General features: G+C 54.6%; 2 protein-coding genes across 5 annotated transcripts in view; one reads left to right on the top strand and one right to left on the bottom strand.

Annotated features, from left to right (window-relative positions):
- Nucleotides 1-15,868, top strand: part of BTBD2 (BTB domain containing 2) — an 18,691-nt gene extending 2,823 nt beyond the window's left edge. The window contains exons 2-9 of the mRNA XM_037137961.2: nucleotides 6,818-6,937; nucleotides 8,818-8,974; nucleotides 9,971-10,076; nucleotides 10,370-10,567; nucleotides 12,792-12,984; nucleotides 13,208-13,295; nucleotides 13,668-13,814; nucleotides 14,794-15,868. Of these exons, the coding sequence (XP_036993856.2) occupies nucleotides 6,818-6,937; nucleotides 8,818-8,974; nucleotides 9,971-10,076; nucleotides 10,370-10,567; nucleotides 12,792-12,984; nucleotides 13,208-13,295; nucleotides 13,668-13,814; nucleotides 14,794-14,955 (1,171 nt within the window). The 3' untranslated portion in view covers nucleotides 14,956-15,868. The remainder of the gene's footprint in view (nucleotides 1-6,817; nucleotides 6,938-8,817; nucleotides 8,975-9,970; nucleotides 10,077-10,369; nucleotides 10,568-12,791; nucleotides 12,985-13,207; nucleotides 13,296-13,667; nucleotides 13,815-14,793) is intronic.
- Nucleotides 15,869-22,567: 6,699 nt separating this feature from the next.
- Nucleotides 22,568-46,779, bottom strand: CSNK1G2 (casein kinase 1 gamma 2). 4 transcript variants are annotated; one of them, XM_053658412.1, is made up of 12 exons: nucleotides 46,507-46,779; nucleotides 46,036-46,106; nucleotides 32,272-32,706; nucleotides 25,624-25,664; nucleotides 25,165-25,491; nucleotides 24,808-25,042; nucleotides 24,657-24,742; nucleotides 24,497-24,581; nucleotides 24,229-24,377; nucleotides 23,745-23,828; nucleotides 23,557-23,663; nucleotides 22,568-23,441 (listed from the first exon to the last, which is right to left on the bottom strand). In XM_053658412.1, the coding sequence occupies exons 3-12, from the start codon at nucleotides 32,453-32,455 to the stop codon at nucleotides 23,387-23,389; spliced, it is 1,353 nt and encodes a 450-aa protein (XP_053514387.1). In that variant the 5' UTR covers nucleotides 32,456-32,706; nucleotides 46,036-46,106; nucleotides 46,507-46,779; the 3' UTR covers nucleotides 22,568-23,386. The 4 variants fall into 4 exon arrangements, with proteins under 4 accessions (XP_053514387.1, XP_036993873.1, XP_036993881.1 ...); XM_037137978.2 differs by lacking the exon at nucleotides 46,036-46,106 and having other exon boundaries at nucleotides 25,165-25,313; nucleotides 25,422-25,491; nucleotides 46,507-46,777; XM_037137986.2 differs by lacking the exon at nucleotides 46,036-46,106 and having other exon boundaries at nucleotides 25,165-25,313; nucleotides 25,422-25,491; nucleotides 32,469-32,706; nucleotides 46,507-46,774.
- Between the last annotated feature and the right edge of the window lie 3,870 nt (nucleotides 46,780-50,649).

Here is a 50,649-nt window from a genome sequence, read left to right as displayed (position 1 = left end):
TCACTGCGGGCTCTCTGCCCGGCTTCCCTGGAACACAGCACAGGTGCACATCGCCGCTTCTGCAGCTGTGGGTTGCCCCCCTGGGTCCTGAGAGCTCCCAGGCCCTGGGTACTTGATGTCTGGACGGTGTCAGGGCCAGGCCAGTGGCACTTTTCTTGTCCCATTGCCTTGACATTGATGCCCCATTCTATGGATCCCCTCCACCCTGTCGAAGGTTCTAGTTGTTTTTCTTTTTTGGTTTTGGGTGATTATTTTATTCAAATTTGTAAAAACTTTACCTGTGGTAGTCAAGTGGGTGACTGCCCAGTGAGTGACCCTGGGTTCCTTGCCCCTCGGTTTCCCCACCTGTGACCTGGAACTGCCACTCAGGTGCCTCTGTCCTGGGGCCATCGGGAGGAGTGACTCCATGACCCAACCATGTGCTTATCACAGCGGCCCAGGGCTCCACTAAAGGACTGGGGAGTTTAGATGGAGGCGGGGACATGGCCCAGTGTGGAGTTAATGTCCCGGCGGCCAGGCTGGTGGAGAGCCGGCCGTGAGTGAGTGGGGCAGAGGAGTGGCCTGGGGCGTCCTGGTCGTGTGGACACTGCCCAGCTGACTTCGTTGCCACTCCTCCTGAGGGGGCTGGATTTGGGAACGATGTGAAGAGTTGAGTGGAAAGCAGAGCCCTTCTCAGCCAGGTGGTCAAGGGTCACCCTTGGGGTGATGCCTGCCTGCTGGACACCCCTGGAGCACTTGACGAGAAGGGTGCCTCACCTGGATGTACCTTTGCCCCCAAACTGTAACCCTGGCGTAGTGGGCTCAGTAGGGGCACCCCTGCAAAAATAGACATGTTTATATCCTAATCCCCAGAACCTGTGATTGGAACCTTGTTTGGAAAAGGGACTTTGCAGATGTGACTCAGTTAGGGGTCCCAAGATGAGCACATTACCCAGGTGGGTCCCAAACCCAGTGACAGTGTCCTTGTAGGAGACTCCCAGAGGAGAGAACAGCCAGCCCTGCGATGACAGATGGAGAGACAAGGGTGAGGTGGCCACAGGCCTAGGGACACGGGAGCCCCCAGAGGCTGGGAGAGGCAGGGGGCCTCCCCCTGGGCCTCTGGAGGGAGCAGGCCGTGGGACACCTTGCTTTGGGAGTCTGGCCTCGAGGACAGGGAGAGAATAGATTCCATTTGCAGCACTTCGGGTAGCAGTCCTGGAAACCAGTCTCTCGACCGACTGGTCTAATCAGGAGAAAGCACACAACAGCCCGGCCTGGACGTCTCCTGCAGGAGCCAGCAGTCGCTCCTCCAGACTGCCCGGGCGTGAATACCAGCGAAAGGTGGAGAAAACGTCACAGCCTGGGCATCCTAAGGGGACAGCTACATGCCACGTAGGATGCGAGATAGGGTCCTGGGGCAGAAAGTGGACATTACTGCCAGCACTGGTGACATAGCAACAAGGCCTGAGAAGGACTTTAAAAAGCAGAGAGGGAGGGGCTTATGCTAATTTTAAGGTGTGGTCAGGAGCCACCAGCTCCCAAGGCCCAGCTTAGGGTGGTCATGGCTGAGCCTCAGAGTGGCCCCTGCTCTTTGGGTGCAGGGTGAAGTGGGGCCTAGGACCCCGGAACAGAGGTTGCCATTTGTGATGGCGGAAGGGGCCAGCCCTGGGTAGGCAACCGTCCTGTCTCCTGCTCTGCTCGGCTTTGCAGCCTCTGTCCCCCAGCCCCATGCTGTGTTTTTTCATACTGCTGTTTTCTTCTAACTTTCCAAAGCTTGAAGTCTGTACTGTGTTGTGATTGGTGGGCTGTGGGCGAGGCTGTGCCCGTCCCCTGTCCTGCATCCCCAGTGCCCAGGAAACTGCTTGGCATACAGTAGGTGCTCAGTAAATACGCGTCGGCCCTACCTGCTAGATCCAATGTGTACATTTTCAGGGCTTCGAGGCATTGTAAAGGTCTTCAGGGAAGCATATTTGTGGACACACACATCTGGCACTTATGCAAAATGAACTCTGAGATCTCTTTCTTTGCTCTCATGGAAAATGTGGCCACACTGAGGGATCTGGAACATGGGACAGTTTGTTTCAGGGCTTCTTTTGTGATCTGTGTTTGTGTTAGTCCAGCGACACCTTTTTTTTTTTTAAACACATAGGCTTTCTTTTGTTAACTTAGTTTTTAATTATTTTTTAAAGATTTTATTTATTGACAGAGGGGAAGGGGGGGGACAAAGAGAGGCAGAGAAACATGACTGGCTGCCCCACACACGCCCCCTACTGGGGACCAAACCTGCAATCTAGGCAAGTGCCCTGACCAGGAATCGAACTGGTAACCTTTGTGGAATGACAGGCAACCCACTGAGCTACACTGGTCAAAGTGTGACACCTTTTTTGATGACAGTGGCCCTATGGTGTGTTTGAGGATTGCTGAGGAAGTTCTCCCCAGTTTTATTTTGTGTTGAGACCTTTGCAGCTGGTCTGATAGATTCCGCATGGACTCGTGTGGAATCGATCACCCATTTGTCCATCCCTCCAGCCGACAGCCATGGAGACATGGCGCCGACAGAAAATTGTCTCCCTGTGGAAGGCGCCTTTGTGCCCAGCAGCAGCAAACGTGTGTGAAGAGCCAGATAGGAAATATTTTTGGTGGGCCACAGGGTCTCCAGCCCAGCTGCTCAATTCTGCCTTTGCAACGCAAGAACAGGAACACGGATGTGAGTGAGGATGGCTGTTTCCAGTGAAACTTTACAAAAACAAGTGGTGGGCCAGACTGGGCCCGAGGGCCGAGTTTGCTGGCCCCTGGTATAGTTATTCCTTGATTTTGTGAATCAGTTGGTCAAGTACTAAAGCAATTTAGTGGGGAATTGGTCTTCCCAGAGATGCTGCAAGAACTCACACTTAAAATATGGAGTATTGCCTTGGCTGGTGTGACTCAGTGGATTGAGCCCTGGCCTGTGGACTGAAGGGTTGCTGGTTCCATTCCCGGTCAGGGAACATGCCTGGTTTCGGGCCAGGGCCCAGTTGGGGGTGTGAGAGAGGCAACTGATCACAAGTTCTCTTCCACATCATGTTTTCTCTCCCTCCTTTCCCCTCTGTCTAAAAAATAAATAAAATCTTTAAAAACATATCTGGAGTATGTCTGGGGGTGTGAACTCTTTCTCCAGGTACCCCGGGCGTTTTCTTGGTGTCCTGGTGAAAGTTTTGTGGTTTCTAGTGCTGTACGGCTCTTGCACGTTTACTGCTGAGTTCTTGCCTAGGTGTTCTGTTATTACTTCTGTTGGGAATAATCTTTTCTCCATTATGTTTTTTTCTAGCTGATTATTGCCGGGAAGCTATAGATTCTGGGGAATATCTATTTTTATATGATTTGAATTTATTTCTGAGCCCTCTTAGTGTTTATAATCATTCAGGGGACTCTGGCCTCCCCCCATGCAGCAGACTTTTCCGTGCCAGTGGGAATGTTCTAGACCTGTGCTCTCCACAACTAGCCATGTGCGGCTCTCAGGCACTTGAAATGTGGCTGCCGCAACTGAGGACTTGACCCTTTTAGTTACTTTAATTTTCATTTAGACTTTGATAGTTCTGTGTGGCCAATAGCAACCATATTGTCAGTGCAAGCTTAAAACATAGAGAATCTTTTTTATGGGCAAATCACTTCTATCTCTCGCTCATATTTCTGTCCCTTACATTTTTTCGGTTCTTACTGTATTTCTGACCCCCAGGGTGTTGTTCTGTCACAGGGGGGACAGCTGGCAGCCCTGGTGATCTTTGTAGTTACATGCGAGCCTTGAGATCGGTTTCCCACAAATTCTCACTGACAAGGCAGGGAACCTTCACTGTGTTCCCTGTTTACTCGGTTTTCAGGGAGTGTGGGTGTGGGGTGTGTTACAGTGCTTTGCTGGATTTGGGCCCGTTTGATCCGACGACCATGTAGAAAGTTTACCTGGCTGTCAACTGTCACAGCCCGGTTCTAGTGCATCCATCACCCTGGAAGTGCCCTGCTGCCAACCCGAACCCCAGACAACTGCCGATCTCTCTGCCCTCCATCTCTCTGCTTTTGCTGTTTTAGGGTCGTGTTTTTGAGATTTGGTGATGCTGTCGAGCGCTAAGGCAGAGTTGCTGTTTATTGCCAGATGCCACCATTGGGGGGGGCCGTGGTGTGTCCACTCACCATTGATGGGTGTGTGAGCTGCTTCCTCTGCATCGCTGTTAGGAACAATGCCGTCGTGAACATGCGTGTACAGCTCCATATGCAGATGCGGTTCCTTTTGTCTTGGGCAAATACTCGGGCGGGAAGGGTGCGTTGCAGGCTAGCTCTTACCTTTGACCTTGTAAGAAACCGCCTTCCCACGTAGCCATACCGTCTCCCAGCCCCCGAAGTCCTGAGGTCCCGTGGGCCTCGTGGGTGAGCTGGAAACGCTCCCTTGTCTAGTTTCCAGAGCAGCATGTGTGGGGGGTGGTATTTCCTCCAAAATCCTTGCTAGAACGCTGTGCAGCCGTCTGGGCTGGGCTTCTCTTTGGTGGAAGATTTTCTCTTTCTTCACAAGTTGCTTTGGCAGTTCGTGTCTTGCCAGGAAATAGTCCGTTTCATCTAAGTTGTCTTAACTGGTTGCCATGAAGTTGTCTGAAAACTCTTGCGCCATCTTGCATGTCTGCAAGCGACGGCCCCTCCTTCTGTCCTGGCCCTGGTAGCTTGTGCCACACTTTGCTTTCCTGGTCAGTCTGGTTAAAGCTTTAGTGATTGATTTCTTTTCAAAGAACAACAATTTTGGTTTCCTTGGTGTTCTCTGTTTTCCCATTTCCAATTTTCTAAATTCCTGCTCCTGCTTTTATCTGTTGTTTCTTTGAGTTTGACTTGCTCCTCATTTTCTAGATTCTCGAGGTGGAAGCTTACCTTGTCGAGGTCTTTATTTAGTAAGGACACGATATTTGACCCCTGAGCCCTGGGAGCTGCATCCTTACACTTGGACGTGCCGTGTCTTCATTCTCCAATGTCCCTTGTCTTCCTTTGGTGACCCCTGGGCTTCTTGGAAGCGTGTCACCCCACTCCCAGCATCGGCGATGTCTCAGGTCTCTCTGTTGGTGATCGTAGTCCCGTCCCTCGGTACCTGGAGAGTGTGCTTCCCCTGCTGGCAGAGCTTCTAAGTGCGTTTGTATGGCCTCACGTGTGGTCTGTCGTGCATAGTGTCGTGAGTGCACCTAAAGAACGTGAGTCTTCTGTCCCCAGATTGAGGTTCTGTGAAGGCCGTTCAGTCAAGTTGGCGGATGCCGCAGTCCGGGCTTCGGTGCCCTCGCTGCTTTTCCGCTGTCCTGTCCGTCATCGAGAGCGGGCGCACCAGCCTCCCATTGTGGCTGTCCAATCACCTCTTTCCCCTGCGAGCACTGTCCTGCCCTGCGTGTTTCGGGGGCACCGTGGCTGGGTGTGCACGTGTGCGGTGGTGACCTGTTCCTGGTGGGCTGCCCCCTTTCTCCTGGACTGTTCCTCATCCTCGGGTCCATTTTGTCCAATGCCACGGCAGCCCCTCCACCCTCTCACCGTTTCGGCCTGCAGGGCATGTCTGTCCCATTTTTCTGTTTCCACCTCCTTCGTGCCTTTGGGTGTTAGGCAGTGATGTGTGTCCTCGGTGCAGCCTGCCAGGAGGCCCGCGCAGTTGGTCGGTCCTGTTTTTGCTGATGTTCGCTTACACAGAGGCAAACAGGGAGAGCAGCCTTTGGTCCAGAATCCTGGCCCGGTTTAGTCTAAGGTGGGATTTGTCGGGTGCTATGTGAAGGGTGGCCCAGGCCCGAGCAGAGCACATGAGGCTGGTGGCTGCTGACTTGGGAGACTTCCGAGTGGGGTTGCTGCTCAGGGACTCCGGGCAGGGATGTGATACAAGAGCCTTGCAGAGCAGGGGGCAGGCGCTCTGCAGCAAGCAGGCGGCTGGGCTGTGGCTCCCGAGCCGTCTCCGCTTCCCTGGGGAGAGGCTGCTGTGGGGCGGGTCCTGGCGGCTGAGGATGGACAGCACAGAGCTGGCGGCACTGTCCTTGGTGTGGTCACTACCCTCTGGCTCCCACGGGTCCTCAGCTAGAGGGAAGGTTGGGTGCTCCTCTCAGCCTGTTTTCACCCACTAGGTCCTCCCACCCCTGGAGCTAAAGAAGACACAGGCAGGTAGGCTGGAGTGGCTGAGTCATTGCTGGCAGAATTCACAGGACTCCCCACAACTACTGCCTCCCAGTGCCCCTGCCATTCCCTTGACCTCTGTGCCCTGTCCCACACACTCGGCCCAGCACAGGTTCCCCGCCAAGCCTGTCCTGACCCTCACTCCCCTCATGGCCCTGTGTTCGTCTCCTTTCTATCCCACTGTCAGGCTGTCTGCACCCTTGACCTGTGTCTGCCTCCTTCCAGGAAAGCAGGGGTCCCAGTGCCCAAAGCCTGAGCGCAGGGGAGGTGTGTGTAGAGCAAGTGATGAGTGAGTGAGAGCATGCATGAGTGAGTGAGTGGTGGCTCAGTGAATGGACGGATGGAAAGCTGGCAGAGGGCATTAAGCCGTCTACCACGGGGGACATGACTTCAGTTCTGGCCTTGAGTTGCTATTGGTCCATTGAATGGCCTTCTTGCTCAGCGAGAGCTGAGCCTCCCTTCTGGAAGCATCAGCCACCAGGAAGCTCTGGGCATGGCATCTGTTGGTGGGGGGCAGCTGGCAGAGGAGTAGGTGCTATAGTACCTCCTGGGGTCTCCAGTGGGGAAGTCTCTGGTGGGGATACTTAGGTCACATGTCCCCACCCCTTCTTTCCACAGCCCAGGCTTGGGTGATGGGGTTAGGCAGGGCCACAGGAAGGGTAACCAGGTCTGCTCTTCATTCCAGGTTCGTGCTAGCCGTGGGCAGCGCTGTCTTTGATGCCATGTTCAATGGGGGCATGGCCACCACGTCCACCGAGATCGAGCTGCCCGACGTGGAGCCGGCGGCCTTCCTGGCGCTGCTCAAGTAAGGCTTTCCAGGGCCTCTTGACGGGGGGACAGGATGGACAGCCTGATAGTTTGAAATGTCAGAAGACAGACAGGGCTCAGGGAGAAAATAAAGACCCTGGTGACATCACCTCCAAAGCCCTGACTCCCTGGAGTTGCCTGGAACTTGCCTGCACAGTGAGAGGTGGCTCTGGAGAGCCCCACCCTGTTTTAATTTTTGTATTTTCAAAATTGATATTTAATCCATTTACCACATGTGGTGGTTCATTCATTTAAGGTGTGCAATTCAGTAGTTTTCTAATGTAATTTACAGATGTGTGCAGCTGCCTCCTGTATCTGGTTCCAGAACATTCTGTCACTCCAAAAAGAAGCCCCATCCCTGTTAGCAGTTACTGCCCAGCCCCCTCTGCAGCCCCCAGCAACTGCAAACCTGTCTCTGGATGTGCCTGTGCTGCACGTTTGACGTAAATGGAATCACACGCCCTGTGGCCTTCCGTGACTGGCCTCTCTCCTGAGCACCGTTTCTGAGGCTCATCCATGTGCTGGAATGTTGTTCAGCCTTAACAAGGAGGGACATTCTGGCAACTGCTATGACGTGACCGAACCTTGAGGTCATTGTTGAGTGTAACAAGCCAGGCACAGAAGGACAAACACTGTGTGATCCCACTCACATGAGGTCCCCAGCGGAGTCAGATCCACAGGGACAGGAAGTGGTTGGTGGAAGCCAGGGGCTGGGGGAGGGGAGTCAGTGTTCGATGGGGACAGAGTGCCAGTTTGGGGAGATGTGACAGTTCTGGAGATGGATGGTGGTGATGGCTGCGTGACAGTGTGACCATGCCGGTTCGGTGGTCCCCGCAGGGCACATGCAAGGAGCAACCACTGAGCACCGAAACCAGTGGGACAGCAAGTCGATGCTCCCCTCTCCTTGTCTCTCCCTGCCTTCTCTCTCTCTCTAAGTCGGTTTTTACAAAACGTGAATGTGCTTATTAACGCCACTGTGCCGGGCACTGAAAAATAGTTAAGGTAGTAAGTTTATGTTATGTAGACTTTACTGTGCTTTTTAAAAAGTAAAAGAGATATCCCCAAACCCCCCAAAACAGGTAATGGGCTACAGTCCCAAAGCTGGACTTGGGGCTCACTGTGTCTGTCCCTGCATCTGTCTCCCCGTCCGTTTTTCTCTGGGCTTTGATCAGTCCCGCTCGGGTGCCCTCCTGAAGAGGGTGGGCCCTGTCACCATCAGTGTGGGAGTGGCTCACTTGTCCTTCCGCATGTATCTGGGCCTGTCCCCATTCAGGGTTTCCTCTGCACTGCTGACTAGGGGTGTGGCCAGCCTGTGGGGGGCTGTCCTGGGCACCTCGGGGCCGTGCAGCGGCTCCGTAACCCAGGGACACCAGCTGCTGGGCTGTGTTGGGCTCTGCTGCGCTTCCACCACCGTGTGCAAGACTAATTTCTCCGTGGCCTCACCATTTTTTGTCAACCCCAGCCTCCAACCCATATGTAGGGTCAGGTGCTTGGTCACAGTGTCCACATGTGTCTGCGACTTGCCCATTCAGCTTTGCCATATGGCCTGCTGTGTAGGTCAGTAGGTGTGGAAATGACCCTGTGTCCCCAGCAAACTCGTGGTGGCCTTCAGCCCTGGTGTCTCCGCTTGGGAAAGGAGCGGACCTGCAGTGCAGGTGTGCTCCCCGTGTTAGAGCATGCATGCCTCAGCCGCTTACTGGCTTTCCCTGGCAATAGCCTTTGCAGATCACGTCTGCAGGCCAGAGGGCAACAGATGGTTCTAGCAGGTCCCTCAGGGCCAGGCCAGTGGGGTAGAGGTTGGTGTGGGGTCTTGCTGGGGCCCTGACAACACCGGGGTCCCTAGGGTCCTGCCTCATGCACATCCCCATCCCGCTCAAGGTTTCTCTACTCGGACGAAGTTCAGATCGGGCCTGAGACAGTCATGACCACGCTGTACACCGCCAAGAAGTACGCGGTGCCTGCGCTGGAGGCCCACTGCGTGGAGTTCCTGAAGAAGAACCTGCGGGCAGACAACGCCTTCATGCTGCTGACGCAGGTGCGGGGCCCGGGTGGGGGTGCCTCAGCTTTTGACACCCTGGAGGGTGCCCCGACCCCCTGCCCTGATGGTCCCCTTCATTTTCTAGGGGGCCTCGGCAGCTCCTGGCAGGCATGGCTCCCACGTTCATTTGGCTGCAGGTTTCCCGCTGTCTTTGCCCTTTATTCAGGGGCTGAGGTGTGGGGAGAAAGGCACCCACATTTCTGTGAGAAGGTCCCTTTTGGGCTCCGTGTGGTCATCCGGCTGTGGTAGGGCTGTAGGGGACCAGGAGGCCTGGGCACAGGTGGGTGTCTGGGGTTGCCGTCCCTGGCCGGTCGTAGCCAGGTTAGATTTGCAGACCCCTCACTGAGGTGGGCACCTTGGCCCTGGGCGCTGATGGGCCACTTGCCAAGTCACTCTGAAGGGCCAGAGCCAGAACTGTTGTGGGGGCCACTCCGGGTCATCCGCTGAGATAGGGGCCATGGGGGGGTGTGCTCCTCAGGCCCCAGGAGGAGAACAGGGCCAAGGGGTCAGGGTGTCGCTGCAGCCCCACTTCCTCCACACAGGGAGTCAGACAGAATCTTCCTTCCTCCTTGGCCCCTGCCCCATGTGTCCATTCCTGAAGGAGTGGCTTCGGAGGGCCAGGCACAGCACTTTCATGTCCTGCGGTCACTCATGGCCCTCTTCCCAGGGGCTCTCGCCTGATCCGAGTAATGGAGCCCACCACCCCAGGGGTCAGCCCTGTCTGCTGCCCCTGCCTCCAGCCCTGGACTGCCAGGGGCCCCTCTTCAAAGGTGTCTTCCTGGAGCAGGGTCCTTCCTTCACTAGACCCACCCACCTCACCCCAGGCCACGGTCACTACAAATCTGTGAACTTGGAGAAAATCTTCTGTTCCCTCGAGCTGGCACTGTGAGAGCACCCAAGCCCCAAGACTTAACATTCCTGACAAGTTTTAAACCACAAAATCCATCTTGGGTCCTATCTCGGGGCTGGATGTTGACCTGCTGTCCCTCACAGGCTCGGCTCTTTGACGAACCACAGCTTGCCAGCCTGTGCCTGGAGAACATCGACAAAAACACGGCCGACGCCATCACCGCGGAGGGCTTCACAGATATCGACCTGGGTGAGGCCTGTGGGGCACCTGGGGGGTCCCCTTGTGCCACGGACTCCACCATCTCGACGTACGGTGGGCACGCTCCCTCCGCAGAGGCCCGGGTGGTACCTGTGTTTGGCCTCACCAGCCAGACGGTTTCTGCCTGGCCCACGCCCCTGCTGCCATCTGTGATGAGACGGCAGGTGGGCATGGCCACAAGCCGGTGAGGCCTCATTCATCGGCAGAGGCTGTGCATCGTGTGCGGACAGTCCCTGGCTGAGGCCATGGCATCCACATTGACATGGCTCCTCTGTCCCATGCAGACACGCTGGTGGCCGTCCTGGAGCGGGACACGCTGGGCATCCGCGAGGTGCGCCTGTTCAGTGCTGTCGTCCGCTGGTCTGAGGCTGAGTGTCAGCGCCAGCAGCTGCAGGTGACACCCGAGAACAAGCGGAAGGTCCTGGGCAAGGCCCTGGCTCTCATCCGCTTCCCGCTGATGACTATTGAGGAGTTTGCCGCAGGTAATGTTCAGGGGACCGGGGTGGGGTGCTGCTCAGGAGGAGCGTGAGCCCTGGGGACCTTGTGTGTGACTCAGTCGAGTGTCCCGCTAGGTCTGGCATCAGCCATGTGTTGGCCCAAGAGCCCCGCTAGGGACACAAGTGTGCCCCTCTGTGCTGACGACACTCTTCTCATTGATGGGGAGCTGGGACTGTGCACAAATGTGTAAACGTGGAATGACCCCCAGATGCCGTGCATCCAGCCCGCATCTTGGTGTCTCCTTCCCTCTGTGCTTCCTGTGTCCACATGCAAATGTGTGAGTGTACCAGCCACTGGGGGTCCCCATCTTGGACTCATACCCTGTGGGCTGTGGCTTCAGTATCCTTGACAAGTCTGTGAAGGGGTAGGAAATGGCCATGGTTGCGGTGACCCTGTTACAAGACCTAGGGTGTGGGCCGATGTGGGGCTGGCCCTGATGAGCTGCCCACCCCATGAGGACGCCCACATCTTGGGGCTCATCGGGCAGCCACGGAACCCTGGAACCCTGTCCTCCGGGCTGGGCCTCCCCCTTGTGTCAGTCTCCTCCGGACTGGTGCTGACCCCGGCGTTGGAGCCGAACAGGCCTGGAAGGTTCCGTGTGGGGTCTGTGATGCAGCTCTGTGGTCAGTGCATATCAGCCACCCTGTCTCTCCCAGGCCCACGCTGCCCCCCGGCCCTGCCCAGGTTTAGGGTCACCTGATTTAACAACAGCAAACATGATTGAGCATATTTCCCATGATGCACTGGCTGGGATGTGCATGTCCTACAGGTGCGTCTTCTTTGATCTGAAAGTCAGACTTCCTGTCTTGCATTTTATCAGGTGGTCCACCGTGTTACATGAGTCCTGGGGTGATGCCCCAGAGAATGTCTCTGCATTCTGGGGACACCAGGGCTGGGTTACTCTCTGTGGGAGCAGTGCTGACCCGGGCACTGTGGAGTGTAGAGCAGCACCCCTGGCCCCCACTTGAAGCAGGAGCACCCCCAGCATGACAACTACAGATGTCCTCATACCTTGCTTGGTGTCCCCTGAGGGAGAACCCTGGGGACAGCATTGGACTGTCCCATGCTGAGGCACCTGTAGGAGGCTTGCTGCGTATTCCCTCTCCATACTGGCTTCACCCCCAAAACAACTCTCCTCAAGGTTCCCCAGCCGATCAGGATGACAAACCGGAACTCAGGCCCCTGAGACACGGCCCACCTTCTGGAAGTGTCACTCCCTCAAGCCCTGCCTCTCTGCAGTGGGCTTTGAGGGACTTCTTCTCTTTGTCCCTGTGTATTTTAGAGAATGCCCCCAGCTGAGGTTCCACTGGAAAATACCAGAAGGTGGAAGTTTGAGTCCTCCTAGCTCCATGTTTCACAGTTGAGGTCGGATATAGTTTTCTTTCGACACTTTCTATGCAGAGATTAAAAGACGGTGGTCAACACCCTGCATTCAGTTTTCTGTCTTCCTTATTCACTGAGCCCATAGATATGCTGTGTCCCATCGTGAGGGTCTCTGCTGGTGTGCTGGGCTGCAGGAGCTCTGAGCCATGCTGTGGTGGGCCTTCTGCAAACCTGGGTTCTGAGCTGGTAGATGAGTGATTCTTGTAAAGCTCAAGGCCTGTGTTGTACCTTCTGTTCTGGAGGCAGAACAGCAATAGGAAGGGCACATATAAGGTCCCCACCAGTCTGTTTTGGCTTGTGGCCTCCGCTGTCACTGTCCGGGGTTCTCCTGCCCTGGTTCCCGGCCTGTCCAGGGTAGGTCCCATCATCTCCCCGTGTGTGCCACTGCTGCGTGGCCAGAACCCCCCAGCCACTTCTAGCTGGGAGTCACCCCTTAGCCACTAATGGCTCTGAGTGTAGACAGGCAGGGTGCCGCCTGCTCTGTCGACTGGGGGGGGGCCTGAGGGGCGGTCCTGGCGCAGGCAGTCAGGCCTGGGGCCATGAGGAGGGATTCTGTCCAGTGGGCTAGTCAGAGCACCGCTGCATGTCTGTGTCAGGCCCTGCCCCAAACACCGAGGCAGAACTGCCCCATCTTGGGGCTGCCTGGACCCCTCATGTTTTGCAGAAAATTCAATGTCTTCTGACAGATGCTGTGGACTTGAGATGCCCACGCATTCTGGTGTCTTCTGTGCCCTGGGGGGTCACCCCAGCCTTCCCCACCCTGCCTTTCCCCAGCCTCAGGACACACCGCACCTCGGTCTTACCCATCACTTCCTGTGCCCACAGGGCCCGCACAGTCGGGCATCCTTGTGGACCGAGAGGTGGTCAGCCTCTTCCTGCACTTCACCGTCAACCCCAAGCCCCGTGTGGACTTCATTGACCGGCCGCGCTGCTGCCTCCGCGGGAAGGAGTGCAGCATCAACCGCTTCCAGCAGGTGGAAAGCCGCTGGGGCTACAGCGGCACGAGTGACCGCATCAGGTGGGTGCAGAGCTGGGCTGGGCACTGGGGTGCTGGGTAGGAGGGAGCGGGGTTGCCAGGAGTGAGACACAGGTGAGGAGCACAGCTGCCGGGGAGGCAGCCCCGCCTGCTGGGAGGCCTCCAGAGCCCAGGGGGGAGGAGGGGCCCCCGGAGGCCTCCGTGCCTGTGCACTCCCACCTGCTTACGGGGTGTCCCGAGTTTAGTGCCTGTCTCTGTCCATCAGGTTCTCGGTCAACAAGCGCATCTTCGTGGTTGGCTTTGGACTATACGGCTCCATCCACGGACCCACGGATTACCAAGTGAACATCCAGGTACCCGCGGCCTTGGCCCCACCTCCACATCCAGGTCCCATCCCCAGGTCAGGCCCAACCCCAGACACCACCCCATGTCCCACCCAGGCCCTGCCCCTCCCACTGTACCCCACCTTTCTCAGGAGCACCACCCCAGATTCTCCATCTCTCCCTTGTTAGGGCTGTGCCAGGACACACCGTAAATGGAGGGAGTGTTCTGGCATTTGAGGGACTACGCCCCCAACCCCATGGGCGTCGTTATGGGTCCCAGGCAGGACCCTGCCTTGTGGTCTAGGGTGAAGTTTAGCCTTCCCTCCTGCCTCTGCGGGGTCCCGTGGGGGGAGCAGGGGACCGAGGCCCCAGGTGAGCCGTGCCTGGCCCCGGCCCTCGCAGATCATCCACACAGACAGCAACACCGTGCTGGGCCAGAACGACACGGGCTTCAGCTGCGATGGCTCGGCCAGCACTTTCCGAGTCATGTTCAAGGAGCCAGTGGAGGTGCTGCCCAATGTCAACTACACAGCCTGCGCCACGCTCAAGGTGTGCCTGACCCTGACCCTGCCCCGCCCAGAGCCCTGACCCCACCCCAACTCTGCAGTAAACCCCGATCCCCAAATACTGCACAGAACCTCAGCTCTGACCCTGAGCCCTATTCATTTTGACTCCACCTGTCTTTTTTAAAGATTTTATTTATTTATCTTTAGAGGGGAAGGGAAGGAGAGAAGGAGAAAGGAGAGAAATATCAATGTATGGTTGCCTCTCGTGTGTCCCCTGCTGGTAACTGGAACTGGCCTGCAACCCAGGCATGTGCCCTGCCTAGACATCGAACCGCGATCATGTGGTTCACAGGCCTGCACTCAATCCACTGAGCTACACCAGCCAGGGCGCCACCTGTCTTTTATCTTTTATTTTTTTGAAGGGCATAGGACTCTGGTCTGATAGTACAGTAGTCCCCCCTTATCCCTTATTCATGGTTTTAGTTACCCATTGTCCAAAATATTAAATGAAAAATTCCAGAATTCACCAATTTTAAGTTGTGTGTCGTGCTGAGTAGTGTGATGAAATCTTGCTGTCCCATTCCCTCCCATCCAGGATCCTGACCCTGACATCTGACCCCAAGTCTGATCCCTATCAAGGACCCCAACTTCTAACCTTTCTCTGATCCCCATTATCCAGGACCACAACCACGCCCTCGTGTTGACCTTAATTTTGATCCCTAAACCCTAAACTCCACCACGATCTCCCACACTGACCCCAGTCTTGAAACCTAAACCTTATCCAGGACCTTGACCCCAACTCTGATCTCTGACCTCTCTCTAGGCCTCTGACTTGAACCTTGACCCACCCTCTAGCCACCCCTGATGGTTGGGGCTCAGAGGGGGGCCGTCTGTTGTGGGTCGCAGGGTCTGCCCCCTGAGGCCCCACAGCACACACACCTCTGTGCAGGGCTCTGCTGCCCTGTCTGGTGGGGCCCCAGTCTCAGGGTGGTCCTGACCGCACTGTGGCCCCAAACCCGCAGGGCCCGGACTCCCACTACGGCACCAAAGGCCTGCGCAAGGTGACCCATGAGTCACCCACGACGGGGGCCAAGACATGCTTCACCTTTTGCTACGCAGCTGGGAACAACAACGGCACGTCCGTGGAGGACGGCCAGATCCCCGAGGTGATCTTTTACACCTAGGCACCGGCCCCCACGCAGCCGTGAGGACAGCAGCCTGAAGCCACCAGAGATGAGTGGACCGCCCCACGTCCCACGCCAGCCCCCACAGGCTCCCCAAGCTGTGCCCACCCCTGGCCACGTTTCTGGCCGTCTCAGTGGTGGTGAGCAAGGCTGCCTGTTAAGAGGAGCCGGGAGGAGTCTGGGCAGGCAGGGCTGTGAGACAATCCCTCAGGACTGGGGGCAGGTCCCTGGGTGTGGGCGTCCAGCCCCTGGCCCTGCCACTCCCAGACGGGAGGATGGTGTAGGCCGTCATCTTGTTGGTGTAACTGCACATAGCAATGCATCTTGGATTTCCATTTATCTGGTAGGAGACAGTGTGGGGGGGCGCCTCTAGTGCATTTGATTGGGGTCTTCCGGTCTGTTCACTGGGGACGCTCAGGCCACTGTGACCTCAGCCCCCAGGATGCAGGCCTGAGCCCCAGGGGATAGGAACCATAGGGGGCTTGCCCCTCTCAAGGCCCTGCAGGCTGGCTTTCCCGCCAGGTTCCACCCCGGCCCCCGGCCTCTCTGGACAGGCCCCTCCCAGCCCTGCAGCTGAGGGCACAGGTCTCAGCCCGTCCGCCTGGGAGGGGCGGTGCCGTGGGTCAGCCACAGTAGTCATGTGCCCGTTGGCCCATGGGACCAGAGGGTATTGCCTACCCCCGCCCCCTGTACATACTGTGTTCCCGCCCTACTCAGCCCCCCCGCCGAGGGAGCGCTCTGCCCACAGGTGCTGGAGGGCGCAGCCCCTCCCCTGAACCCCAGGCCCTCCCACGTGTCCCTGCCCCAGTGAGTCCTTCTGGAAACTATGTTCTCCCCAAAGCCATGAAAGGTGTGCCCTCTTCACACCACACCCCCAAATGATTTTTTTAAATAAAGGAAAAGAAACACCTGCCCTGACCTGTGTGCTTCTTCCTGTTGGAGCTGGCAGGACCCTGGCAACTGAGCCCTGGCACTGTCCTTTCTGTGGCTGTTCCCTCCCACATAAGGGGGGGCTCGTGACCCCTACATCTGGAGTCACTGCCTCCCAACAGACTCCTACCCTGGAGGCATCCACAGTACATGGTGGGGCTCTTGGTGGGTTGAGACCCTCCCCGCGACCTCTGTCCTGTGCACGAAAGTTCAGCGGCCTCACCCTGCCCCTGCTGTATAGCAGTGGGGGACCCTGAGGTAGGTGGGCAACATGGCCAGGGCCACCAGCAGGGAAGGCCACACCGTGGGGCTGAGCTGCCCTGGGACTTCCTGGCACTTTCCCTGACGTCAGCGGGGACCCTGGTACAGTGAGCCCTGCAGGAGTCTTAGGGTCTCTGCCCTCCAGACCTGGGGCTGCACCTGGTGTGTGGCAGGTGCCCGAAAGTGCTGAGTTTTGTCCCCAAGCCGCACCTGTGCGGGGGCGGGTAACCTGACATGCTCAGCCCTCTCTGTCACTGCTAACTGTCATGGCAATGTCCAGCATCCATTTAAAAATTACCAAGCAGCCTTAACTGGTGTGGCTCAGTGGACTGAGTGCCAGCCTGTGAATCAAAAGGTCACCAGATCGATTCCCAGTCAGGGAACAGGGAATCCGGTAAAGGTTGCAGGCCAGGTCCCTAGTTGGAGGTGAGAGGCAACAGATCGATGTTTCCCTCTCCTTTTCCCTTTCTTCCTCTCTGTCTAAAATAAGTAAAATCTTAAAAAAGAATGCATGATGACAAATGGTATGAATAGGGGGGCGTGAAATTTGAGAAGGGAAACGGGTCAGCATCATGAGAAGTGGCACCGGAAATACTGCAACTGAAGCTGTAAAGGTTCCTTACAAAACAGACTCAACACTGCTGCCGTCCCACCCGGTCTGCTCTCCACGCTCAGGGTGCCGAGGTGGCCATTCGGGGCCATCCAGGGTCTCCAGAAATCACAGTTTTAACTGCTGGAGTTCATCCTGTCGCACCTACTCATTTTGGGCAGAAATACTTTGGAACAGACTAAATTATTCAAAGAAAAGTAATGATCTTGTGTAATGTTACTACAGTTACATTTTGAGTGTCCCCCTGTTTTACTGATTCACTTGAGGAATGGCAGAAGAAAATTGTGTTAAAGACGCTTTGTAATTTTTGTAAGTGGGCATAGTAAAGACAATAATGGGGTTTATTTTATTTCAGTATTTTTTGACTTTCTTAAATTTTGTTGGCACCAAATTTAACAATGAAACACACCCAACATGGGGAAAAAATTGTCACCCAAGGACATGCTTTTGATTTTAGAGAGAGGGAGAGAAATACTGATGCAAGAGAGAAACACCAGTTGGTTGCCTCCTGTATGAGCCCTGACCAGGTTGAGTCCTGCAACCTAGGTTTGTGCCCTGACTGGGAATTGAACCTGTGACCTTTCAGTTTATGAGTCATTGCTCCAACCAAACAATACCAGCTAGGGAAGAAAATATTTTAATATTCTTGTGCAAACTGCTGATCTCTTTGTACACTGCAACTCTCCAAATTTATGAAGCTCTCAGTTTGGAGACTGCTTGCAGCCATAAACCCTGGATGGGAATGAGTTCTTTACCCACCACAGTTCACGTTTTGTTTAGACCTAATCAACACACCGAGAACACTATGCCAACAATGGCAACACACAGAACACACGTGGCTTTCAAGTGCATGGGAAACAATGGCCAGAATAGGCCATGGTCTGTATCACAATGCAACTCTAAACAGGAATCATTTATCTTACATTCTCTGACTACAGTGGAGCCAGACTGGAAATCAATCACAGGAAGACAACAACAAAAATTCTCAAACATTTGGGGATCAAGAAACACTTTTATGTAAACATACGGTAAAGAATAAACCATATGGAAACTAGGAAATGCCTGGAACTGAATTCTGCCATTACAATGCACCAAAATCTGAGGACCCTGCTGAAAGAGGGTTGAGGGGAAAACTTATACTCTGTACAGACCTTGGAAAAGAAGAGAGGTTTTAAAATCAATGGTCAAAACTGTCATCTCAAGAAACTAGGAAGTAAGCAGCAGATTCAACCCCCAAAAGAGGAGAAAGACAAAAAATGAACCAGAAAACAAACGAAATACAATCAGTTGGTTTTCTGACGAAACCATAGCAGCACCTTTTTTTTTAAGAGAGACAACAAGCCCTGGCTGGTGTAGCTCAGTGGATTGAGCACGGGCCTGTGAACCAGACAATCGCGATTCGATTCCCAGTCAGGGCACATGCCAGGGTTGCAGGCAGGTTCCCTGCAGGCCAGTTCCCAGCAGGGGACCCACGAAAGGCAACCATACATTGATGTTTCTCTCCCTCTCTCCTTCCCTTCCCCTCTAAAGATAAATAAATAAAATCTTTAAAAAAAAAAAAAGAGAGACAACAAGACCAGTGTGGGGGATGCAAAGGCCCCACTGACAGTCAACAGACAGTAAGAGGGGTCTGGGTTCTGAACGGAAATGGACGGTTGAGGAAGACCGTCACTTCAGCTGGTTAAAAAGAAACACTAGAAAAAGGACGCATTCATCACAGAAATCATATACAGGTGCAGCCACTATGAAAAAGCGGAAGGTCCTCAAAAAATGTCAAACTGAACCACCACGACCCCGCAATGCCACTTCTGGGCACATACCCCAGGGAAGTGAAATCAGGGTCTCCAGTGCCCACACCCCTATGTTCACTGGAGCATTAACAACTGCAAGGACACGGAAACTGCCCGAGTGTCACAGACGGAGACACAGATCGAGAAAAGATGGTATGTACTGTACACACATGCACTTACAGTGGTAAACGTGTGTACACACAGAGTATGATTCAGCCTTTGAAAAAGGAGGAAATCCTGCTATTTGCAACAACCTGGATGAACCTGGAGGACATCATGCTGCATGAGGTAAGCCAGATGCAGAGAGACAAGTACTTCACGACCTCGCTCACGGGTGGGATCTAAAACCACAGCCCCTACAAAAGCAAACAGAGTGGGGTCACAGGGGTGAAGGAACCTGGGAGATACTGGTCCAAGGACACAACTTCCAGCTGTGAGAGTAAGTCTGGGGGTCTATTGTCCAGTGCGGTGCCCCGTTTAATGACAGACACCGTGTTGAGTATGGGACAGCTGCTGAGCGGACAGACCTTGTGTCCCTACCACATATGCAAAGGGTAATGGCAGGGGGACAGGTGTGTGAGTGTCCTGGACTGTGGCAACTGTTCACAGTGCATACAGAAACTAGACTGTCACTCCACAAACCCAAAATTTTAAAGTCAACCAGGACTGTAAATATATCAGAGATGTGGATGCTAGGAAATCTCGAGGGATGGAATTCCAGGGAGAAGAGCCCCCAGGGGTGCAGAGGCTGGTAAGCATCCCCCCAGCACTGAGCTGGGCTAGGAGGGTGGCTGGGCTTGCTGAGGGCAGGACATTGTTTGGGAAAGCAGCCACCTACGAGGCTGATACTGCTGTGAGGCTGCAGAATGGACCGGAACCTGGAGGAGCAGGAAAAGCTTGACAGGTTCCCCCCATGGGAATGTACTTGGTGCCTGGGTGGCGAGGTTGGGCAGGAGTGAAAGGCGGAGGGAAATCTGCAGCCTGCACGTGCACAGAAACCAGAGTCCTGCTAGAATGAGGGGCTGGGCAAGAAAAACAGGACAGGTCAAGATGTGCACTTGAAGACATCTGAACTAGGGGTGAATGAAGCTAACTTAAGAGACTAGTCCCTCACCCAAGTTGCCTGGATGAAGGCATGAAGGATGAAGTGCATACTTTCTGGGGAGAAATATGCCTGGCTTCTCTCACATACAATGTTTGCAGTGCAATAAAAATCATGGAACACTGAGGGGAGAAATGCTGCCCATAAACAAGAGAGGGAAATCGCCAACAGGAGTGGATATGCAGGAGAGCTGGCCGCTGGAATGGAACAGTGCCGATGAGGCCACTGCTGCGACTCCCTGTGAGTACAGAGGGAAATGGGGCTGAGGAGTGACAGGTAGAAGGTGTCAATCAAGGAAGAGAATGCACAAAGGGAGAAACGAAAACTGCAGAACTAGAAGTACCTGAAAAGAATTTATAGGATAGACTGAGGGCAGACAAAACACATGAAGGAGAACATTAGTACGGATGCTCCTTGACTTACGCCGGCCCTGCATCCCGATGAACCCACCGTAAATTGAAAATGTTGTAAGTTGGAAATGTATGCGATACGCCTAACCTACCCAACCCCCAGCTTGGCCCGGCCCACTGCAAACACGTTCAGAGCACGGGCCGCCCTGCCCGGCATCACAAGGGTGGACCGCACTACACCGCACACTGCTGGCCACGAGAAGATCAAAACTCAAAGTCCTAAATGAGTTACCACTTTTGCATGACCATAAAGTTGAAAAACTGTAAGTCAAGCCGTCGTTAAGTTGGGGACTCTGTATACCCAAAGACTGTCAAAATAATTCACCCCCCCACCCCCCAGCCACAAATAAACCAGAACAGAGCACCAGAGACCAGTGGGGCCATGTAAGACAGTCCTACACACAGATAACTGGAGTTCTGGAGAAAACAGAAAAAAATGGGCCAAAAAGAAATACTGGAAATGACGAAAGGAAAATTTCCAAAATTGGTGAGATTTCAACCCAAAGATTGAAGCAGCTCAGCAAGTGGCCAGCAGGACAAAGAAAGCCACACACTGTCACCAAATAAAAAATATAAAGAACAAATTCTTAAAAGCAGGCAAACAAAGTTACCTTATTTTGAAAGCAAACAACATTGACAACTCAGCTCTCATCAGGGGAGTCTTTAAAACCCAGTCACCTTGCTTCACGTGTCCATTTTGAAAAGTCTGATGACACGTTCTCTTGCCACGTAAACTGTTTCGTCTCCTCGCCTGCAGCCCCGAGGCTCATCTTTGAAACTGTCGTCTGAGCAGGCTGTCCCATATGTCACGGTCCCCAGGAGCACCTTTACCTCCGAGATCCGGGCCTCCTCCTCCGCCTGATACTGAGCGTTTCCTTGAGCAAGTTTGGAACACAAGGTCTGGTTTTCCTCAAAGACTCGCACGACACAGCCTGCCTTCTCTGCCGGCCTGACATCGCTGCCACCTTCCTGACACCTCGTCCTTCAGGGCAGTCTCTCTCTGGCCCCCAGTTTTCCTGTTTCCGAAGCCCTTTCCCAGACCTGCCTTGGGTGTCTTGGCACCTTGTACTTCATTCTTCATTTCTAAAATATTTTCTCACATTTCCTTCTTGAGTTCAAGCCAATTTCCTGTTGTTTCTTGCCCATTTTTGTGCTTATTTTATGAATTTCTGATCCCAGATGTTTTTCACACCTTCAAGTGCTGTTGGGGGCAAGGTTGGCTGTCCTGGGCTTTGAGCTTTCTACCTGGGGAAGTGGGTTTCCCATCCACAGGGGAGAGGGCCACGTGCTGGATTCCCTGTAAACCCCCCTCTGGCTCTGGCCACCTGGCTGGCTAGCCCTCCTGCCCGTGCACCTACGTGGGCTGGTGGAGGGATCAGAGTGGGCAGAAAGCTGCAACACCACAAGGGGAAGTGTGGGCAGGGTATACTGTGCACACTTGGTTTATCTTCTGGTGGTTCTTTGTTGTTTGGGTGGAAAATGCTTTAAGGGTCTGTTAGAAGGCTGCTGTTGTCTTCAAAGACCTGGAAATCCTATTAAACTTTTTCCAGGAATGCTGACTTTAGCCCTGGCCAGGTATGTATAGCTCAGTCAATTAGGGAATCGTCCCAATATGCCAAGGTTGTGGGTTCGATCCCTGGGCAGGGCACATACAAGAATCAACCAATGAACGAACGCATCAACGAGTGGACAACAAATCCATGTTTCTCTCTCCTTTCCTCGTTCTAAAATCAAGAAGGAAAAAGAACACTGGCTCTTCTCATTGCCACACTGGCTGCTATGGAAGTCTCCCTGGGTGGCCCTAACAGAAGAGAACAGGCTGGGCTGCTCAACCCACAGACGTTTCTCACAACGGCAGAGGCTCCAAGTCTGAGGTCAAGGTGCCAGCAGGGCTGCTCCTGGTCAGGGTCTCATTCCTGGCCGCTGCTCGCTACGTCCTCATGTGGAAAGCCAGCCCTGGCCTCTTCCTGCCCTGACAGGGACACCAACCCTATCGTAAGGGTCCCACCTTTTGACCTCGTCTAAGCCTGATCACCTCCTAAAGGTCCCCCATCCTAATTCTATGCCCCTGGGGGAGGCGGGTGTCATCTTAGGAATGTGGGAAGACATAATCGAACCACAGCCGTCCAGGAGACCAGCTGTCCTGTCTGCACTCAAGGTCCGCTGTCCCAATACAGCAGCAGCTGCCCTGTCTCTCCCGCAAAACAGGCCGTTTCAGTGCTGCGCTCCACGCATGTGCAGCCAGTGCAGTCACCTGCGGTTTGAGTATCTGTGACCTCCTCCATTCTCATTGTTTGGTTGACACCGGTGTTCTGGCCTACACCCCAAGACCACCACCAAAGCCAGCTCTTACTTGAGTTGTTAATTTGTTTCTGACCATCCACCCCTCCTGCCAACCCTGCCCCAGATTTGCCATTACCTCTGAGCCTGTCCCTTCAGAGAGGCGAGGAAATCTGAGCTGCTGCCAGTCTCACCCAAGCTTCTCATAAAGACCGATCATACTCAGAACTGGTTTCGTTTTCTTTTATTTTTTTAAAAAAGCCCCTAAGTTCTATGGCTTCCAGGAAGCATCAGAGAAACGAAGTGCCATTTCTGTACACTTTGTAAAGCAACACCTAGATGCACACGCCGCTGCCAATGCCCCAGCGGCTCTGGCTGCCCACACGTGGCTGCCCGGCCCCTGCCGCACCTGTGGGCTGAGACAGGGCTTTAAGGCGCTTGTCTCCTGTGGCTCAGCGGCACTGGGCGTGGACACCAGAAGCCCCAACGCCAGGCAGAGCCCTGGCCCACTTGGCCACATGAGTGGCCACCCCAGGCGCCAGGAGCAGGTGCGCAAGAACACCTGTGGGCCTGCCGTCTGAGCTTTGGTGCAGCGTTTTGGTTGGGGTGCCGCCCCACCCCATCTTCCCGTTTGATTTGGGGAGGCCCACGGTGGGCACACCCCTGGCAGCCACGCCCCACAGCTCCCCCTTGAGAAAACGGCCTTTGGATAGAGGGAGACAAGCTGGACTTTATGACACTAACAGGGCTGGTGGGCTGACGGCACGGGTCGCCGGCGCCTCCAGGTCACACTACTCACTTCAGCAGACATGGCAGGAGGGGCGCAGGGAGGGCGGCCGCAGTTTTCTTTTCCTTGTTTTAAATAGTTAATGCTCTTGGAAGGGAGGACTAGACACAGGTGTAGAAATTTCGGCCAAAGTCTTATGTGAAGGAAATAACCCACGTGGGGCGGGCAGCTTGGGGCCACAGTCTATGTCCTGGCTGTGGGTCACCCGGACAAGCTCCCCCAGGAGCTGCAGCAGAAGGGTATGGGGCGCCACCGCCAGGGTCACTTGTGTCTCTGCAGCGATTTCCTCTTTCTCCTCTTGAAGAAACAGCAGCACCTGGAGTGGGAATGAGGCGTAAAAAGTGGGCATGGGTGGGGCAGGGGCAAGCTGGGCATGGGGTACCAGCTAGGCCTAAGCCATCTCCACCCCCAGATGCTGCCCTGGGTCTTACTTGGTGTCATCTGCCACCTCTACCTCTGCGGGCGCTGTGATGGGGGCATTGGAGTGACCGGCGGTGGGGTCATCCGTATTCAGCTCCCCGTTGGTAGAGTTCAGCGCCTAGGTGGGTGGGTAGCAGGAGTCATGTGGCCGCGATCTCCACCCCCCAGGCCTGCAGGTGTCCTCGGCCTAGTACCTCACCTGGTTTTTGCTGTACAGCTGGGCTTTGTCCCTAGGCTGAGTCTGCGCAGGCAGGTCGGTGTGGACTGTGCCGATGGGCGTTGGCTGCAGAATGGGCAGGACAGAGTGCTGAAGTCCGGCACCACTCTCCCCACGAACCGGAGTTTCACCCGGATCTGCACCAAGGCTCTGGGTGCCTGGGGCCTCCTCCATGTCCAGGCACAACCACCAGGTCTGGGGTCCCGCCTCCCACACCCAGGGGTCCCTACTATATGCAGGGCAAAGCCCCCTACATCCAGGGTCCTGCTCCGCCTTCCCCCACGTCCAGGCCCTACACCCTGACATAAAGGGTAAAGGCCACACAACCAGGACCCTACCTCCCCCACATCAGGGACTGCCCACATCCAAGGGAATGTGGGGAACACCTCCAGAGTCCCCCACTATACCTGGGGTGAAGCCCCCTTGTCCAGGACCCGCTCCACACCCAGGCCCTGTCCCCACGTACCAGGGGCTTCCCCGCCCAGTCGTATTCATAGTCAAACACGAAGCCGCTGCGGTCAAAGAGGTCAGTGAAGAGCTTACGCAGGTAGTCGTAGTCGGGCTTCTCAAAAAAGTCCAGGCGCCGCACGTAGCGCAGGTATGTGGCCATCTCCTCTGAGAAGAGCCGGCAGGGCTGGGGGTGGATGTGGGAGGGGGACACACAGGGGAGGGGGCTGGGGGGCAGGGAGCAGAGGCACCAAGGGGAGGGAGCACTGGCCAAGAGCCACCCTTACCTGGGAAGCTCTCGCAGAGCACCTCGATGGGCGTGGCCCGCTTGGTGTCCCCAATCTTCTGGTAGCGCTCCTTGAGTGTGTCCGCCTGTGGGGAGAGTGGTCAGTACCATCGCTGGGAGCTGTGATGCTCCCACACCCCCACCCCCATGCCCTGACCCACCTTGAGCCCCTGCCAGGGCAGGCTGCCACGCAGGAAGTACATGAACATGTGGCCCAGCGCCTCCAGATCGTCACGGCGGCTCTGCTCTGCAGGGGACGGCAGGTCAGTACGCTCCTCCCACCCTGCCAGCTCCTGCCTGTGTACCACTTACCCTTGCCTAGGTGCGTGTTGATGCTCATGTAGCGTGCTGTGCCTGTCAGGCTTTTGTGCTCGCGGTATGGGATGTGCTTCTTGGTCTCGGGGTCAATGTACTCCTTGGCCAGGCCGAAGTCGATGATGTGGATGGCGTGCTGCCGCTTGCTGCCTGGCCGCCCCACCAGGAAGTTCTCTGGCTTCACGTCACGGTAGATGAGGCTCTTGGTGTGCACATACTCCATGCGGGTGATCTGGGGGTGGGTGGGCCAGTGTCCCCATCTACCCAGGCCCTGCGTGGCCCTGCCCCCACCCCTCTCCCAGCCACAGTCCCGTCCTGCCTCGTAGCCAGGGGTGCCACAGCCCAGCCCCGCACCAGCTGAATGGCGATCATGAGCACGGTCTTGAGTGTGAACGTGCGGTCGCACAGGTCGAACAGGTCCTCCAGGCTGGGCCCGAGCAGCTCCAGCACCATGGCGTTGTACTTCCCGCACGGGCCGAAGTAGTAGACCTGAGGGACACCCTCTGAGGGCAAGCACACACAGATGCCTACAGGGGCCCGCAGCAGGCACCCACTGCCCCGACTGCCCCCCACACCAGACCCACGCTGCCCCACTGTCCCCATCTGGGTACCTGCGGTGCTGAGCTGCTTGTAGAAGCGGTACTCTAGGTGCAGCTGCGGTGCCCGGGACTTGATGGGCTCCTGGAGCGACAAGGAGGATGAGGGGAAGGGTTACCTGGGGCGTAGCATGCCCCCTCCTCCTGCCCCTGACCCCACTTAGACAGGCTCCATGTGGGGAAAGTCTCTGCTGTTGGGGGAAGAACCTGGACTCACCAATTTGATAGCTACATATTCATTTGTATAGAGATTCTTTCCTGTGAAGGAGAGAGGAATCAGCACAGCAGGGCCATCTGGCCCTCAATTCCCACCCCACCCCCAGCAGGCAAGAGACCCTTACATGACCTACCCACCTCCAAAAGGCACCTCTTGTTCCCAGTAGCCCCCCTTGAACTTGGCCCTGTCCTCCCAGGTTCTGGGAGTGAAAAGGATACCCACAAGATACCTGCACCCCTTTAGGTCCCCTCTGCTCCACATGCTCACATCCCCAGGTCCCACCCTTACTGCTGCCCTCTCCTCCACAGTCTCCACCACCACCCTCTATGTACTCCCCACCCCAGCCTCCCACCTCACCCAGGCACTCCTCCTAACCCCGCCTCCACCCATTCAAGCAGCTATCCCCAACTCGTTGGCAAGAACCTCCCCAACAAGCACCTCCCCACAAGCACACCAATGTGCTCCTATTCTCCCATCAAAATGGAGCAAAGAGCCCAACTTGACCCACGGCCCTTCTCAGAACCCACTGCAGCAAAGGAAAATGAAGACATCCACGTCCCCTAAGTATCTCCCCCTTCCCTCATTGCTCCACCCCCGGGGCCCCCATTGGTACAGTTCACTCAATGCATCCACATGGGGCCTACAGACACGTGACGAACTGCCCATCCCCACCTCCGGTGCCCACCTAGTGGGTCCTTCCTACCAGTGGACCTCAGCTTGCCTCCCTTCCTTGCCCCCCTCCCATGGTTCATCCCAGAACCTTACTCCCCCATCCTCCCCGCGACTGTGGAGTGAGGACCCCTGGCTAGAACCCCACACCCACCCTGTAAAGTTTATCATGCTCTGCACCCTCCTTCTGCACTCCCACCCTGGGACTGAGATCCCCACCCCCATGTCAACTATGTCAGGTGGTGAGACCCTCTCCACAGTGCTGGCAGGCAGGAGAGCCCAGGCTGGCTTCCCTAGGCAACACAACCTAGCAGACCACGGTAGGGGACCAGTACCTCTCAGGTTACACTAAGACCACCTGGGGCAGGCCTTGCTGAACCCACCCACCAGGGTCTCCAGGTGCCCACCAAGAAAGAGCTAATGTGCCCAACTTCACAGAACTGCACAAACGTGAGTTCCAGAACCTGATGAAGTCCAGCTTTCCACCTGTTACGTTCTCTAATGCTAACAGAGCCCTAACTGATCCAGCTACCATGGGGTGACCTGCCACACAACCATGGGACCTCCCCAGCCCCTCGTGTGCCTTAGTGAGTTACTATGCAGTGCTGTGTATACCCATACTGCCACCTCCGGTCCAGCGGCCCCTCCCTGCGTCACCCTGTCCTGACTGTCCTGGGACCATAGTGGTCCGCAAGCACGGCCCCACACTGTATGTCTGCACCGCTGCGCCTTACCTTGCTCTCAGCAGGACAGCCTGGCAGACATCTGCACTCTAGCTATTTCCACCCCACACACACGGCAGCAGACACCAGTGTTCAACCTCAGAGGCTGAGGCCAGGGCTCCCCAGTGCATTAATCTGCTCCACTGGTCATGGTCACTGCCCCGTCCTGGTGTGTGCCGAGGTGTCCACATCACTGGGACACCCAGCAGTGGGTATGTCTTCCACTCTGCTGTGGCTATTCTAGGGCCTTGGTTCCCCTGGTGGTTCAGAGTCAGGTCACTGACTTTCTCAGCCCTGCAGTGTCCTGGAGTCTGCAGACCTGAAGACGGCGACATCTCATACTAAACCATCTCGTACCCCCCGGAATTAACTTCTCCCCGAGATGCTTTGTGGCTCTCAGAGTGTTCACCTAGCCTCTGTCAGATTTATTCGGGAAACAACTGATAAATTTTGACATTCTTACAATTAGAACTGTTGGCATTCTAGTGGCGCAATCGGTTAGTGCGTGGTACTTATACAATTAGCATTTTTTAAAAATCAGTACAGAGGTCTTATTTCTTTTCAGCCTCATCATGCCATGAATCCACAGGGAACGGGTTCCAGCAGCTCAGGTTCCTTTCCACAGCGTGCTTCTCGGGGCGGAGCAGGCTGGCGCTTCAGCTGAACCCCGGTGCCTTTCTCTCGGCTTCCTCCTTTCTCTGATCGTTTTCCCTCACTCATCCGAGGAACTATCTCGACTCTTAGAGTGATTAATATGCTCAATACATACATTAATTCTCTCGGCAAGACTCCTGCCCTTGTTTGTGTACAACGCCTGGGTGACACCGTAGACTCTCCCAGTTTTGCCATGGGACCATTCGGGGGGCATTCATTTTTGAACAGTGCCCATTCCCTCGATGTCTACAGTGTCGCCTTTCTTGCAGATTCACAGGTATGTAGCCAAAGGAACTCTTATGTTTTCTAAAACGCCTAGAGAGCGTACAGCAGGCACCTCCCCTCTTTCCCTTTGTGTTCGTCATTTTGGCGAATTACTGGAAGATGGCGATTCTGGACAAAAAGAGAGCTCTTCTGATTAGCACTGTTTTTAACCCTCCATTGTCCATTGTTGCTCGAGTGGAGAACCACAGCTGGCCTCTGTGCAGATACGACCGGCAGCCTTGCTACACTGACCCCCAGCCCTCAACCTGCTTGCTGAGATTCCTCTCACTGCCACTGAGGCATGACAGGGGTCTATCGGCTGTAGTTCTTCTTTCCCAATCTTTTTACCCTGCATTTCCTCTCCTCGCCAATGTCCACAATGGGTGAGAGAAGGTACCCAGTGGTTATAACACACAACTTTTCACAGACACCAACTACCAGGGCAAGCAAACCTCCTTCTTGTCCTGGTTCCTGGGTTTTGATAAAAATAGGTGTGCCTGCTGTGTTCCCTGCACCGCCCCCATTTCATCATGGAAGTTCCAAACACAGAAAATACTGAGTGAAAGAACCTTGCGGTGAACAGCCACACCCTCACCCACTGCCTAGATAATGTAATGAACAATCCGCTGTCTGTTCTGTCAGGCATCTAGCCGTCACAAATCTCTGATTTGCAGATACATTTTACAGCCATCAGTACTGGCCCCTAAATGCTCTAGCCTGCAGGTTCAGTTCAATGTGTACTTAGAGTTCTTGTTTGTCCCACGGGAGGTGACAGTTACCTATGAAATGAACACATTTAAAGTGTGCCATCTGATGAGCTTTGGCCAACGCAGGACCGTGTGCACCCTCTACCCTTATCAAGACACAGAGTGTCCCCACCACTTACACCCTTCTTGGTCTGACCCCACCTGCACTGAGGTGGGGTCATCTGGCTTGTTCCCTCCTCCCTGGCTCCTTGTACATGGCGTGATAGGCTCAAGATTCCTGCAATGAGGTGTGTCCATGGTTCCTGCTGACAGCTGAATGGAGACCTACCCCATCAAGGGACATACCCAGTCAGCAAGGGACACCTGGGTTGTTTCCAGTTTTCTGTTACAGCAGAGCTGCAGTGAACGTGGCCCAGAGGCCTTTCTGCGGGCAGGCCGGTCACTTCCCCGAGTGTCCCTGGCTCACACCGCATACGTGGAGCACAGCTCCGGCTGGCGCCCTCTGTGCTCCCTGGCCATTTGTCGTTTGCCTACATAAAGTGTCTGTTCAACTCCCTTGCTCATTTTTAATTAGGGTGTCTGTCCTTTTATTATCAAGTTGTCATCCCTTCACGTATCCTAGACACCACGGCTTTGTCAAATAGTGCTCTGAAAATATTTCTTCCTGGTCTGTGACTTGCCTAGTCCAGCTCTTAAGGTTTTGTGATAAACATTTTAAACATTCATGAAGTCTAACTGATCCTTCATAGTAAACAGGCATTTTATTGTGTCTCAGTGACGAAATCTCATGTTTCGCCTGCGCATGAGTTCTAGGAGAGCCCAAGTCCTTGAAGTCCAGCCTGAGGTTAAAGTGAGCACGCGCGTATGTGTGTGTTTGTGCACACACAGAGGCACCTGAAGCCCGTGAATCTAGATTTCTGAAGCAGCTCAGGCGCTCTGGGCTCTGAGAGGCTCAGCAGTGCTCACGTGGCCGGTTTTAGCTGTGCGTGCAAAAGGTGAAAGAGTCTGCAAGGCCTAGCAGAGAATGGCTCCCAAGGGGCTGTGAGCAGAAGGAAGGTTCTGGAGGCCACACAAGAGGGGAGGACACTAGAGATGCAGTCATCCAGAGCAGGGAGGCCTCCATGAACTCCTCTAACCTTAGAAAGTGTCATTTAACATTTTTTTAAATTTATTTTGAGAGAAGCGGGGAGGGAGGGAAAAAGAAAGGGAGAGAAACATCAGTGTGTGAGAGAAACGTCCATTGGTTGCAGCTCACACACCCCCAATCAGGGGACTGGCCTGCAATCAAGGCATGTGCCTTGACCAGGAATTGAACTGGTGACCTTTCAGTTTGTGTGACAGAGCCCCAACAGCCAGGGCATGAACTTCTCTAACCTTAGGCTAAAAACCCACAAGGCACACACGAGGCAACTCCAGCCCATGAGTAACATCTGCTCACAACCTACCCTAACAAAGCCAAAATCAGTTCCTGATGAAGTCAAGTCGTCAGCACAAACCTCAGTCTTAAAAGTCTGTGACATATGGAACCCCTTACAATGTCCAATGTACAATAAAACATCACTAGACACATGAACAATGAGGAAATGAGGGCTGTAACAAGAAAAAACAAAGTCAAAGGCACTACATGTGTGGGTATTTTTTTAAAAGATTTTATTTATTTATTTTTAGACAGAGGAAGGGAGGGAGAAAGAGAGGAAGAGAAACATCAATGTGTAGTTGCTTCTCGTGTGCCTCCTACTGGGGACCTGGCCCACAACCCAGGCATGTGCCCTGCCTGGAATTGAACTGGTGACCCTTTGCTTCGCAGTCCACCACTCAACCACTGAGCCACACCAGCCAGGATGTGGGCATTTTCAAAAGGTATAAGCATGCTCAAGGATTTAAAGAAAAAGATGGGCAAAATGAACAAGCAGATGGAAAATCTCAAAAGAAAAATACTGGAGTCAAACGGAAGTGACAAATACTATTTATGAAATAAAAAATTCGCTGAATAGTTCCAACAATAGACTGGATACTACAATGCAGGGAGGAAAAAAGTGAACTTCCAGCAGGGCAATAAAAACTGTCTAGACTGAAGCAAAGAGAAAAAGGCCAGAAGAACACAGAAAAGAGCTTGAGGAACTGGGAGACAGCATAAACACTCCTAACATGTATAACTGGAATCTGAGGATGAGAAGACAGTGAACTGAAGCAGAAAAAAAAAAGGAAGAAATAACGGTCAAAGCTTTTTTCCAATTTAATGAGAAAGTGCCACTATACAGATCCAAGAAGTCCAGTGAACCCCAAGCAGGATAAACCCCCCAAAAACCATACCTAAACAGTGCAGAATCAAAACCTGAAACCAAAGAAAATCTTCAAAACAGGAAAAAGAAGACGTATTAGATACAGGGGTACAATGCTCAACATTAGTTACCGAGGAAATGCAAATGAAATCCACAGACAGCACTTCATACCTTCTACAAGAAAAAGCCTGACAACCCCAAAACGAAGGTAAGGATGTGGGGTGCCCAGAACTCCCATACGCTGCCTGCTGATGGGAGTGCACAACCACCCCGCAACTGACCCCATACACCTCCCCGGCGACCCAGTTCTTTAACAAACACTCACACACAAGGGCTGGAGAAGGACGATCAGGGCAGCTTTATCCACAACAGCCCAAATGTGGGCCCGGCCCAGCATTCCTGAGCAGAAGCGATGAACAAAATGAGGTGCAGTTGCACAAATGAACAGAGTAACAAAGAGCCTCTAGCTACTGACACACATAAAACATGGACACTCTCAAACACGCGCTGAGCAAAAGCAGCCAGCAGAAAAGAACACATGCCTCAATTAAAAAAAAAAAAAGTTTCAAGCCAAAAGCTGCTGTGCCCTACAGCCCCTAACACACGTGTCTGTGCTGGCCTGCCCTGTTCAGGCTGCTGCTCCAAAACCCCAAGACTGGGACCCATGACACTGGGTCCCCAAAGCCATACAGGGTACCCTTCCCTAGGCTGTAGATCAAGACTAAGCCCAGGGACATGTATTCATCCTCAAGTTTGCATGTGCATGTATATGTCTACATGCACACCCTAATGGGGAAGCATGGTAGCTCCATCCAGGAAGAGGTGGCCACCATGCTGCTTGGGCCCCTCTATGCAGGCCAGGCTAGGGACATGGGGCCACATGTTCTGGGGAGGTGCCTGGCTCTCCCTCCCCCACTGGTCTCAGTTACTGATGTGATGGCCAAGTGCCCACCCTGCGTGCCCCTCCCACCAGCAGAGAGTTGGGCTTCAGCCTGACAGTATGTAGGCTTAGAAACTCCAAACCCAGGGCTGCTCACAGCTCCTGACAAGCAAATGCCAGCAGGAGCTGAGCTTGTATCTGCTCCAGTTCAGACAATGGCCGCATCCACGTCAGCCCTCCCATGTGTGGCTCAGATCTCCCCCAACAGAGCTGGCCCTCAGACACACAGGGGCAAGGCCAGGAGTCTACCCCCCTTACCAAACCTCCTCCTTGGGGAGCAGAAACTTACACGCACTTACCTGTGTCCTGGCTGCAATAATTAGGGAGACCACCTGCGAGTGGCTATGACCCCACTGGGCAGCATTCCCCCCACCCCATCCATCCCTTGAATGCAAACGAGCGGGGCTCACCTAGCCGGAGCTCCCCGAAGTTGCCACAGCCTATCTTCTTCCCGACCCGGAAGTTGGGGCCCACCATCAGGACCCCAGAACTGGTCCCCGTGCTCCGGACGCTGTGGCTGGTCCGGCCGCCAGCCTTGGACATTCTCCGGCCCTCCTCCGACTCCCCTTTCCCTCCTTTCTTGTCAAAATCCATAAGTTTGTGGTACCCTGGCCTCTCCACGGTGACTCTGCTGCTGTACAAATCCCGGGTCTGTGGAGACCTGAGGTCGCAGGCGGCTCTTCGGGGCTAGAACACCATGGCACCTGGCGGACTCCTGGCTAGTGAGACGTGGGTGCTCGCAAGGGCCAGGCCGCAGCACTCCTCTCGGTGGCCTCAGGGTCGCACGCAGGGAGAGGACACATTCTGCTGATAGGTCCTGCTGCCTCAAATCTCGTGGCTCCCAGCTGGGGAGAAAACAGAGACATGGGTTAGAAGACTGAGACCCACCCACTCGCCTGCCCACAATTCAGCCCAGGGTCCAGAGCACAGCCTGAGGAGGTTGGCACAGTGGGATGGCATTTTGGACAGACAGATGACGGCACAAGTGTGGCTTGTGACTTTTGGGAGGTGGGGGCAAGGCCACCATGAACACCACAGGTCAAGGCAGTGTAAGATGCCCAATATTGTGTGCTGGTCTGCAACACAGCTCGAGGACAACTGCACTATGAAGAGTGACAGCCACTCAAGTGACAGAGGTCCCAGAACCAGGAAGAAAGCCCTAACCTGGATGCAGAAAGGGGCAGGAGCCACCCAGCACAAAGCCCCTTCCCCCAAGCCAGAGGGGTCATTCCTCTGAGGAGAGGAGAAGACAGACCACAGAGCACTGCTCACTGACTGACCACCTGGCCAGCTACAGACATAACAGTGACCTGGACTCGGTGACACCATGAGGCTTTGGAGGCGAGGACCCCAGGGGTATATCTCAACTCATGATATGGGGCTTCCTTACCCTCAGGCAGGAACAAAGCCCTGGGAATGATGAAAGTGGACAGAAATGGGGGGCCTCTGAGAACCAGACCAAGGACAGAGCCTGGTCGTGGCCTTTTCCTCTGGTTCCTGGGATGGCAAGCCCCAAGCCTCAGAGACAGAAAAGGCAGGTGCTCCATGGAGGAGAATCCTGGCCATGTGCTCACGAAGAGGAAGGACTACAAGACAGCAGGGACCCAGAGGCGCAGTGTGCGCATACACCTTCCTGTGCTCTCACACATGTGTGCATACCCCCTCCTGTGCTTACACACCCACAGACACCCTTTCCGCATGTTCACACACATGCACCCCACACATATGTCCACATATAGGCCTCCTGAGGGGCTGCATGCATAACCAGGCACAAGGAGGTGCCTGACTTGCACGTGACCCTTGGGCCTGAGCACAGCCAATATGGAGAAGGGATGTGCCCTGTAAAAAATAAAGGTTCTACATACATCTCAGTCCTGGCACCGCACAGGCTGTGGGGAGACAGCAGCCAGCCAGGAATGAAGATTCTGGCACACTTGCTGCCCCACTTGGGCCTATGACATGACCCCAATGACCCCTACTACAGGGTGCCTGAGCTCCAGGTAGCCCCTTACAAAGGCCAGATGTGCAGTCATTGGAAGGGAGCTAAGGGCCTGATTCCTCCCCAAGGACACCAGCACCTGCCCCATTCACCCCACAAACAGGAGCTGCCACCCCAAACCTAGTGGGCAGCAGAGACTCGAAAGGGCTGTGGGTGGTGCTGCCTCCCCACCAGCCACATGGGGGCAGTCTGGGTGCTCTCCTAGCTGCTCTGAGCCAGATGGGACCTGCAGGGGGTAGCAAGAGTGAGCCACGCACTGAACAGCGGGGGGGGGGGGGATATGCACGGAAAAAAGTCCAAGGCAGGGCTAGGGCCAGAGCTGAATGCTCAGCCCAGCACACCTGGGTGGAAGCAGGTTACCTAAGGCCTAAGGGGAAGGAGGTGTCCAACCTCAGTCCAGGCATAGAAGCTAAAAGTAATCATCCTGGAGGATAGGACTTCCCACTCCTCGCCCATTCCTGGTAGGCCTCAACCACACCAGCACGGCCCCCACTTCCAAGCCCCCAGCCTCCCCCAGAGGGAAGGCCATCCAGGGGCGTGGGGTCCACATGGACCCTCACAGTCAAATTCAACTTTGTGCTGAAATGATCCCCAGAAGGCCCCTGGAAGCTGCTGTCCCACCCATGTCCACACTGAGAAGGTCTTGCAGAGAACACTCCAGTTCAGGGCTGTCTGTGCTCCTCTGTCAATGCGCACCTCAGGGGAGTTACCTGCCCTGTTCTTTTTGGGGTCCTCCATCTTGTCAGGGCCAGGGGCCGGCTCCCCTTCGGGGGCCCCAGAAACCCCCTTCTCTGACCATCTCCAGTCAGTGATGTCACAGTCCCTGGCTGACATCACCAGCACAGCCCCAGGGCAAATCTGAGGGAGCTGCGGGCAGCCTCTCTCCCCGGGGAACAGCCCCTCACAGGCCACACAGTGGGCCCCACTGTGAGTACAGCCTGGGATGTACCCAGACTCAGGTGATCCTGGCTACAGCCCCTCTAGACAACTCTGGACACACGCACGCGTCCCCCCGAAGTGGGAGCCCACCTCTGCCTGGGGACTTGGTGACACAGAAGCAGGACCTCCTCCCCAGGATTCATCCAGGGCCAGCAACATGGCACCCCAGGAGCCACAATGAGCTCCCAGTGTGCCACATCCTAGCGCCTGCACACTGCCCCCCGCCCCCGCAGAGGGACACAGATGGGGAAGACATACCCAACCTGGGGCCATGCAACATCACGTCATGTCAGAGAGGAAGTGCCCCATGATGACTGTACAGGAACCAGCTGCCCAACCTCCAGGGACAAGTTCAGTGTCAAAAAGGATTAAGCAGAAATGGGTCTTAGTGCACCAAGTTATAGACCAAGGGTGATGAGGAAACAGCCAGACCTGGGGTGGGGGGTAGGGGGGGAGTGCCATCAGCAGGCAAGCAGGCAAGCACAGACATGGCACTGAGTGTGGCAAGCAGGTGGCCTGAGGTCATGTATCAGTGACCCAGGGTGTGAGCACCAGTCAATGAGGCTGCAGAGGGCACACACAGTTCCTGTCTGAAGTCCTGACCAGCCCGGATGGAGGAAAAGAGGAAGGCCTATGAGAAGGGACAGTTGTCACTGCACCCATAATGGAAAGGTGGACCAGATGTGCCAACATTCTTGGGAGAGGGCCAGCGATTCACAGGCAGTGGTCATGAGGTGGCATGATGGTCCCACACAGTTCAGGAAAAGCAAACATGGCCATAGGTGGCAGTGAGCCCATGAGGAGCAGAGGAGATTAGGTACTTTCCTTGCATGCTTTCAACAGACTTGAAATGTTTCCAAAATTAAGATTACAAAAGACAAGGTTGCTACTACAAACTCTTCCACCTCAGACCATGACAACCAAAAACCAAGCACAACAGTCTGGGTCGTAAAAGTGAATCTCCTGGACAGGTGCAGAATGGGAGCGCCCTCAGCATGTGGCAGCTCTGGAACTGGCTGGCACTGACTGCAGGCACCGGCTGTGACTCATGACGGGATCCACAAAAACCTGCTGCAATGCTGCAGAGAACACCAGAGGGGACAGAGTTCATGGGCAAATGTAGGTAACTTGGGCCGGGCCACGGGCCTACGGGTAGGAGGTGGGGGAGCACTGTACTCTCCCACACTTGGGCACATCTGAAAATGCCCTACTGAAGAGCTGAGAGGAGGAATACCAGGTGGGCTGGGAGACAGCCAACAGGGAAAGCAGGCTCCTGCCCAGGGATATGCTGCTTGATGACAGACACCATTGACACCTGGGGCTTGTGCACACCGTCCTGGACAGTACATGTCCAGCATGTACTGGCAGCTGCTTTCTCTGCACAGGCCCCCCGACACCTGGTTAAGCCCTCATCACACCTTACACTGAAGGATGTCCCAGCCCACATGATGGTCTCTGGTAAGGCCAGACCCATCCTGGGCATTTCTGCTACGTGGTGTAACTACACTTCCAGCACTGTATCAGTCCTTGGTGTGGGCTGAGATGTGTCCCCAACAAGACAGTTCCTGACCCCTAATGTCTGGGCACATGACCTTATTTATAAATTAGGGTGAGTCCTAATCTGTAACTGATGTCCTTATCAGAAGAGACAGAGACACACAGGAAAGGAAGGTCATATGACAATGGAGGCAGAGACTAGAGAGATGGGGCCACAAGCCAAGGAACTCTGGCAACCACTAGAAGCTGGAAGAGGCTGGAAGAGGCAGAAAGACACCCCCCCCCCCCCAATCCTCCTGGAGAGAGTGCGGCCCTGTGACGGCTTGATCTTGAACTTCTGGCCTCAAAGGACTTCTCAATGGAGATGCCTGACCAGCACCCCAGCAGGAACACAAGAGTCAGTGTCAGGAGTGAGAAGCGGTGAGGACAGCAGGGACCCCAAAGTGACAAATGAGCAAAGCATGCATGCCCTTCAGTGTGATGAATACCAGGAAACCTAAACTGGGGACGTCCGCAGGACATGCCAGTCCAGGCTATCCTCACAGGGAAGAGGAAACCACCTCAGCCAGAGGGGTGGGCCTAAGAGCAGCGACGAGGGAGAGTCACGTGTGGTCTTAGTGGGGGCCTGGGGCAGAGACACGCCGTCAGGGAAAACTGAGGAGAAATCCAAGTAAATATGGACTTTACTTATTTAATGATGTCTCAATCCTGGCTCATCAGCTGTGATGAAGGTGCATCCGCTTCACAGTAATTCTGTGATTCTAAAACTGTTCTAAAATAGTTTATTTTTAAAAACCCAAACCTACAATCTCCTCTGGTGGCCTCCTTCCTGCCCTTCCCTCAGGCACACGCGCATGGTGCCCACTCACGGTCCCTACTCGAATGTCACCAGTGAGGCCACCCCCTAAGCCCACCTCGACCCCACCCCTGAACCCTTCAGCCATGTGGCAGCACATATGTGGTCACTGTGTGCCTGCCCCTTAACAACGAACTCCTCAAGGACACAGAGGCCTTATGTGTGGCACCACGCAGGGCCTCAGAGACCCTTGAGCAAGTGATATGAAACAGACCAACAGAACGCAGAGAAAGCGGGCAGAGCCACAGAGGAGGCACAGACGGCCTCCCAGACACACTGCACTCCGCCTTTCCAGTACACAAGCAGATTAAAGTAACAGCGATGCTCTCACTTCTCAGCCCGTTGGGGTTAGAAAAGAAGTCACATTCAGTAGCAGAGAGTGTGGAGAATGGGGACTTTGATTTTTAAACAGGAACAATGACATTTAGGTAAATGAGACTCTCTATCCAGGCCACACAACCGAGAGGAATGGCCAAAGCAGCACTAGCGACAGCCATGCAGTGCAGCCCTGTCCCCACCCTCTGCAGGGTTAGGAAACAACCCGTGCACAGAAAGGAAGTGGCAGATGGTGCAGCCCCACAAAGCTGTTCCTGCAGGTGGGCAAAAGCCCAGGAAGCGGTCCCTGGGGCTGGGCTCCACGGCAGTACCCATCTCTCTACCCTTCCCAGGCCTGGATCCACTTTCCTTCCTCCCTGTGAGCACGATGAAAACAATCCTCTTGCATTTCCTAAGCTCAGCCACGGTGGGGGAAAGGAGGGTGGGGAGGCTGCTCTCGGCCTCCGGCCTACCTTCTCAGAGATGTCAGGGCAGGGTGGTGTGAGCAGATGGAATATGCAGGGTTGGAGACTTCACAGCTGGAAACTCGGGTGTGATCCACGTTGAAGGAAATGATAAGGCCCCCAAGACACCTGCACACTGGCCAGTGTGCATGGAAAGCAATACTGCCTAGCCCCCAGTTTTACTGGGGTGGATCATCTACAGGGTCTGGCCCTCCTCAAGGGACATGACCCCTTCCAGGATGGGGACAGGGTTTGCCAGCTCCCTCAGGGTAAGAAGACACCCTTCAAATCAGACCTGTCCCCCAGAACTGGACACATCACTGGACCAAGGGCCAGGCCAGGAGGATGGCCCAAGTCAACACCAGAGATGCAGGCAGCTGTCCTCCCAGAAGGGCAGCCCAGCCTGGGCCCAGCACACCCGCCTGGGACCTCACACCAGCGCCCCACACAGGCCTCGCTCCTAGACACCATCACAGAACCCTCACCCAGGGCTCTCAGAAGCACCACTTCAGGACCAGACTTCAACTTGGCTGGAAGCTAATAGGCAGGAGTGAGCACAACCTGGGACAGAGGGAGCCCACGGCCATTCCCCAGGGGACGTAGGTCTATTGTGCCAGTTCCCCTTTATAAACAATTGTGTTTTCAGGTGTCTGGACGGATCTCAAGAGTGAATGGCACCCACCTCTTGGGTGCTGAGTGGTTGTTCAAAAGCAGTCTTTATGCTCTGCTGTAAGGTTTGCTTTCTTCAACGTGCACGCCTTGTTTTTGCTACTTAAAAATACCGAGAACAGGATGTTGGTTTGTGGTCTCACTTGCCAGGACACCAGGTCCTGGTTCCTTCAGTCAGTTGAAGATTCAGACACACCTCCTTGGGAGAGCAGTGAAGGGTGTCTGGCCATGAAACCTGCCATGGCCAAAGGCCACAGGCTGGCACGCTGTCTGTCTGTGAAATTCTCAAAGTGCAGGGCCCTGCCTAGTGTGGCTGCAGTGACTAGGGCACCAGGACCAGCTCAGAATTTCTGACTTTCTGGAAAGTGCAGAGCAGCGGACAGGTGGGATTCTGAGCACTGCTCAGGGTTCCCAGACTCTGAGAAGGCAGAGCTGCCTCAATAAAAGGTCAGAGCCCAGGACAGGACAGAACCGGCCTGAAGAGAAGCCAGGGCATGGATACTGAAACATGAATTGGGAGGGTGGGGGTTGAGGGATGTGGAGAAGTAGACCTTCATCTGTGACAGGCAGGATGTAAAACAGTGCAGCCACTGTGGGAAACAGGCAGCGGTTTCTCAAAAAAGTTCAACAGAGATACCGATAACCCAGCAACCCAGCTACTCAGTGGGCACCCAAGAGAACTGAAGACACGCACATACACAAACCTGTGTATAATGCTTACACGGTGCAATTTAAAAAGCCCAAAAGGTAGACACAGCCCAAAGGTACATCACCGGATAGAACAGATAAACTGCTCTATCCGTACACTGGAATATTACTCAGCCATGAAAAGGAGTGAAGCTCTAACACTCACTACAACGTGGATGGACCTTAAAAACATGATGCTCAGTGAGAGGAGCCAACACAAAAGGCCACACAATGTGTGATTCCATTTATGTGAAGTGTCCAGAACAGACAAATCCAGAGACAGAAAATGGATTCCTGGTTGCCAGGGGCTGGGGATTAACTGCTAAGGGTTCAGAGTTTCTTTTGGGGTGATGGGACATTCTGGAACTAGACAGAGACACTAGCTGCACCACCCTGAATACACTAAAAGTCACTGAGGTGTCCACAGTGAATTTTATGATCTGTGACTTATTCCTCAAATAAAAATGGGAAATATATAGTATCTCAATAAAGTTGTTTAAAAGTCACAGTGAGCCAAAAGGTTGCAGGTTCGATTCCCAGTCAGGGCACATGCCTGGGTTGCAGGCCAGGTCCCAGTATGGGGTATGTGAGAGGCAATCACACACTGATGTTTCTCTCCCTCTCATTCTCCTTCCCCTCTCTAAAAATAAATAAATAAAATCTTTAAAAAAAAAAAGCCACAGTGAGCCCTGGCTAGGTAGCTCAGTTGGTTAGAACACTGTTCCAATATGCCAAGGTTGTGGGTTCGATCCCTGGTCAGGGTACATACAAGACTCAACCAGTGACTGTGGCTCCAGCTGGCAGCCTGGAGAGCAGGGTTGGTCCCTGCACAGATAGAAGTTCAGCCGGCATGCAGGGTGACTGGCAGAGCCACACCACCTGCCCTTGGGCTCGAGTGGAATAGGCTTCTGTCACAAAGAAATCAGAGGTGTGTACTCACAGAGTAACAGGCACTGAAACTGGCCAGACAGCAGGGAGAGAAGGAGGAACGGACTCCTGGCGGCGTGACAGCCTGACACCAACAGGCCAGCCTCGGCTCTTCCCAGAAGCCCCGAGTGAGGCTTGAGGGTGTACAGACGGCCCCCAAACCAACCAGGACAGGTTTGGTCCCCAGGTCTAGGAGCTCACATAGCACACCCAGCACCTCCAACCTGGTCAGGATGACTGTGTGCCTCCCACTCACACAGGGGCTCAAGCCTCAGGGGGCTCAGCGAGCCTAGCTCCCTGGGCATACCCTCCTCACACTGGTGGCCCAAGCAGCACTGGTGACCAGTTAAAGACTTGGAGACCCCCGAGTTGCCCAGTCCTGTCTCTGGCCACAGATATGACAATGCCACTGTCTCATACTGGTGAAGAGGCAGCACCCCAAGTTCAGCCCTGGGGCAGAACAAGCCCTAATGCCTAGAAGGCTGGATCAGAGTCACCTGAGGTGCAGCTAAAACGCCAGATTTCCAGCCCATCCCAACATGCTGGGGCAAGTGGCCAGGTGGGGCCTGAGGACCTACGCAAAGCAACTGGGCTAGGAGCCACCACTCATCTGTGAGGTTCCACCTCCCACCTGGACACCCAGCCGCCCACATCGAACCTAAACCTGAGCCCAGCACACCTATCCAGGCATAAACGTGCAGATGCCCCATTACCACTAAAGCCTAATAAGCAACGGATAACTTCTAGTGTATCCCATGCACTATTTGGGACATACTTATACCAAGCAATTTAGGGTTGTTTGTCTGCACACCTACCCTGCTATATCTGGCCACACCTCTAGGAAGCTGCTCTGCTCCTGGCACCTGGCGCCCTGGGGCTAAGGCCTGTTCGGGGAGTGCACAGCCCATAGCAGGGCTGACAGACCTAACAGCAGGACCTGCTGGTCCTAAGGACACCATTTTCTATTCAAATCTGTGTATTTCTTAAAACCAAGCATTTCCAATGAAAATTTAATGTCCAAATACTGATGAGCTCTCAGTGTAAAATACACACGCAAGAAAGAATAAGCTCTCTCTTACCCATTACATGTTTAAACATATCAAGTTAAATAAAATGTATTAAGATGACTTTCCCCGGTTGCTTTTGGCTTCTTAATGAGACTACTGGCATACTGGTAAGTACCCACCGGACTCATGTCCAGGCTACCATTCTCGCCGGAGATCTTGAATACCTGTCCCTCCCAAGCAGTTGTCACTGCCCATGAGCCAGATACCATTGTGACCCTATGAGACAGGGAAACTCAGGCCTGGGACTCAGAAGCACCGGATGTTCCCACCACAGTCCACCAGGTGAGGGCACAAGCCATAAGGTGCACTGAGGCCAGCAGAGCTGGACCTCCTGCTTCAGAGGGAGTACAGCGGAGCAGCTGTCCTGTCCACTGTGCTATGCTCTCCTAAAACAGGGAGTGCGGTCTCCTAATCAGCTACCTGCTGTCTCCTGCTACTTAGTAGGTGTCCAGAGGAACAGAGTGCCCCGTCTGTATAGGAAGCCAGAGAAAGCGGGGCCACAGGTGTAACCCACCCCTGACAGCCTGGAGGTGGGAACAGGGCCAGGAAAATGCAGAGGAGCCCAGGGGGCTCATTCCCAAAGGCAGAGCAGCAAGGCTGGGGGCACCACCCCCCCTCACTCGCCTCCCCACCTTCTTCCTTAGCCTTCCAGTTCCTGGAGGCAAGAGCAGAATGTCTTTTCTGGGCCTGACAACCCTCTGTGGTTGTCATGACTAGAGCTGCCGGGAGGAAAACCCCGTCCCTGGGAGGTCCTTGAGACCCAAGGTGGCCTCACCCACTGAGTGAGAAAGGCTCTGTAAAAACCAGTCCAGGAACCTTTCTAGAAGCAGTGAGCCCCAGGGCTCTGTGCCAGTCCCTCTGTGAGCCCCCAACCCATAATGCTCTTTGTGGGATTGCCATTCTCCCAGGCACCTGAACTTGGAAAAACTTGAGAGGCACTGGCTTAACTGAGAAGTAAGTCTAGAACCCCGCCCACAGGCCTCTGAGCTGATCTGCTTTCTCCTTGCTGGGCAGTCAAGGATGCTCCCTGGGGCCACTACTGAGTGCCTACTGTCCATCATGTGCCCACCAGCCTGGCCCTGCCAGGACCACAGTAAGCAGAGGCCCCAATGACAGACAAATCACACTTGCCAACTCAGGGTTACCTCCAAGACAAGGTCCCCATGGAGGCTGAAGGCCCTATAGTGACACTGCCCCAAAATTCCACATCTTCAGAGAGAGAGATTTCTGGGTAAATGAGGGTTACCTTTAAGCACATTTTTAAAAAGACTCTATGGTGAATTATGGACTAACATATAGTCATGGCACATAACAACATGTTATACACCTTTGTACCTTCTAAGCAGCAACCACCTACTCCAGGGCTACCTCGGACCCCACCATGGACTGGGACAACTCAGGGTGACCCAGGACTATCTTGGGCACCCGGCCTGCACCTGGGGCCCCTGCCTGCTGCTGGTGGGAGAGGCTCTGAGGAGGACAAGCCCAAGGACCATGGGTGTTCTTCCAGTCTTCCAAGAACATCCTGCCAGACCACAGGTGGCAAACACAAGGCCCTCAGGCCCAATCTGGCCCTCCACTTTGTTTTATCTGGCCTGGCACCTTTTTTCTAACCGGTGGCAGCACCAAGCTCCTTGCCCTTAGTTGAGGAGTAAAGTTTATACAGTCTTAAAACTACATTCAGCCTTTTGAAGGCAATCTCGAGGCTGATGTGGCCCCTGGTGAAAATCAGCTTGACACCCCTGTGCCAGACTTGCTTCTGGAGGGGGACCTGCTACAAGGACAGAAGTCTTGCCCTGCATAGCCAGTGAGCCCTTCATTCTCTGGCCTTCATCTACAGGGGTGGCTATACCCCAAGTAAGCAGTGCTTGCCCTGCCCTCAATGGAAACCTTCTCCAACCTGCATGAGTGCTGCCATACGTGTCCTCCCTCCTCATCTACATGCTTCTGCGGAGGTCGCAGTTATAACCTAGGAGCAGTCTGCATCCCACACCTAGTGCGCTACTTCAACTGACTCTGAACGCAAGCCGACAAGACCTTACAGCAATGAGGCTGCTTTTTACCATTACTCGACCTCCAAATGTGGATGCCGCTGAAGTCCTAGACAAGAAAGGACTTGTGCTGAGGGGGCTGGCTTGAATGGGGGAAGGCTCTGAAGAGGGGCCCTCACATTGCCCTAAGGAATTCTAGGGGAGGGGACCCCAGACAGGATCTGAAGAGGGTCTTAGGTGACAGCAGAACCAGATAGGGGCACAGTTGGGCTGGGCCCCAGAACCATGGCACCCTGTTTACCAAGAGGCCTTCCTTGCCTTGCCCATCCATGCACTGAGGACTCAGGAGGGTACCCAGCAAGGCTCTACAAAGCCCCCAAATGGGGAGAGAACAGATGCAGAGCTGCCTGAGGCAGGGGCCTTCCAGACCAACTAGGCATTAGCTCAGGAACCCACAGCAATGCCAGTATAAACACAAACTGCCTGCAGGGACAGTCCCCACTAGGCAGCCAGGACTCAGGACAGCAAGGCCTCCAATGAGCATAACAGCGGCCACTAAACAGAAGATGAAGTCCCCATTACTGTTCTACCACCAGAACCTGATCCCAACCACATGCTGGACTCCTTCACAAGGACCTGACTTCCCTTTAGGTTTAAACAAAGGTAGCCAATCCACCCCAAACCACCAAGGCCTGAAGTCTGGTGGCCCCTGGCCACACTATAACCTATGCCCCCAGCTCCAAAGGTGCCCCGCCTTCCCTGCCCCACCCATTCACCCCTGAGCTTTCAGAGCCCAGAAAGGATATGCCAAGACAGGGACCCAACCCAACCACAACTACACTGATGAAGAACCCTGCTGCTCCTGAGGTGGCCTGGGGCAGCTCCTGGGGACCCAAAAGGGACAGCAAAATTAACCATGGGATAAGTTAGTATCCCGGGGCAGATGCCGCTGTCCCTAAGTTTAACCTCGCAAGGACCTTGCTCAGACCTACCAGTAAATCCCCAAGGACACAAGTGGCTCCACAGCTGTCCAGGATGCCTCTCGGCTGGCCTGCTTCCCAAATTACTGGCTGGCATGCTGGCTCCCCCAAAGCTAGGGTGAGCACATAGAAAGGTTTTCAGCTTTAAAAAAACCTCACCTGCTTCCTCTTGCTACCCAGAGAAAATTACTACATTATCAGGACAAGAGTCAGATGGAGCCAGAACCAGCCGTTAAGGCAGTCAGTCTGCACAGGGTGGCTGTCACAGCACAGGAACACCCAGAGCCAGGTAATGAGGTGCCTGTCATCATCTGCTTCAGAGAAATCAGACAGACTGGAACCAGACAAGAAGCCACTTTACAAGAAAAGGGCTGACTACCAGTGGTGCGCAGACAAACCAGACCTGTGACTTCCCTGCTGCTGGGCTGGAGAGTCCAGCCAGCTCCTTGTAGAGAGCCTCCCCACCCCTGCGACATGATCACACCTCTGGCCCCCTAACCTGGGACTGAGCCTACCCCCAGCGCCCCAAGCAGCCCTACTATTCTATTCCTGAGGGGCATGGCCAGAGAACCTGAGGGAGCTGGGGGCAGGGGTGTGTGTGCAAACACTTTGGGCCCTGGAAATGAGCGTCTGCGGATGCTGCACCAAGCCCCTGCCCATCAGCCTGCAGGGCCCAGAGTGGTTCCCTTCTTAGAGCACAATTCGGTGGAGACACAGCGAAACACAGAAACTAACTACTGGCAACCACAGCAAATCTCCCCCTTTTAAACCTGTGGGCTTGGCTCACAATCTCTTCTTCACAGGGGTGACTCTATCCCTTGTGGTGGCACCCCTTCCCCGACAAGAGCAGCTCCTTGACAGGTGGTTTTCCCCTCCACGGGAGCCTTTCTGCTCCCCCACACACCTCACTCCCACGGGCCTGGGCTGGCAAACGCCAAGGGAGCCCATGCGTGCCCCCCATCCCAGCAGGGTCAGAAGACCCAGGGAGCCAGAGCCACACCAGATGGAGCACCACCGATGGACATGCAGCCACTCCTGTAGTCCGACACTGGCCAGGCCTGGGTGCCCTTGTGGAAGCAACTGGGGAGAAAATGCCAGACTCCACCTACACGCAGGAAACCCTCCAGGGCCAATTTTCGTCCAACAATGCTGGGAATAATTCAGCTGCCCAGAACCTCCCAGGACAACAACCTCGACTAAACTGCAAGCCTTTCTCTTAGGCCCCCAGCCACTAACCCCCAGAAGAAAGTTGGGGTAGAGGGGGCAGGGGAAGCACTGTCCTAAACAAGGCAGGAATTAGTGGTGGGATGGGTGTGGCCAGCAGAGGAGGCCTCCCACCACCCCTCTGGGATCTGAAGCCTTTCCAGACAACAAAGCAGTGGTGAGGGTGGAAGGCCGAGGGTTATGGAAGGCCAAGCCAGGCTAAAAGCTGGCAGTTCCTGAGCAGCACCCTGCAACAGGTCACCACAGTTGAGGCCCCTCCTTGGTGCACACCTCTTGCCCACCCAAAACCTTTCCTCTGGGCTCTCCCTGAAAGATCTTCAACACTACAAAAGAGAGGGGAAATGTGTGACACTGTGGCACAAATGTGTGACACAAGGGATAGAGTCACCCCTGTGAAGAAGAGATGTAGGGACCAGGTGGGCAGCGGTCCAGGGAAGAGAGCTGGAGGAATAGGTGTCACGGGGAGTGCGCAGTGAGCTTAAGCACTGGGAAAAGGTGGGGTGGGGCTAAGTGGACAGTGGGGACAGCAGGGTCTGGAGTGAGGAGTTAGAGAACACACCTGGGTCGGGAGCTGAGGGGTCAGTGAAGGCATCTGAGCCTGGAGAAAGGGGTCAATGTGAGCAGCTGGACCTGGAATGTGAGAGATGGCAAGATCTAAGTTTGAGGGTCACTGGGGGGGGACAACATCAAGAGAGTAGAAAGAAAGGAGTGAGAAGTAGGAGTCTAGAGTATGGGGATCAGTGGGCTGTAGGTTCAGTGGAGTCCGAGTGTGGTATGGGGATGGAGGAAGTACTGGGACAACATGTTCCGGATTGTGGGGTCAGTGGGAGTTGGGGTTGGCAGGGTTCGGAGTGCGGGGGTCCGCGAGTGGTACGGACCCAGAAATCTGAGGTGCGGGGGCCCAGAGCGTGGGTTGTAGGGGTAGCGGGGTCCGCTGGGTGTAGGAGCGGTAGGTCCAGGGTCCGCGGGGGTGGGGCCGCAGGACCGGGCGCGTGGCCGCGACAGCCGGCGAGGGCGCGCGCGTCGTTACCTCTCCGCCTCCGCCGTGGCCCCGCGACCGGCCGGCCGAGCTGGGTGGCCCAGGCTCCTTCAGCAGCGCGGCACGGGCCGCCGCTCCGGGTCCCGATCTCGTTCCAGCTCCGGCGCCCGCTCGAGCCCCCGCTCCCGCACCGCCGGCCTCCGCATGTTGGGCGCGGGCCGTCCCCGCCGCGCGGGCGCCCGGCTCGCCCGTCTCGCAGCGTCGCCCCGGCCCGCGCTTACGCCACCAGCGTCGCGGGGAGGGCGCGGCGCCCACTGCGCAGCCGCCGTAGCTGCAGGGCGCGCATTAACGTCACAGCGCGGGGTGGAGACAAGCGGCGCACCCGCCGCTTTGCGGCAGCGGGTAATGCCGAACGACGGTTGCCGCGCTTTGCGGCCGCTCGAGGGTGGTCAGGCTGCTGCCCGCCGAGCCACCAAAGTGTCACAGCTGCGGGGGAGCAAGGGGGCCGAGAGGCAGCCGGGCCGCTTCCACCCTTTGAGGGGCGGTTCTGTCGCCGTCCACCCGAGCTCATCCAGCCGTTGCCATGGCAAGGCGTGGCCGGCCGGCCGCCCGCCGCGCTTCTGTGACGTCACGGTCTCGCCACTTGAAGTCATCGCCGGGCGGTGCCGGGGGCGTGGTCAGCGCCGGTACCGGCTAACTTCCGGGGCAGGAGGCTGGAGACGAGCTGGGTGGGGCCGGGAAGAGTAAAGGATTCCAGGATGTTAGGTAAACGGTGTGGCCGAGTTTCGCTGAGTCCTAATAAGCGGTGACGTCACGAGTAGTAAAGGAGGGCTCATTATGGACCGCGTCCCCCGTGGGTCGTCCAATGCACAGGATAATACTGTGCTGCCCTGCGGAACACAGGTCCTGCACGCAGGTGGCACTCAATAATGCCCACCGCTCACCGCCCGAGCGAGAGGAGGCCTGGGGAGGGGGTGACTGGTCAACTATAAGCTTTGAGGCCTTGCTCCACCCAGGACAGGGTCTGGATAAATGGTGCTGTGCACCCGCATGCCTCGCGTACCTCCTGGGAGCATTTTAACGTTGGAGGAGACGCTTCCATTCAAGTGTTTATTAAGTGCCCACAATCGGCTCTGAAAATAGAATGGTGAGCTGGACCGTGCCGTCACTTGCTTAGGGAGTTCTCAATCCTGGGAGCAAGTGAGTACAGGACGTTAAATAAATAGACACGTTGGTTTCAGAGGGTGTTACAAGGTGGTGTGGAGCAGTGACAGAGCCGCACCATAATGGCTAAAGGTACATGTAATCAGATGGGAGGAAGATCCCTTGCTCTCTTGACTGTTGTCCCACTGACTAGTAGCCAGATGAGGTGCAAAGAAAAAGTGGGGGTAGGATCCCTGACCAGCGAGGCACAGTTGCCCAAATGTGTGGCTCAGTTACTTGCGCCAAAGCGCCCTATTCCCTAAAGCGCCAAAGGTCGCCGGTTCAATTTGCAGTCAGGCCACATGCCCAGATTGTGGATTCAGTTTCTGGTTGGGCTGCATACATGAGAGACAAGTGATCGATGTTTCTCTCCTTCTCTTCCTTCCCCTCTCTCTAAAAAAGCATATCAAATCTTTTTTAAAAAGTGGGTAGGATAATTCAACTGGAATGGGACAGTGGAATGGCAGTGGTTTGGCAGCAAGCCAGGCCCTTGCAGAGGCAACCTTTAAGGCTTATTCTGCCCCAGTCCTACAGTCCCGCTTTCCACCGCAGCGTCTCTAGGAAGCCCAAGCCACACCCCCCGTTGTCCTTTCTCACTGCATCCTGACTTTCTCCATGCTAGAAAGGAGTGTATTTAAAATCAACCTCCTTCTCCAGCCATGCCGGGACAGACGGACTCTTGCTCACTTCTGTGCCTGTAACACTAGGCACTCAGTCTGTGTATGGTGGACAAAGGAAGGAAGGAATGAAAGAATTAACTCCATGGTCCTCCCAAATTCTGGCCTTCCTCAGACTTCCCTGTTCCATCTTTTCTCTTCCACTTTGAGGTTCAGGAAAGCCTGCTTTCAGGCCCTCAACTCCTAGGGGAGTGGATGGCACCATGGCCTCGGCTCCAGAGGTATTTCGCTTTAAATCTGAGTTCCAGCCTTGCCCTGTAAAAGGGCAGGGTGGTTTGTGCAGCAGGCAGAATGCAGAAAGTGAGGCCAAGTTAGGGATTGTGCCTGCCAGAGGCTGTGTAACTATGGGTGGGGTTACTGACCTCTGGTCCTCCACATCTTCATTGTACATTAGGATTAACTCTGGTTTCCTCGGGTCTAACGTAGGAGTCCATGAGTTAATGAATAACGAACTGTGGCGTACGTAGTCCCTAACTGCTGTGGCTCAGTGGGTTGGGCATTGTCCCATAAAGCCAAAGGTCCCTGGTTCGATTGCTGGTCAGGGCACATGCCTGAGTTTTGAGTTTGGTCCACAGTCAGGGCACATACAAGAGACAACTGATTGATGATTCTCTCTCATATCAATGTTTTTCTCCCTTTCTTCCCCATCTCTAAAAATGAATAAATAAAATCCTAAAAAAAAAAACCTGTAGCATAGGAACTTTGGCCTCAAATGAACATATTTCTGTCTAGTCATTTGGGATCTTTGAAAAAAGCAAACTACCTTTCCAGCTTTCTCATTTTTAACCCATTTCAAATGTGGTCCACATTTTCTGTGTTCTCCAGTTTTGGTTATGGGGACACTATTGGGAAAGCTGAGGTGGAAAATAGCCCCCTTGGGGTTCTTGATAAAATAATAACAATGTACAGAGGATGAGCTGGTCTCCCTGTCACCCTCCAGAAATTCAAATTGTATCCTTGCCAGTAAATCCCAAACTGGACTTCACGGAACACCACCTTCTATTTTTTTACTCTTACAAAAGGAGGATCCATCTGTGTCCCCCTCATTAGAGAGACCTCGGGACAGGCTCAGGGCTGTGTCCTGGTGTCCAGCACCAGCCCAGGCGTAAGCAGGTGCCCTGGTTCATTTTATCAAATTGACAAAGGTTAATTGCATCCCCTAGAGCCAGGGCTCTACGCATACTGTGCAGAGATTTGCTTAAACTTGCACATTCCCATTTTTAATATGTGAAAATTAAAGTTTGGAGATGTGAAGCGACTTAACTGACCCCCAGCGTTTTGTTTTGTTTTGTTTTGTTTTGTTTTAAGATTTTAAATTTATTTTTAGAGGGGGAGAGAAGCATCCAGGTGTGGTTGCCTCTCAAATGCCCCCTACTGGGAGCCCGGCTCAAAACCCAGGCATGTGCCCTGAGTAGGAATCTTACTCGCCACCCTTTGTTTTGCAGTCTGGTGCTCAATCCACTGAGACACACCAGCCAGGGCTGACCCCTAACTTTGAAACTCCAGTGCTACTGCCTTCCATCAGTGGGTAGTGCTGGATCCCACTGTTCTGAGGAAGTGCCTAAAACCTCTACCCACTACTCCGGTCCCAGTGTCTGCATTGGAAGAGTTGTTAATCATAATGTGTGGCACAGTGCCTTGTCCACAGGACTGACTGGGAGAAATCAGGGTTCTCTCTCTTCAGAAGTTGTGAACAATGGAGGAAAAACGAGCCAGAAGACACATGGGAGAGGCAGTGAGGGACACCCTTGAAAACACTGAGGTCCCAAGGTTGCAGAAGCTCCTGGGATGAACTGTCCATCTCCAGGGTCTCCCCATCCTCTGAGGACATCCTTCAGCAATGAGGTCTATACCATGTGACAGCCCAGCCATCTCTGATTGGCCCAAAGTAAACCAATCAGATCCTCTAGGATTACTCAGTGGAAGGAGGCAACTGATTTGTGATATGTGATAGTGGCCTTCTGCCACAGGTGGCTTCTTGGGCATCTGTCTGCCCCATTGTTGTGGTACAGTGTAAGGTGACCAGGCACCCCAGTTTTCTTGGGTCTCCTGGGACTGTCAGTGCTAAAACCCAGAAGTCTTGACAAATCAGGATGGCTTAGTCATCTGAATGTGGGGCATGCAGTGTCCTACCTGTAACTAAGCCACATTACCACCCCACTTCCAGGGGGCCAAGGCCTGGGCAAGGTAGAGGTTGAATCACATCCCCCCAAAAATCCATGTGCACCTAGAACCTCAGAATGTGACTGTATTTGGAAATAGGGTCTTTGCAGGTATAATGAGTTAAGATGACATCATGCTGGATCAGGGTAAG

This window comes from Artibeus jamaicensis, unplaced genomic scaffold, assembly GCF_021234435.1.
Source record: "Artibeus jamaicensis isolate MK-2021 breed Jamaican fruit bat unplaced genomic scaffold, CSHL_Jam_final scaffold_537, whole genome shotgun sequence".
NCBI classification, from domain to species: domain Eukaryota; kingdom Metazoa; phylum Chordata; class Mammalia; order Chiroptera; family Phyllostomidae; genus Artibeus; species Artibeus jamaicensis.
The sequence above is the reverse complement of the archived record's forward strand: the minus strand, read 5'-3'. Positions and strand labels throughout refer to the sequence as shown.

Bases quoted from the DNA above. Each gene is read 5' to 3' on its own strand.
- CSNK1G2 (XM_053658412.1), bottom strand. From the start codon at position 32,455: ATGGATTTTGACAAGAAAGGAGGGAAAGGGGAGTCGGAGGAGGGCCGG. The intron at 25,665-32,271 runs GTGAGCCCCGCT...TCTCCTTCACAG, and splicing joins CTTCGGGGAGCTCCGGCTAG to GAAAGAATCTCTATACAAAT. The intron at 25,492-25,623 runs GTGAGTCCAGGT...TTGTCGCTCCAG, and splicing joins AATATGTAGCTATCAAATTG to GAGCCCATCAAGTCCCGGGC.